Raw genomic sequence first — 56,072 nt, 5'->3', positions numbered from 1 at the left:
GTCCCATTCACGCATGCACGAACACGTTCGCACACAGGCGCCAATGTATGACCACAAGGAGCAATGAGAGGTTCAGTGTCTTGCCCAAGGACACTTCAACACGTGGGCGGCTTTTTTCTCACAGATCTCTGTCTTCACAAACACGGGTCACAAAAATGACTTAAAGTCCTACTCTGTTCATATTTGGATCTACTTTCAAAGTGGTCTTAGTGGTCTTTTAATTATGAAGACACGTTTTTACCAAATTCAAAAAAACCTTTGTCGTTTCATGGAGATAGTTTCTGCAGAGTCACAGAAGTTTATAAGAAATTCACCTGAATTGTGGGCAGGACTGTTGGTGTGGAGTAAGCCAGGCTCTTCCCCATTATCCATCTGTTTACTGTCTCTCCCTCTAGCTACAGTCCCTCATACTCCCAACCTAACATTACCAAAAATGGGGAGCAATATTGGAGCAATCCAGCTGTTCAGTTTTGGACCTATTTGTCTACAGGCGGATGCATCAGAATGGAGCTGAGCAGGGAGCTTGTGGCCCCCTGCAGTAGGTTCTACGTCACAACTACAAGTTTTTTACAACAAAATGTTTTTGTCTGCTCCTGATTCACAACTACGATATTTGATTAAGAAAATACTCAGAAATGCAATTTTGAGCTCAATTTTCTTTATGAATGTCCTCCAACTTAAAAAAAAGCCACATGAGCATAATTTTCACAAGTGGGTCTTTAAGAGCCCCTTTATGCCAGGTCAGTTTGAATCCTAATGGAGGGGATTTCTTCCAGTTTCATACCTGATACAAACTTTGTTTTCCCAAAATGAGCTCTGGTATTTCTGGAGGGTCAGAAACTTTTAACTGGCGTTGTTCAGAAACATCCCATTTAATCTGTTTAAGCTCTGACATCTGACATGAATCTGTCAGAGTAAAACTGTTCGCGGAGGAGAATGCAGAACTGTGAAGAGTTTAGACAGATGAACAACAGATAAAAAGTAACCAACAGATGGACAGCTTTTAATTACTCAAATCTTCAGCATTATTGTTAAATCTGCAGTTTTGAATACCGTAAAGGAGGGGTTCTCAAAGTGCAGCCCGGGGCCAATGGTGGCCCTCAATAAAAGAGAGCCAGAGCAGGAAAAACGTGTTGGCGAGAAGAAAAGGCGCTTTCAAGCTAAGTGGACAAATGCTTACTTTGTCGTACCTCATGGGCTGGAAAAAGTCATGTGCCTGATTTGCAAGCAGGTAAATGTAATGCTCAAAGTAATTATGACAAAATTTACCGGTGAGGAGCGCAACAATGACCTCCAACAACTCCAACGAGGTTATGCTGCACAGCAGATGTTTACAAAAAGCTGTGACAGAAGCTAGTAGCGACGTTGTGGCTTTGGAAGTGGCCCAGCAAAGCAAGCCCTTAAGGAATTTGTGAAAAGAATGTATGCTGAAAGTAGCTGACATTGTTTGTCCAGAGCAAAAGAAAAAGTTTGAAGAAATAAGTCTATCAAATGATACAAATACTAGACGAGTTGAAGATCTGGACAGCAACCTCCGGGAAAACATCTGGAGGGCCTGGTCAACTGTACTAATGACACTTGGTCATTAAAGTTATTAAAAGCAACTAAAAAATGACAGATATTTAGTCAAAATTTTTCTAGCTGCAGGCAAGAAAACAATCACGAGACAATGGTACAAGACAGATTTACCAACACAGCAGAAATGGGAAAAATTGTGGAAGAAATACATGTGATGGAATTGTTAAACCATAGGATAAAAACTCAAGAAGATCTTTGTCAAAAAAGATGGGAGAAATGGACTAACTACAAAACGACATTATAAGGACTTATACATGGACAATGTCGTTAAAAACCTATAGAGCCAAGGCAACCCAAGGCATTTCTTGTTTTTGTTGTTGTTGTTTTGCTTTGTAAACTTATTTTTACTGTTCCCTCTACTTTTTGTTTTATGTTTTAACTGTGTTTCAAAAGCAATAAAAAGAAAGTTAAAAAAAAAAGTTATTAAAAACAACTTTTTCTGTTTTTCAATTTTTTTCACCAAAACTGGCCCCCAGTCTAATGTCTTGTTCTTATTGTGGTCCTCCGCTACAAAAACTTTGAGAACCCCTGTTGTACAGAATCTCAGAAGCTATGTTTCACAGAAAAGACTCCATTATTACATGTACATCCACAGCTGTTTCCTTTCTGTCTACTGGATCTTTTTTTTTTATTTCAGAAAGAAGAAACAAGTCATGGAAGTCCACAGGTGCAGATCTGTGTCTGCCTGATGTGTCGGCCTAAAGGTCCCATTTGTTTACCAGCATCGCGAGCTCCTTTCTGCTTCTCCTCGCCTTTCAGTCGTTGAGTTTGCTGCTCACTTCCTTGGAAAATGTGCTGAGAAGGGAAGTTGGTGGGAGTGGGTGGCAGTTGGATTTAAGCATCCAGCCTCCTTTCAGACTGAAAGAGAGACTCTATAAAGGAGGCAGTGAGGCATAGTGGAGGGCACAGAGTGATATGCTGCTTCTCCTACCTGAGACCCCCACCAAAGACACACACACACACTTACATCATAGCAATGGGCTGTCAAGTGCAGCTAGAGGGGCTTTGAGAGGGGCAACAACAATGGGCTCCTGGGGCTGCAGGGTCACACCCGGAGTCTATAATTCAGAAAGGGGTTAGTCCATCATTCACACACTCTGAACTGATTCACAGGGCCAAGACAGGCGGTTCATTACCACAGAGTAAAGAGGAGGTTGGGGTGGGGAGGTGGCAATAGGTCTCTGTGGAGAATTAAAACAGCAAACGAGTCCAGCTCACAGGGACCCAACGGCAGCTGAGATTTCCCAATTTTTGTGGCAGCCTAATGTGTTCAGGTCAAGCTAAAGGGATCTAACCAGAGAAACTTTTGAAATTTTTACAGAATTTCCATTTCTTGTTTAACCGTCTTCGGTTCAAACTACAGTTCACATCAGTGAACTCAAAGGAAAATCGTGTTTTTGGTGTTTTTAACATGTTCTTGTGACATTTTTCTCATTATGGAGGACATGTATAAAGAAATTTAAGCTCGCATTTGCATTTTTGAGAACCGGTATTTGTTTTTTGCAATCTTTGCAAATCAGGACCATGCGAAAAAATGCTGTCGGAAAAAGGTTGAAGCAGTGACAGTATAGATGCTACAGTTTGAGGGTCACAAGCTCCCTGCTCCGCTTGACTAGACGACAAACCTCAGATCCATTCATGCAGGTGACCTGCAGGCAGCTCTCAAAGTAACCTTGGCTTCCATTACACCCAAACGCAGGCTGATAGCCTCAACGCCGCAGAGTCCTGAAGCGGTAATTCATGCAAAAAGGAAGCCCAACCAAGCACAACAAACACAGTTTAGAGAAACCTGACATTTGTGCTAAAAAATAAAAAATAAATCTTCTTTTTTTATTAGTTTGATGTTAGATTTCTAAAATTTAGAGACGCTGAATTCTAGGTCCTTATTATCTTTAGGACACAATCATCCAAACTGCAAGAATAAAAGCTTGCAATGTTTCAACGTGTTAAATAAATTATGATCTTCCCTTCTTGAATTGACAAACAAAAGAATATTTTAACTTTTTCACTATATTTAAAGTCTTTGAGATGTACTTGCATCTATATTTGGAACGGAAGCCAGTGTGAATTCAGCTGCTGGTTGCTGGTGGTGCTGTACCTTCAATAAACTTTCCTTGAGTGGAATTTCTGGATTCCCCAGAAACTTCCGTCTCCTTGTGGCCACTTTAAGTAAGCCTGGTGAGTTCCTTCACTTCTCACACTGGAGGCAGAAAAACCTGCGTGAAGCAGCTCCTGTTCCTCTGAGATACCACACGGAGGTGTGACGAAACGAGCAAAATACAGACATTTCACACAGACTCACACAGCCGTTTTTCAGCTCATTAAGCAGACGGTAGCATGGATAATCAGGTTTTGTATGGATGGTGCAGTGTCATTATGATTTAATTACCTTTAGTGGTTATTCAGCTGAACAGAGAGGGAGGGAAGAGGAAGAGGAGGAGGAAGGGAGGACAGTTCGCATTTGAAAAGAAAACCTGCTCGTCTTCAGGATCTCTGTAAGATGCTTTTCAAGCTTCAGAGACATTTCTGACCTAATTCAGGATGTAAATAAATCTTTAATAGCCTTTGAGTTCAATGTTTAAAAAAACAACAACAATCAGGTGGTTACTCTCAACGTTAAATGAGGATTTTTACAACCAAAATAGTTTAAGATGAACAATTTGACTGTGATTTGTCAACCGCAAATCCCATCACCAGCAAAAAACAGGAGGCAGAAAAACGTTGGATGTGAAAGAAGGTGAAGCTGCAGACGTTTGAGCTTGAAGAAGCTCAGCGAGGCCACATTTCTGCTCACTTTTTCAGCTGTAGGAATGACAAAGCGAGGCCCCGTGTGATGCAGGGAGCTGGTTAAAGTCACGCTGCCTTCACGGCCGTCCACATCCTTTGTGTGAGCGGGCTGTCCAGAGGCAGCAGTGTGTGTCCTGGTCAGTGCAGGAATAAAAGTCTCCTTATGGCACCGGTCAGTCCGCTGCAGAGGAATGAGAAGAGGGCCAGCCAGCTGCCAATCAAATTGAGAACACATTGACACAGTGCACGCAAGACCACACATGTTTGGACAAATAAAGTTTGGAATATTTATTTCTTTATATCAAATATTCTGGATTATTTCATTATAACATCAGTTCTCTAAAAGACCAAAAATGTTAAGGTGACTCTAAACAACCTTCAGAACTGCTGCTGATCTCTTTGTTGAAAAATGCAAAAGATCACAGAGTTAGAAACTTGCCATTCTAGCTTCCTAAAAGAGCATCTTTCTTCTTTTGTACATTCAATAAGGAGATTTTAGAAATGTTTTTGATCTGATTTGAAATGGTTTATTTCAAGCAATCAAAGCAAGAATAACACACACGAAACAATACAATCATCAGTTATACATTCATACAGAGACGTATCAAATTTAGGATAATTAGACATCAAATCATAGATTTCTTGAAAGGGAGTGGAAGACAGCGAACTTATATAATATCACCCCTGTTCTACCGCGATACTTTTCATGACATGATTCATCATTATCCGGTTCACAACTTTTATCAGACAGAATTCAGAATCCTTAAGCGTCAATAAATCACATGACAAAGATGAATTACTTCATAATTATGTAAAAATAGACATAACTCTATTTTAGAAATCAACATAGCAAATGCAGATGAGTTATCTAAAACATGTGCAGATTATCTTCATTACAAAAATCATGACTATGATCAAAAATAACACTATATCAAAAAAATTACCATAACACTGTTTCAAAAATCTTCATAGCATATGCAGATCAAGTCATTGGAAAGAAAAATGTGCATGAAATAGTCCATGGTCTTTGCCATTTAGGCTCCAGGCCGTTGACGTCCTGCATGCTGGTAGGACAAGCTGGGACCAAAGATGAATAAACCCCAGAGGCTTGATGCTGATGGGGGTTGAGGGCCATTCCATGACAAAAGATTGGTCCTGGTGGAGACCAGGGAGGAGGAGGTCCAGCGACAGAAGTCCATGAATTTAAAAGTGAAATTATGATTGCAATTGGATAAGAAGAAAAAGCAACTGGTTCAGAGTGAAGGCTGAATTGAAAAGCATCGTAGAGTGACGTAAGAACTGGGGATGCAACAGTTCACTTTCCATGCAATTTGGTTCAAACCTCGATTTTAAAGTCACGGTTTTGTTTCAGTTCAATTTGTTTATTACAAAGCAAAAAAACAAAAACAAAATTCAGTTAAATCTTTTTTTTTCAATTTGACAATAAACAAGTAACAGTGAAGAAAACCCTTCAGATGAGAGTTAAGTCCGGTGCAGTGTAATAAAACAATAAATTATTTCTAAAATTTGACCTTTTTGCCACAAGTCAGTATCGCTGATGCCAAAAGCAGCTCACCTTGGCCCAGAAAGGGTTTTCTCTTTTAACAGAATGAGCTGTCACTTCATTACATTTCTTAAATTTATCTTTAGTTTCATTGTTGATTGTTTTTAAACTTTTTTTCCCTAAGATTCAAGAAAACTTCAACAAAATATACCTATATATATATATCAATATCAATACCATTACCAATACCATTAAACTGAATCATGGAGAAAATGGATCGTTGCATCCATACAGCAAACAGTACAATCATGTTGAAAGTGTCACACAACTATTGTATTGAATTCAAGAAGAATTTGTTAAAAACAAAAAAAAAAGTGATGAACAGACAAAGGTTAAGAAAAAAGTTTACTATCAAAATTTTATGTTTTCTTTTAAAGAGCTTCTCTTACCTGTTCATGATACATTTTTCTGGACCTTTGGGCCTCGTGTCCATTGATTATACATTAAAAAATTTAATCTACAGTGAAACTGACTCAAAAACCTCTAAAACCTTCAGAACTGCTGCTGATCTCTTGATCAGTTGCGAGTTTTTGTTTTTCTTTGTGTTAAATGTGTTTGTGGCTCTTCCTATGGAACTTCAGACCCATGTGTCTGAAAACTGACCTGAAGCAGCCTCACCTGTTGACCCGACTGCTGTGCTGTCTGTGGCTGATGTTCGCAGCAGCAATTTACAGCAATGGAAGACAAACTCAAAGACCTGTCGGCGTGCATTGAAATCCTCACGCCAGCTCCCAGCAGAGGGATTGTGTGCACGCATAAGCATGTACTTGATTCACAACGATGTGCAATAATCTTTTGTGATAACACTTCAGCTGTCTGGCCCATTGCTGCTCGCTGGAACTGTGTTTATCTTCAGTGAAGTCGTTGAACGCCTCAAACAATGGAGCTCCTCTCCAAATCAAGGCCTCTTAATGATGCCATTCTTTCCACAGCGAGCTTCAGGAGTCCCGGCTCTTTGGGAAGCTTCTGGCACATTTGATTAGGAGATTAAAGGAAAACAGAAAACGAGTAGAATAAAGAAAGGAGAGGAGCGGCTTTGCGGGGAGCTCGCATTTGGATTGTGTGCCTCAACAGAGGGCGGGATGTGTGGTCGAGGTCTTGAAGGAGGGTGCTTCAGGACTTCTCTCATGTTTGGCAGGATTTGAAGACCTTACATCAGAGAGCCCTACCACAGAGGACCTCCAGGCAGAAGAACCTGTTCTCAGCTCAATCGGCATGAGGTCAACAGAAAACAACTCTCAGATGAGTTTGACTGACAGCACCGGTCTTCACATTAAAAGTTGTCCAATCATTCATTAGTCAGATAGCAAGAATCCCCACCACCATGCAGTTTAATACTACAATGGAGACAAAATTCTGCATCATTTTAGACCACTTACACAGTTTTAAGTTTAACTTTGAGTCCATGAAAACATTTGATATAAAAGGAAACCAGTTTCATCTTATGTTCAAGGTAATACGTTAAAAAATGTATCCTAAGATGCCTTTGTCATTAGAAATTTGTCAAAAAAAAAGTTTCATTTGAAGACTAAAGCTCTGAAGCATTTGTTGCCAATTAATTCACACCCAGGTTGTCCTTTAGGTGTGAACTAATTAACATGCAAACTCCAGCCAGGATCTGAACCAGGTCCATCTCACAAGATGGTCCTGGTTCAGATACATTGCATGTTCTCCCCGCGGCGTGCATGGATTTCTTCCCACAGTCCAAAATCATGCTCCAAGGTTAATTCATTCACACCTAAATTGTCCTTTAGGTGTGAATGCCAGCGACAGACTGTCCAGAGCGTACCCCACCTAAACCCAAGAGTGGCCTGGACAGGCTCCAGAAACCCCGAAAAGGACTCAGCGGGTTTAGAAGACTGACGGACAAACACACAAAAAAAGAAACACAGCAGCACAGGTGCAGAGTTAAATACAAAATCAATGTCCTTTATTCCCTCCACTTTCAGCTACACACAGATGAGAGACAGAACCATCATCATCATCATAATGATGTCAATAAACAGCAGTTTTAATAAAATAAACTTTATTTAAATGACAACATAAAAACAGTCGATGACTTCATGCCTTGCTCTTAAACGAACCAGCAGCACTGAAGCTGCCGTCAGTGTCGATACACAGGTGAGTGTGTGGAGGGGGGGGGGGGGGGGGGGGGGGGTTACCACTACTTTACAGTATTTACAGCCAGCAACAGGGTCACTACTTTACCTCTAAATTATGAGCGCCATTTCTAATCAGATTTAAGAAACCGTGAGGAAGACTCTGGAGGTTTGACTTCAGTTAGAAACTCCTCTTCCTCAACGACTGTACAAAACCCACTTTAGGTTAAGCCGCACATGACATTTGACACATGAAACTTCTGTGGTTTATCTGTAGGAATAGTCATTATATAGGTAATTAAGTGCTCTGCACTGATACACATCCCTTAAACCCAAAAGAATCCAACGGGGATGGGATGTCTTCCAGGAAAAGGGAGTCATCTTGTGGTATGAGACCGAGCTGATTGTGAAGCATCAGAGGCTCTGGTGCAGTTCTCTGATGCGCCACAAGGTGGAGCTCACGCTTACCGACAAGCTGCTTCAGTGCATGACCACAGGGGGCCGCTAACTAGCTTTCCTTCATCTCTGAGTCTGAACGTAGCAGCTGATGAGTCAGTAAAACTGAAGGGCGCCATGATTCCTGACGCTCGCCGCCCCACAGGCCGCGCACGGAGCAGAGAAGCCGTTAAACAAATTGGTTAGTTTGGTTAAGAATGGAGGCTGCAGCGTGGATTTATGCACAACAAGCAGGAGACAAAAAACAAACTTGACCCAGAGGATCAGAGTTTATGAGAAAGGGGGGGGGCTGATGTTGACAGGCACAGTGGGTGGAGTCAGGTTGAACATGAGTCTCTGCAGAGGGGAGGAGTCCCCTTCTGTCCATGAAGCAGAACATGAATAAAAGGAGGAGGACACAGGTGGACGCTGCTCTCCCGCTGCTGGATGAGGATGAGGAGCAAGAAGACGAGGCGTCTCACTGCAGTTTGCTCTTTATCCGCTCCAGGCGTTTCTTCAGGTCGTCCAGATCGCCGGCGGGGGAGGCAGAGCGGGTGTTTGCGCGTGTGGGCGAGAGCGCACTGCGCTCCTGCTGGTACTGCTCGCGGGACTCCTTCAGCTGCGACAGCTTGCTGTGCAGCATGTCTGTGGACGAAACAACAGCCGGCTTGGACATCAACGAGATGGTCGGCTGCTGCTGGGACTCGCCGTCGCCGCTGTTGAGACCAGCCTGCTGGAAAGGGGGGGGGGGGGGGGGGGGGAATCAGCTTCAGTTCAAACAATTCCACCCACATTTACACTCAACCATGAAATCCTTTTTCACTTTTGAAGTGGAGGACAAGAATCCACTAGAAGAAACTGACATTTCCACATAGAAGCCTTGTTGGATTTTTATTAGCATTCCTTTGGTTGAAAGAATGAAAAATGTACAGTTTTAAAATGTCCAATTTAAGAACTTTTAAGGCGTTTTCTAAAACCTTTTCCAGGATATTACCAATTCTCAAAATGTTCATGTTTAGTTTATTATATTTAACTTTCCTATTGGGAAACAAAATGTTCAATGCTTTAAACAAACAGGAAATCTAAGTCATTTCAGCGTAAAATATTTTATTTTTCTTTGGTGTAACTAACCCATTAACACCGGAGTTCTTTCAACCACTGCAACTCTTTCACATAATCCCAGCGGATTCTGACGCTGAGAAGAGCAGCCATGTGCTGACGTGTACTGCTACAGACACCAGGCATGTGTCACGCATCCTTGAACACGCTTTTGGCATGTTGTGTTCCCGCTGGACTGTCGCTATCAGATACCAGATGTAGCTAGAGTTGAAAGGGGCTTAATGCAAAATGTCAAAGCGGTGCAAATCTCGTAAAGTTTTTTTCTATTCCGATAAAAGAAAGACTGTCTCTCCTACTCAGAATCAGTTGGATTGCGTAAACCGTTCACAGCATTAAAGTATTTCAGATCAATGCAAACCGCCTTCTCTCTGCTCTAGAATCTTTGGAAATTGTGCTACTTACGTAGAACGGTCAAAAGGCTTTGGTAATTTAAAGAACATCAATACTGGAGCTAAAACTACTGGTGCAAAATTGATTTTCCCTGTGAAGTTTGATTTGCTTACTGCATGTCTGTAGCAAAAATCTGATAGATTTGATTTATTTAACGTTCAATAGACATATTTTTTGGGGGGAAAAGGAAACAGTTGGAACAGTTCTAGCATCCACCAATACCTGAACAAAGTTAAAGCTTCTCTGAGCAGCCTGATCTGACGCGCCGCAACGCAGATGTCTAGAGTTTGGATCAAGGCGGCTGGCGTGAAAATAAACTTACTATGCTGGTGTTTTCCAGGCCACACCTCCGTTTGAGTATCTGGAGTCTCTCATAGTAGTAGGAAGCGGGCTTCATCTCCTCATTGCTGCTCAGGACTGAATCACAGCTGTTCTGTGGCATCACTAAGCACACACAAACACACATTGACGCATACAGCCGTAACTCTGCAACAGCGGAGCGTTACTCTGACCTACCTGTCTGAATGTACACTTTGCCCTCACGCTCAGACTCGATCATGCGCAGGCCTCGCTCCACGTAGTTTTGGAAAACCTGGGTCGTGTTCTTCAAGAAGGGCTCCAAGTCGGCATCGGAGTACTTCAGCTTATACTCGTATAACTCTGTCAAACCCTGCATACAACGTCACACCAACTTAGAAAGTCTGATTGCCTTCTGGATTCAAATCATCTGCACCGTAACAGGCTGAATTTATCCAGAAGCATTCGAAAAATGACTGAAAACTGTTCATGTTTTCCATAAAATATTGACGAGAAGCTTTGTTTCAGGAAACTTCTTCAGGGCAGATACTTCACACGAAAACAGTCAAAAATAAAAACTATTCTAGAAGGGGATAAAGACATCTAAAAATTTTGAGGGCTGGTTAAAAAAAAAAAAAACACCAAAAAGAGTTATAAACAGAAGAAAAGCAAATAGTTCAATTTAAAACACAAAACGAAGCCTAGCTGCAAAAGGAAACGATTAAAGACGACCACAGCTTCCTCCTTCATGCATAAACCTGCTTTCAGACACAGACCAATAATGTACTTTCCACGCATAAGGCTGTTAACAAACGATCCGTTTTCAAACTTATGTCGCATAAATGGTAAATGGCGTATACTTATATAGCGCCTTTCTTCCTACAAGGACAAAGCGCTTTACAGTCACAGACCCATTCACCCAGTCACACGCACATTCACACACTGATGGTGGCTCCGCTGCCAAACACAGGCGCCCGCCTACCACCAGAGGCAAGGTGGCATAATAGGCGCTCTGAACGGTTAAGAAAGACAAAAGAGTCTGCCAGACTCACTCCAGTGAAAATTGTGTTCATGGCGTTTAGCACGTTCCTTTGGCATCTTTCTGATGATGGAAGGTTTAAAGAAAATAAAGCTCATATTTGCATTTCTGAGCATTTTTTCATGGAAATCAGGAGCAGCTAAACAAAAATGCAGTTTGAAAAAGCGACGAGCCCTAAAGCAGAAAGGTGAACAACAGCATTACAGACAGAAATGGAGCAGAATAGGTATGTACAGATAAGTAAAAGTACTTTACAAAAACTTACAGTGAGAAAAAAATAAGGAATTAGAACCAGGTATTGTAATAATGTAGGTAAAAATTGTACAGCACATTTTAAAGAGGCCTGAAATTTTTCATTAAAACACATTTGGAAGCTCACCTCTTTGGTGTTCTCCTTGGAGCCGATTTTTTTGAAGATCTCCGTCAGAATATCGCTGACCTTGGCTTTTGACATGCGCTCCTCCTGGAAACAACAGCCGCCGTCAGAATGACGCTCACTGTGAGGCGCCTGAGCTCAGAGCAGCAGAGGATTTGTGGTAGCCGTCATTTTGCCTTGTAAACTAATCGATCATTTTCTCATTTTGTTTGGGCAGCATTTACTTTTGCTTTAGATTTTTGGTTCAAATACAAAAAAAAAAAAAAAAAAAAAAAAAAGACTTAAAAACGCAGCACCAGTTAAAGTAGATTTTACACACGTCTTTCTGCATCAATTCTTCCACTGCTGGAAAAACGTAGCTCACCCTCTGTAGCAAATGGGTGAGCAATCGTTCTAACTAGGTTCACCTTGGTAAAGGTAAAAAAAAAAAAAATCAAATGAACACAGTACAGAAGGAATCGGATAATAACATTGAACACTGGATTGCCGTTAAATCTGTGCGGCTCCTTCGGAGCACGTGCGCTGCTCACCGTGCGCAGCCCGCTCTTCTCGTTGCCTCGGTCGCTCTTCATCCCGGACAGGTTTCCGGTGTGTTTGACGACTCTCCTCAGATGGGCCTCCAGCTCCGACTCGTTCCGGTTTTCTATCATGGACAGATGGTCCAGGATCTGCTCAAAAATCACAAAATTCCTGGGTTAAGATGGTCTTAAAAATGACTTGTGTGGAGCTGCTGGACTCCAGTAAACAGAAAAAAAGGCTGAAAGTAAATCTTTACGCGACTCCTTACCTTGGCCCCTGTGAGCTTGCACAGAGAGTGTAAAAGTGTCTTGAGGGTCCGATGTGGAAGGTCGCCCTTCAGCTGCTTGAGTTTCTCTTTCGGGAACACCTTCATGAAGTTATGAATGTCTAATAAGATGCGATCCAGGTTAATGTTGTGGATGGTTTCTGGCAGGAAGCGGATCACCCTCCACAGACACTGAGGGGACACAACAAGGCCGTCAGTCAGCGTGCAAGCCGCCATCCGCCGACTCGCCGCAGGATTTGATCCTTACCTTCATGACCAGGTCGGAGATTGTGTGGGAACCAGCTGAGGACACCAAGGAGTCTTGAAGCAGCACCAGCAGGGCACTGAAGAGAGAAAGCACTTCTGAATGAACATTCAGGCCCAAGTCTGCTAAAACTGGCATGCTCACAAAACCCTTTCAGTTAAATCCTTTCTATGTGCAAACATGTAAACTTCTGGCTCTTTTAATCAGGGTTCTGCAACCTGAGGCTCTGGAGCCACATTAGGCTCCATTAGTGCTCCGTTGTGCCTCTTTAGCTTTGAAGAAAAATACCAACAATCTGAATAAATCATAAGTTTGCAGTTTTGGCTAATTTGCTTTAAGTTTTGTCATTTATAGTTACATTTCAGATAACTGGGCAAACTATCAGAGTGGTTAATATTTTTTAATTTATATAATTTTGTATGATGTTTAAAAATTGAAAAATTGCATTCAACACCAATGTTGTGATGTTTAGAATAATAATAAGAGGAGAAAAATGATCAAGGTGCTCCAAAGCATTTAAAATAAATAAATAAATAATTTTTTTAAAGTCATTTTTGATTTTCTCTGATTTTTAAATACAACAAATCTGCTGCAAATATTTTTTTGACACATTGCAGATTTTATTTTGAGAGGAACTTGTTGTCAAAAGTAAAGGAAGTTAAAGTTGTTATTAGGGATGGGCCGATACAATTGTTTACGTCTGATAGCGATAACCAATATTTCCCCTGCAACTGTTGCCAATACCGATACTTAAGTGTCCACAGTAAAACAAATTTTAGATTTCCTTTTTGATTCTTTATTAGAAATGCACAGCTTTTCTTTTACTGGACAATCACATTGCACTTTACCTTATTAACATACAGCAAACGATCAAATAGGAGCAAGTATCACTTCATATAAATACATTTGAAAACATTCAGACCATTTATTGAATATTGGACATGACTGTAAACCACAGCCAGGGATCCATTAGGAACAACATGTATCCCTTTGAAAAAGAACATTTAAATAAAAAAAACTCAATTACTAACTATCACTGTGAACATAGGTTTCCCAATCTATTAGGAGTTTTCTGAAACAATCAGAAGAATATTGGTACATTTTTTTAATATCAGGCAGATAAACTAAAATTATGCAAATATCAGCCGATACCGATAGTGGCACTGATATATTGCACATCCCTAGTTGTTATACACATAAAAATACAACTTTTTTATAATCATTCTTTCATTTATTTAATAAATGAATGCCATTATTGGGAACAAAAACAAATAAATGGCATTTTCTAAATAGCAAAGTGGGACTTTGCAGATCTTGCCGGGTTTTGGTCAATATGAAATGGCTTTTTTAGTGTTAAAGGTAACAGACCCCTGTTTTTTTTTCCTACTTTAAACACATTTACTCTGAACTTCCTGCAAGATAAATGAAATCACCACACAGATCATTCAAACCAAAAGTGTGATCATTGTGAGGAGCTACACCAACTGCCGCATACATATTGGCAGCTGCACGCAAACGTGCCACCTGGAAAAGTCTTAAGACGCAGAAAATGTGCCATCTGTTCAGCAGAAAGAACTCTCAAGTCTAGCCTGTCAGTAGTGCTGATCTTCTTGCACCTTAAGGTTCTGAATAATGAGACAGGAGTGGAATCCTGTGATCACTGACCTGATCAGATTGGTTGGATCAGACTTCTCCAGGACTCGGATCACCAACAAGTTGACGGACCTGATGACCTGTGTTCCTTCTTCGATGTCCTCCACTCTGCTGTCCAGCATAAGCATGATCAGACCGTGCATAAGGTCCTTCAGAATGCCCATGGATGCTTCTCTAGCCAGAGACTCCATTGAGAAAAGCTGACAGGAAGGAACAGAATAAAAGTTTAGAAGTTGTCAGGGTCTGTAGCAATTGTTTGTATTCCCTTGTTTACAGCGGGAATGGCATTCTAAAAATGGGCCGTGATAGGTGAAATCCGTGAAGTAGTAGTTTTGTTTCTTCTTCTAGACGTTTTAAGGCTCCACACTACACACTTCATCTACTTTTCTCAGACAGACATGAATATTTTCACACTTTTCTCTCTTGTTTAAACTTTCAAAGTTCAGACTTTCATAGTTCAAACTTTCATAGAAAAATAAGCCAATTTTATAAAACGAAAACAAAGATCTAGTCAGACGGAAGACGTGGCTCAGAGGAAACTGATTGACCAGGTCAACAGCCAATCAGGAGGCGAAACACAATGTGCTGTAATAAAAATAATAAAAACTGATGCAAAATTGCACTAATAGATATCAGTGAAACCGCCAAAGTAAATCACCATGTAATAAGGAACACGGCACAACCAAATACTCAACTCAAATTACGACAATGCAGATTTTTAAAGCAGCAATGACTATGAGGAAACGCCGCTTTGGTGAATTCTTTGCCCTCATGATCATCATCTCCGTAGAGATCAGACAGCAATTCTATGTGAACAGAGCTTCCCTGAGATGTGGAGTTGGGAACGATGACTGGACTGTGACTTTTAAGTGTGAAATTATGCATTTGTGATGTGTGGAAAAGCCTGGTCCTGACTTGGTCAAACTTTGTTCACCGTTGGAGAATTGTCTGAACTTAATGCCCCCCCACCCCCCCCCCCACCCCAACACTGGATGTTCCTCATAGCTCCACTCCCCAACCCTCAGATCGCCTCCGCTTGCATGTGTGGACTCACAGACAGCAGGCTTCCCATGATGCAGCTGTACAGTTTAATCACGTCTTTCTTGTCCACACGGTCGTCAGCCAGATGTGTGCTGTTGATGAGCCTCAGTTGCATGATGGTGGCGATGAGCAGCTGATCGATGTGTCCAGACATGGCGTCCGCTTTGTCCTCCTGTCGTAGAACTTCATCAATCTGTGGAGGACAATGGCGGGGTCGGATTGAGCAGCGAACCTCTGAATGATAATCTCTGGGTGACGGGATGGAGGGTTGGTGTTGTACCTGTGCCAAGGCCTGTATGCTCGTATTGATGTCGCCACTCGCCACCTGGGATATGACATAGTTGATGGTGGAGGCTGTGCTGTTGTGAACATCATCAAAGTGTAGTGATAGGTTGCGGCTCCTTTGAACAAGACAAGGATCGATTTAGTAAATGCTGCTGCGAGTGTGTGTGTGTGTGTGTGTGTGTGTGTGTGTGTGTGTGTGTGGTGAGGCTTACATGAACTTGGGGATTATGATAGGCTCCAGCAGCTCATCCAGGTTGTGCTCGATCAGGTCTGGCATCTTGTACTCATCTCTGATCATGTCCTCCTCAATCTTTTCCAAGTCCAATTTGAACTCCTTGGGGATGGGGTTATGAGAGGGCTCGTTGTGCTGCTGACGAGACTGACTTCTCAGCAGCAACGTCGGTTGGGTGGAGAAAGAACAGAAAGAAATGGCATGAGTCGAGTGTTTGAGCGATCAGCGCCGGCTCCCTCCAGTCCTGACAGCCACAAGCTTCTGATACCAGACTGCACGAGGAGGAGCGAGGAGAACAACTTAAAGTACATCCAACATTTTGTTTTAAAAACCAACAAGTAAACATAATTTCAAGGAGGTTGAAGTTGGAGCGTCTGGACTGGAGAGGATCTGCGCTGATCTCCTAACAACGTAGATTTGTGTTGTCTTAAAAAGCAGAATGAAGCAACAAGGACAGCACAGCTCTGAACGTTTACCTTCCCTCCGATTTACAAGAACTTTTAGACCCTTATGAGAACTGGAACACAGTCAGCTCACGGCTGATCGTACCGTCACAGCATCTGGGAATACTTCCTCTGATCCCTTTGAACGTTAAGAGTTCAGAAGCAAAATGTTTACAGCTTTGATCTGTACGGTCCGACATCAGCAGAAGGCGATGGTGAAGGTCTGGTCCTTCAACCAAGCATCTAAATCCTCAACTGTCTGTGTTTCAAGTTTCAAAAAAGCGGCATCTTTGCAGGACAGACCAGCACAAAGCAGAAGAGCAAACACGGATAAAGAGCAGGGTGAGGAGGAATGAGTTAGCATGGCAGCTGGGGGGTTTGTTCAGTCTGTTGGCTTCACCCTCCACAACGAGGCGAAGCACTACCACAACTGAAACTCCACAGCAAATTAACATCCACTGGAGTCATGGATGCTGTGAGTTAGGATGAATTCTGAGGTTCTCACAGCGACGCCACAGAGGAGGAAGGGGGGGGGGGGGGGGGGGGGGGGGGGGGGGGTTGTACTCACATCTTATATGTGCGATACATTATTCTGCTCCGAAAGGAAGGCAGGCAGAGCAGAGAGAGGAGATCACACAGGAAGAAAGATGAAGGGTTAAAGAAAGACAGAGCTGGTTGGTTTCACAGACACGCTGGACAGGAAGTGCCAGCAGCTTCTTGGAGATCAGAAAGAGTGGCTGTGAGAGCAACCCAACATGCAACAACTCCCAACATCAGGTTAGCAGTGAGCAAACGTTTCATGCGTACAAAGAGAACAGAAGAAAGAATGGCTGACATGCTTGAGAAGAACAGCTGGAAGAGCTCAACATGTGCAGGGGCCTTGCACCCGGTAGACAGCAAATAAAAGCAATGGATTTTCTACTAGCAGTGCAACAATGGTTGACAGCGTGCTGAAAATAAAACATCGCTTTTTGTCTCCAATTTTTTTGCTGTATCATGACATCTCCTGCTTTTCGAGGTAGAAAGATAAACAAAATTAACTTAAACTCATTTTATCAAATGTGTGAGCACAAACGCAGCATAATAAATTATAAAATAATAATGGCGCGTATAAATCCGTATAAATAAGGATGGGTACAGAGACTCGGCACCAATATCGACATTACATATAACTGGATTTTGGAGAGTCATCTCAGAAATGCCAATCAGGTCTAATTCCTATACAATTCTAGCCAATCGTTTTACCTTTCCAGCGATTATGGGCAGGCTCACATAAGGATAGGTGAGGTTGTGAGGGTGGGCAGAGCTCCAGTCAAACTGTAGAGGTCGAAGTCAGCGAAAGTTTTTCTGTACTTCCCAGCAAAAAACTTTATCCTCATTAAACATTAATGTCTTTGTCTTCCTCGCCTGAGCTGGCATCTGGCTCAAAACTGTACGGCTGGATAGCTCCAATATTGCTCACCATTTTTTGTTACAGCGGTAATGTTAGGTTAGGGTCTGAGGGGCTATAAGCTAGTGAAACTGCGTGTAAACGGAGCTCTCAGCAAAAAGGAAGGGAAGGAGGGCAGGGCTGCTCCACGCCAACTACATCCTAGAAACTGACAGGTTTTTTATTTTGACAAAAAATGTCAAAAATAATTACAAGACTTGGAGCAGATTTTTAAATGCTTTTGGACAAATGTGTTTTTTTTCTTTTTTCGGTTTTTGAAGAACCACCTCAAGCACTATTTAGGTACCACAAAGTGTTTTAAAAGTAGCAGTTCGGCAGCAGGACAAGATTAAGTCCAAACGGTACCCATCCCTAAGAATACATCCCTAAGAATAAATCCAAAATGATGCAAAGTGATGGACTCGACTTGGAGCCTCAGTTGATTTCTCCTTATCCATCTAGAATTCAGAAATACGTTTCACCTTTATTACGCTGATTTCTGGGGAAAGTACTGCCACGTCTTTGTGCTCATGCAGTAGATCTTTTACTGTGAAGATGTTCCTGGTCTTACTTGAGCTTGTTGGGGTCTTCCTGTGCTGGCTTGCGGGAGAAGGTGGCGTTGGGGTTTGCTGGATGTTCTCGCTGGGTTTTCTCTGAGGCGCTCTGCTTGACTGGAGCCTTCTTGGCCGACCTCTTGATCCTCTCCTCCAGCATGCTCATTTCTTTTTCTGACAGCTGGAATGAAAGCAGACTGATGAATGCTGCCAAGCAGGACTTTAGGTCAGGATTCTCTAAACTGAGGGCAGGAGTGTGTTCGTCTTACATTCCCAATCAGCTTGTAGACCTGGTCCCCACAGACGTTGTACACTGCCACCACAGTGTTGAGGGCAGCGTTACGTACAGATGTGTCGCGGTCTCCGATGTGCACAGCAATCTCCTTCAAAGATTTGGCCGGAGTCGGCTGGCAGACATTCATCCCATAACCCTCTATGAGGCAACCCAATTCCTCTAGGCATTCTGGGTAAAAAATAAACACAAGACAGCACACGTGTAAAGTTTACTGTTTGGAGGGTAAACAATGGAAAATTCATCTTTTTTAAAAAGAAAACTCTTGAGTCAAATGCTATTTTTTTACACAAATAAATGATATCTTTGGAACTAAGGTTCTGCAGAAACCCACCAGCTCTCTGCTTGGAGTTCTTGGACTTTGTTCCCTCCATAAGGAAAGGGAAGACTTTAGATGCTGGGTAAACTTTGCAGAGCATGGTGAGGATGGCCCGAACATCTTTGCGCACCCCATCCTTCGATTCCCCAACCTAAGCAGATGGAAGAGAATTTGAGCTCAGGCCGACAGCAGCAGCAGTGGCGTGCCGAGCAAACCGTGAACACACCTTCAGGATAAGATACGGGATGAAGGAGTTGGCCTCATACTCCGTCAGGTGGTAGTTTTCATCGTTTAACATGATGAAGAGCAGCTTCAAGTACTCCAGCGCCTTCATCAGCACTGTAGTGTTTGTGTCAAAGAAGCGCAGTGTGAACCACTTCAGGATCAGGTCCAGACAGCCGATGGTGGCTTCGCGCTCACTTTCCAGCCGCTGATTAAAAAAAACAAAAAAGAAAAAACATACACATCACTAAAACTAGATTAAATCTAAAAATGTAACCAAACGTGTAAAAACCAGACCGGGGTCCCGGACCTCAATCATGACCCCGATGGCCTTCACGTGTCTCTGAAAGTCCAAGTGATACAGCTCATCTTGAAGCCACTTTGCCAAGCATGTGGACATCTGAGTTTTCAGCTGCTCCACATACTCGTCCCGAGGAGTGATGAAGTTCCACTTCAGGATCTGAAACACAAGAGCATTCACCTCAGACTAGATCTACCACAATTCTAAATACTCCAACTTAAACTAATAAAAAATTAAAAAAAAGAAAAAAAACAAAAAAGTAGACTTTAATGCAGAAATTCCTCGGGTGTCTCAAGAAACAGATGATAACTAAAGACGCATGTTTATTAGCTATCCAGTACCTTTAACTGCTTCTCCTCTTTGATCCTCTGCTCCTTGGCATTGGGAACAAAGATGAAGATTGGCCCAGACTTGTCTTCCTCCTTCAGGCCTTTAGCCGCAGGTTTCTTGGTGCCTGGACCCTGAAGGAGATTACAGAAGCATAACTAAACCAAGGGAGAGCCTGGATGTATAATCCTCAATCTGTTTTAAACTGAGATGTAGACAGAAAGATGAGGAACAACGTTGGAGGAAAAGTGCAGACAAACCCATCATGACCTGAAGCCACATTTCACATTTTAACCCTGGTGTCACACTTCAGGCTCTTTTGGGTTTGGAAAATATTAATATACGGTAATTAAACAAAGATCAACAAAGACATCGTTAATTTCTGGTTACAATTCGATCTGATATTCATTTTTGTTATATTTGGTTGATCCACAGCTTTTATAAGATTTCTGGGGACGTTTCAGAGCAAGTTTCAGGTCATGATCAGCGGTCGGTAGAGAAAACTCCTCCAAGGGTCCTTGAAGTCTCAGCTCTGTAAACATGCTGCGCTTTGGTCAGTTACTGGTTACAGCAGACAGTGCAGAAAAGACAGATTAAAGATCAAACAGGATTAGATCGAGTCCAGACAGATGTCAACATCTGCCCAGAAGCTGCCTGTTGAGAGGACAGGAAGTAAAAGAGGAGTTGAGGTTTAGCTCTGGGGCTCTCTGCACGGGTCTACCTGTTGAGTGCTAGCAGCAGCTTTCCCTTTGCTTGGGGGCTTTTTACTACCATTAACCTCCTTGTCCTTGATGAGAGGGGGAGATTCCTCAGAGGGAGGCTGGGTGGGTAAAAACAAAAATGATCAACTTGATGGAGGTCAAATGACTAACAAAGTAAAGCACACATGGAGAAAAAAAAAGTGAATATACTTATGATAAGATGTAAATAATAAAATGTAAATGCAGAAGGGGTGGATGACAAAATAATCCTCAACTGTTATTGCTATACATTAAAGAAATGATATGGAGGAGTGGAGGAGTTGTACCTTCTTGGCAGCAGCTCCTCCTCTGATTTTTTTGACTTCAGGTTTTCCATCAGGATGTTCTTCAGCAGATGCTGCAGAGGACAAGAGTGTGAATCGTGTCCTTAACGGTTGAAGACAAGTTCCCACGATACTGCATCAGAGTGTTAACCACTTGATATTGCTTCCACAGTAAGTGCACCAAAAATACCATTTGTTTCCCTCCACTACAGAATGATTTACTTTCAATATATGCCCAGGAACCAGATGCAAACATTAGTTTGTCTTTCAGAGACAGATGAAGGTCATCGGAGTCATGATAGAGGTCTAGGATCCTGGTCTGGTTTTTACATTTTTTGTTACTTTGGGATTGGTATCAGTTTATTAAAATAAGTTCTGGGAAAAAAAAACTATTTTGTGTTAAACATAAAAAAAAAATAGAGTCAAACAAAATAATATGTATTTAAGAATATTGCAAAACCCCTGAATAACATGGTGCGTTGTCAGAGCTAATAAAATACTAAAAGACTGATCTAACCCTGGCAATCTTTTCTACAAACTGCTGCCATCAGGGAGGAGATCCAGGTCCCTCAGAGCCAAGACCAACAGACTTCAACAGTTTTTACCCATGGTCCATCAGGCTCCTTTAATGATACTTTGAACACACAGAGTCACCCTTTATATATAGATTTGTACATTTATGTTTTTTATGACCTTGTGGCACTTTGGCATGTTGACCGCTTTCAATTTAGTCATTTTCCTTAAATGATGACAAACATTCTATTCCAAAATCTTCTGATCAATTTCCTCTTAAGATAAAAAAAAAAGAAAGTCAGTTTACAAAACATGTCTGTTGGAAACTGTTTAGACCATGGGTCTGCAACCTGAGGCATCAGAGCCTCTTTTGCTCTTCCATTGTGGCTTATTAAAAATGCTAATGGCTTTTTAGTTTTGGTTCATGGGTTTTAGTTTATCAAGTGTTTATGTACAGATTTTAATATTTCAGACAAAACTATGATAAAAGGTCTAATCTACTGTTATTAGAATATTTTAAATTCAAGTAAATAGGATTTTATTTAACATAGGATGTAGGGCTGCAACGGATCACGTACCAATCGCTAACCACAGTTAAGCACATGTGTGCTGCGGATAGATGTTTGGTGTTTTTTTGATCATACCCATCATATCAAAATGTCTATTTTATGCTATTGACAAACTAGCAAACTCCTGACTTCCCCTAACATCTACTTGACTGCAAAAACAAGTGTAAAAATGTTTATAATCACTGGCATCAAGGGGTTAACAATAAACCGACTGATCAGGTCAGTCCAACTGGGGACATCAGAGACCAGTTTTTACACATTAAGGTGTAGCTAGAACTTGAAATTCACCTGATGCTGTCCCACCAAGGTCTGCAGATCCTTTCCCTCCCCCTGCTTTAGCTGGTGCTGCAGGTTTAGCTGGCATCACTGCCCGAGCTTTTTCCAACATGGCAACCACTTGATCCTTGGAGGCGGGCTGCAGGCAGAAAGCAAAATTACCACACCTCATCCACCTGGGGCAATCAGACAGCTTTTTAGGAGCTAATGGAAAAATTTGTGGCATACTTTCAGTTTTCCAGTGGCCTTGTTCATCTTGTCGTAGCCCAGATGCATCATGAAAGTGGGCAAAGCATCCTGAGCCTTCTTTCTCACGTCTCCATTTCTGTCCTCCAAGCAGGTGTAGAGCTGAGGAACACACAGCATCAGGTCGCCAGGGACCGTCCTCAGAGCGGGCAGCTTCTCAGCCAACCAGCCGAGCACCTGTGTGACGAGGGACAAGGGAATGAGATGTAAACACAAACTAATCTTACAAAAAAAAAAAAAAAAAAAAATAGCTAAAAATCTATAAAGGCTTGTACCTCCTGTCGCAAGAAAGGATTTTCCCTCTTCAGCTCCTCTGACAGATCCTCCCCCTCCAGCCAGTCCTTCATCCCAGTCTGATCCACCCAGGCTTGCAGGGTGGTGAGGGCAGCCGACCTCACATTGGCCTGCAGAGTTTTTTTTTTGTTTTTAATGCTGATATCTTCAGCACAGTTGCTAAATTAAACTAGATTGCCATCAAAGATGCAACAGTTCAAAAGAAAATCCCTCTACCTTGCTGTCTCCCAGGACAGTGATGATGGGGATCCCCAGAGATTTGACGTGCTGCTTGATTCCAGGACCCATGGCTGTAGCCAGCTGCTGCAAAATGCTCAGAGTCTGCTGCACCTGAACGCCACATACAAAGATCATTTATACTGCATGGCCATCACTGTCATTGCTTTCAGAGCCAGCTTCAGGAAGGAGAAAAAAAACCTCAACAGGATTTGGTTTTCTATGTCAAAATATTACAGCCACTGAGAAGTTTCTGACAGTCCAACACAGTTCTTTTACCAGGATCTTATTGGAGTCTGCGAGGCGGCCTTTCAGGGCAAAAGGCAGCTCTCCAATGGTGGGTTTGATGAACTTGGCCTCAGAGATTATGGCTGCAGCCTCATCCAGACCCTCCTTTCTGATCTTCCAGTTCTTGTCCCCGATTTTAGAAACCAAATCAGAAGTGATCTTGTCGCTTGAGGAAGACATAAGAGATAGAAAACCAATTAGTCTAGAATAGTTGGGTCAAGCCTTTCATAAAAGTTATCAGATTTTTTAAAATTATTATATTCTCTCATGTCTTTGAATCAGCAGAAGGTGTGAAAGGTTTAGAACTTAATTTTTTTCAACAACAATAAAACATTTTTTCCATTAGTCAAGAAGCAACTTTGTTAAGGTTTATTTCAATGTTCATTACTAGACATTTAAAGGAGCATTACGAAAGAACATTTCTGAGACTCACATTTAGAGCAGTTTTGTGCTTTTTGTTACCTGATATCTGATCGAGGTAGTAAGTCCATTATGTCCTGCCCTCCCCCGCCTCCATCTTCATCTTGCTCCTCCCCTTCATCCACCTCATCTTCGGCTGACGCCGACTTTCTGTTGAATCTGATTGGAGCTGGAGGAGACTGACCCTGCATCTGTGCGGCAAACATTTACAGGGAATCTTCAAAGCTGCTGCTGCTCACTTTTTCCTGATAATACTGTCAAAGCATAAGACTAACGCTGCATTCACACCGAGAGCAATTAGCAGTGCATTCACTGCTCAACGCTTGTCCAAACTTTATTTTGTAAAGCTGATCCTCCTGCAGCGTGTGGGAGGAGCTACAGTCAAAAGTTTTCATGCATCGCTACATGGAAGCATTGACTGTGTATCTGCATCTCATTTACAATGCATGGAAGACACAGATGAGTTCGAAAGATCATTTCAGATTATTTATTTTGAAAAGCGATAGCCATGTCTCCATGTCTGGGTTCATGAGATCCTTCAGAGACTCTCCCAGTACGGTGAGGTTCACCATCTAATGACAGCCGCTTTCAGCAATACTTCAGTCTCTGACGTATTGCTGTCAAATGGAAAAAAGTTAAAAGAATAATATTCAAAGCACCTTTTTAGTATAGTCTCTGGTCAAATAAGAAAAACAATCAGCTACTCCTCCATGTTGGTTTTTGCCTCCACTCACTTAATCATTAACACGTCATGAGCTAAAGAAGAGTTTCTGATGAGTTGACGAAGCGAATTCTTCACCAAATTCAGATATTTGAATTTTGGAAACATCATGCAGCGCAGACAGAATTTTGATGCTCAAAACCACCAATAGCACCTCTGATCGAGTCTGTACATTGACTTAACACAGAAACTGATGGTGTCAACAACCTTAGAGAGGAGCTCTTGCATTTTTTGTGTACATCCATACCTTCTCAAACTCAGCATCAATTTGAGCAAGAAGAGCCGGCTTCTCATCCTCAAAGAACATTCGGAGCGGTGCTCCCATGTAAAGATACATGACTCCCAGCAGAGTGATGGCAGCTGTTCGCACACCAGGGTTTGTTGCTCCCAGAGCAGTCTTCACATTGTTGATGAAAGCCTTTACGTTAATGCTGCAGAGGAGGACAAGCTTTTTAAACCAGAATAGTCCAGCTACAGGAGTAGTGCTCATTAAAATGACAGAAAAATGGTTATTTCAGAACATTATGTCTAAGCAAGAACTGAATTACCCAGTGAAGCCAAACTCCTTCATTGCATTGGCCAGCCAGTTGAGCGCCTCTGCCTGGTTTTTTGGGTTCTTCTGTGCAAATGCTAAAGAAACAAGCTGAAGCACAAAACAAAACAATCAAAAGTTAAAACCTTTAATGCAGCATCATGGTGAGTTTTCCCAGCATCTATTCGGACCTGTTCAGCCGTCCATGGAAGTGAGCAGGCCTCTCCAATCGCCGTCAGCCCCTCCTTTGCGTTTCCGCCACACTTGACATCTCCGACCTTATCCACCAACCCTTCCAAAACTACGCTGGCAGAGGTCTTGGAGAACTGGCCCCTCTGAGCGACGAGGGCCACAATATGCAGCTTCATCTGCATCACCTGCACAAGGTCACAGCAAGAGGTTGGTGCTTTGAATGTCCCTTACTACAACCACCAGTTCTGTCTCACCACATTAGAGAATAAGAGCATCAACATGCCTGAATACAAAACAGATCAGCTTTGGCAAAAATATTCATGCTGGAATGGCATTTAAAAATGGAAATGAGGATGAGAATAATGCACTCTTAGGTGCTGTGTTCCTTCTTAAATGATGAAAAGGTATTTTTGGTTAAACTGATCCACTAATGTTTAAAGCTAAAGAAAACACAGAAAGTATTAAGAAAAGAACTAATTTTATTACCAGTTTTGTCTTATAAAGGAATTCATCTTCTGAGGGTAGAGACAGTTACCTGAAAGTTTGTCTCTTTCCAGCCTGGTTTTTTAGCCAACATCCTGACCAGAGCCTGGCACGGCATTGTCACCGTATCCATGGTCTCCACAGCCTGCAAGAACACATTTGGCCACTGAATGTTGTTCTCACATGCCAATTCCTGGGACTGCAACAGAATGAGGACTTTACCTTCTGAAACTCCTCCATGCTGGCCAGTCTCTCCTTCCAGTTTGCTGAATCCAGAGCTTGCAGACAGTTTTCAGGAAGGACCCCAGCAGCCAGCTCCTCACACACCCCATCCTGACACACAGCATGTAGTTTAACAAGCACATTTCTAGCAAATTCGCCATTAACAACGACCCAGTGAACCGATGGATAAGAGTAATGAGTACAATGCTCTGAAAAAAACAAAAGCGTCGTCAAGGTGATGTGCAGTGAAGTACACATATATTTCAGCGTGTGTGAAAGCACAGATGCAGCGCTGCAGTGCAGACTGTTGTGCTGCATTCACACAAGGCGCGCTTCGCGCCTGCCGCCTCTTTCTTGACACAGGTCAAATTTACTGCTCGAACCCCGTCCTTGACGCCGCTGCCTCAGAGCAACCGCCAACTCATGGAAACCATGGATGATTGGGTTTATATGTTTTGGAGAGCTCTAAAGAGGCTCACAAGATCATTTAGAGTTGCTTCCGGTGCACTGCACTTCAGCACTGGGAATTGGACCTGGGTTACAGCAGTTTTAAAAGTTCCTTTCATCCGTCTGTGGCCCACTTTAAGCATTTACCCGAAAGAGGAAAAATAAAACTGGAGATTATTTTTTTATTACTGTCTTGATGAAAATAAGTAAAATATCATAAGGCCACGGAGCTGGAGTGATCGCCCGGTGTGCTAGCCAGCCGTACGGAGGACAGCATAACTATCTAGCAAGCTCCACTGCCCAGGGTTCGGCAGAGCAAACATGCACTACCACCCAGGGTTTGGCAGAGACGGCTGGTGATGTCAACCTAGGTGCTGGTCCCTGGGCAGCGGAGCTCGCTATGCCAGCCCACCAGCAGTCTGGTGCCCGGCAGATGGAGAGTCGCAGTGGGTGCCGCCATATCACATCGCCCAATCATTCCAGCTCCATGGGCTTATGCAGTTTTTCTTATTTTCATCAAGACAATAATACAAAGTTCCTCCAGTCATCGCGGAGGATCACGTACTGGATTACTATAGTATCCTTCAGATACTATGGTATTTATTGATAATGATTGTGGTTCTCATCAAAAACCCCTTTCATCTGTTGAACAGAAATAAACTCAGAGCTCTCCGCTGATTTATCTTTTAACGTATTCTGCTCCGGTGAGTTGAAATTCCACACAGACTCACCGATAGCTCAGCCTCCGTGACCTCTTTGACATCAGATGCCACTTTCTTTGCTTTTCCTCCAGAAGCTGGTTTGCCTTTTTTGGGTGGACCAGCTGATGGCTGGAGAAAAAATAAGTTGCATGATCTAAAGTTCAGAGCAGCAGGTTTCCAACAATCTGGATGTGTTGTTTTCTAAGTCTGTCCATACCTTGCTGGCTGCTGCACCAGAAGCTTTCTTAGTTGGAGCAGAAGTTTTTGGAGCCTCAGGAGGAGGGGCGGCTTTAGCTGCAGGTTTCTTTTCCACCGGTGCTCCTCCAGCACCCTTCTTCCCCCCAGGAAGCTCTACTTTATCAGCGCTCTCCTTTATCTGTTAGACAAAACCCACCGTTGGAAGGTTACAAATACAACAAACAGTCTCTGCTGCAATGAACCTCACCTTATCCAGTTTAAGTTTATCCAAATCAGCCAGGAAGGGGTTCACCGCCTTCTCTCCCACCACCTTCATGACTGTCCCCAGAGCTTCAAAGGCGGCGTCTCGGACCTCAGGGGCGGAGTCATTTACTTGCTGGGATGGTTTGAAGGAAAAACAAAAGTTAGTTTTCTTCTCTTTTAAGTGACAAGCCATTTCATAGTGATTTCTTATTCAAAAAGGAACAAAATGAATCGTGCAGGACATTTACCTTGATGAGAGCAGCACAGAAAGGCTTGAGGACACTCTTGGGCAGAGTGGCTTGCGAGCAGTGCCTGAAGGAGCGGGCCAGAAACAGGGAGGCCTGCTGCTTAATAGACGGGTTCTTGTTGTCCATCACAGCCAGGATGTCCTCTGACAGGTTCTGCAGAGTCGTCTAAAACAAGGGCATAGGCCTTATAGACAATCGGGTCTCTACAGATTTACGGAAATGATTAAAGACCCATTTAAGGCCATTTAATATCAAAATTAAGAACATGCAAGAAAATAATCATCTTAACAAACATGCAAAGATTAAAATATATAAGAACATGACAAAATGATGAACCAGAGTGAAGCACTTCTCAAATATTCTAAATCACACAATGGATATTAATTATTAATAGTATAATCAGAAAATGTTGCGCCAGCAAACATCTCCAGAAATATTTTTAAACCACTTCAAATCAAATCGTCTTTAGCTTATGCATGTGTAAAAATCAGTGATAAATATTAGGCGATTGCCAAATGTCATACAGCAGAGCATGAAACACGATTGTCGCTGCTTTCTGTTTTCAAAATAAAATGTCTCATCTGTTCCAATTATGCATTACCACAAAAATAATAATTCACATGGCAAACCCCATCTCCTCACAAAGATTTGTGTACTCTTACTGTGTAGTGTTGGAGTAGTTCAAATATAGCATTTTTGACTGAAGATATGGTAGAAGTGGTTAACTTTAAAGGTTGAATTCAAAGTCACCTTGGTGCATACATCTATCCCTTTTGGAGCTCGACGCAAAATGAAATGTTTAAAAAAAAAAGGAAAAAAGGGTGGGCATAGAGTAATCCTACTCTATAGAGTAACATTTATCAAATAACATACTGTAGATCTGTTTCCCATTATGCCTCCAGGTTTATTCCATTTAAAATCATTTTATTCCAAACCTTGATATTACAATGTATTGTCTTTCTCTGCAGCACATGAAGCTTAGAGCATCAGCTGCTTTAGCTTATATTACTTCCACACACTGAGCTGGTTAAATAAAAATGATATCTAATGTTTAGTTTAGACGTAGAAAGAGACTGAGGATGTTGATGCGGTTCCCGCTCCAGAGTCATTGTTTAGGGAGGTGTACTTACAGTGAGGAAGATTGCGTCTATCGCCTCCTGCAGGGCTTGCACCACTTGTGGTTTCTTCTCTTTAAACTTCTCCAAAATAGTTGGAACCACCTAAAAGAGCAGATTTTCAACATGATTATACTGATCCAGCCCTGCCTTCCCATCCAGATGCATGATGATAATATATGGAACTTTACAAAAAGAATAAATCTCAAAGCTAAACATATACATATAAATAAGTGTAAAAACAATACATACAGCCATACAGTCTTTGTAACTAGAATTTGTAACTAGATCTCATTTCCTTACTTGTCCTGAATATGTGCCAAACTTCTTCCTGAGACCAGTGGCCAATCCAGCCAGACATTTAGCAGCCAATGACACCAGCATCACGTTGGCATCTTTGCCAACAACCTGCAGCACAAGCGGAGCACAGTTGTCACACGTCCATCTCTTCTGCTGATGCTTCTTTCATTGCTTTGAGAAAATTAATTCTGAAAAAGTCTCAAAAGATATATTGGGTCCCTTTCTGAATATAAACTGTTTTTAGATATTATGTTAGCAGCAGAACATTCTAGCAGCAGCTGGAAAACCTAAACGAACTAAGACTACTGGAAAATATCAGTGAATAACATCTAAAAGCGCTTCTCTAAAGATGTTTTTCGTCAAGATATTCTACAGATTGTGATTGATTTCAAGCAATTTTAGCAATAAAAACAAAGGAAAAAGAGAAATGTATCAAATCTATTCAAGATATCAATACATAAATTGATTGAAAAATAAACAAACGTGATAATTGCTCTTAACCATAAAAACATTTTAACCTATACACTCCGTACATCTAGCAGATGATTCAAAGTCCATTAAATAAAGAGTTTTTCAAACTTTAGGTACTCAGCTGGAAAAAAATAAAAACATTTGCAGCTAAAAACAATATAAAGTCAAAGTTTCTTCAATTAAAGTTTGAATATATCCTTGAAAGGAAGTTGAAAGGAGAAAACTTAAATAATCCCACCCTTATCGTGTTTTACTAACTTTTTTATACACTTAGTTGACATAATTCAGTTCTTAACATCCATTTAAAGTAGCGTTGTGCATCTTTCCTTCATATGATTTGAGACACATGTCCATACATGGTCCACAATTAGATACATGAAAGACTCAATTAACTTTGTTGCAATACAATACAGTTCTATCCTTTTACCTAAATAGATACAGTCTAGACTTGCATTATTCATTTAGCTTTTAAAACTATAAAGGAAAATGCCTTTTAACAAAAACTTTTTTTCTTATTGGTACTTCAGCTTCAAACTTTAAAACCTGGCATTTGGGGTCTTTTAGACTGTTTAGTTCTTTATGGTTAAAAAAACGAATAAAAAAAAGGGTCAAATTAATTTGTTTGAAGTGCTCTGAAATAAAGAGTTATAATACATTTAGACAACACATCCCTCGCTGCGGTTCACCTTCAGCCAGTTGTAATTGACTTGGTAGAAGCAAGCTTGTAATTGGATGTCTGCGTTTACATCACATGTACATAAAAATGCAATACAATAGAAACACAACAGGAAGAAAAACTGTTAACCAGAAACAGATTTACTTCCCGACCCATTTTACCAACATTATCTTGTTAGTATCTGGGGTTTTCAACCAATGTTGCTGTTCCTCTCATAACTAGAATGGTTTTTGATGCATGTTTCTTTTTTTATTATTGCTAATTTGTAGCTATTAATACTTTTTAGTCCAAGTGATCTCAATGTTCAACAGGTCTGAAACATTAAAGTGATATTTTGTGGCAGTGTGTTTGAGGTTGGCAGCTTGGAAGTTTCAGCGCTCACCTTTTTCAGGGCTCTGACCAGGTCTCCATAGTCTCCGTTCTCCAGTTTTGGATTCTTGGTCAGAGTCTCTATGGCTTCCAGAGCTTCTTTTCTTTCCTGCCATTTTTTAGCTTCCTGGGGGGAAAAAAAAAAAGGTAAAGCAGTAATTTTAAAATAAAATTTTAAATGCATCAGTAACAACACTTAGAACCATGACAGGGAAGAAAGAAAACTACCCTCGGGCGTGTTTTAGGGACAACAAAAGAGCTACGCCTTAGAAGCTCTTTCAACTATTTTTATTGTTCAACCAGCTCTAACGCAGTCTCAATTTAAGACTAAAATATGAGTCATGGGCTAGACAGAACTATACAAGTTGTTTGAACTTACAATTTTGTCATAGAAGTCTTTGGGCATCTTTGACAGAATTTCTACAGGTTCTAGGAGCTCGTACGGATCCACTGCTACTGCAGCTTCCTCTTCATCATCTGCAGGAGAAATGAAATGTGATGGAGCAACAACAACAACAGAAAGTAGCAATAAGCAGATGCCCAAAGACCCACCATCAGAGTGCTCTCCTCCCTGGACTTGTTGTTGCTCAAACTTTGCTTTCAGGTCCTGCTGGGACCGCAGGAACCTGCTCTGTTTGGGGGGAGTCGAAGGCAGCTTGACCCACTCTTCCTCCAATTCTTTCAGCTGCAGGAAAACATGAATCAAGGTTACCTTTTTTTTAAAAAAAATGGAGCATTTTGGAGACTTGCATGCAGTAATGACGTTCTCTACCTGAACAGAGTTGATGTTCTGCAGCGACGGTCTCAGAGCATCTCTGATCCACTTGTAGATTTCCACAGCAAGGAGTCTTGCTTCATCTCTCACCGCCTTCTCTCTGGACTCAAACTGTTTGGGTAAGATCTTCACCACTGGCTTCAGCGTCACTATCTTGGATCCAAACTCACTGTAAAGAGAACATGAGAGCCATCATTTCAGTGATGTGAGGGCAGAAACTCACTGCAGGAAAAGGAAGCATACATTTCAGTTTTCCAAACTTGACCTAAACAGTAACATCTTAAGGTCCATTAGAAAACATCAAAGCTTTGCAGCACTCACCCGAGAGCTTTCCTAAGCGTCTCGAGGCACGCAACCACAATTTTGGGGTTTTTGTTGTCGAGTCCTTTGAGCAGTTCCTCCTGAACCACCTCAGCTTTTTCTATCTCGATGTACATCAGACAGATGTCCATACCAAGCTCTTTTGCTCGGGCCTTAGGCTGGTTGAACACTTTGGTTACAACGCCTGAAACCACCTCCCCGGTCGTCCTGCCGCAGAGACACAAACCCATCAGTGCGTTCACACCACTAAAGCTGCACATTCCATTTCTCTTTACAAAACACTGTTTGGATGCTGGATCAAGATCAAAGCAACACTTTGTCGTTATCCGTTTTAATAAGAGGAGCAGCAATTGAACTTTTGAAACCTTAAATTTTGAATAAAAACTATATTGGTGAGGGGGTGTCTAAGTCATTGTAATTGTCTCACTGGTGAAGACAGACACTACTAAGGCATTAGCATACCAGATACATGTGCACCAATGGGGTTTCTCCAAAATCATTTGTAGACACCACTGTTTCCACATTTCATCATTTTCATTTGATCATTTCCCTTCAAACTACAACACCGACATTTAAATTTGCAGTTTAATACAACTAAAAGGTCAACATTTAACAAATGTTAAGATAATTTAAAAAATACATTAAAAAAATATTGTTTTTTTTTCAAAACTTTAAGAGGAAATCATGGTTTTCAAAAACATTTCATTCACAACTTACCTGTTGGCCACATGAGCATTCTCCACAAAGGCCAAAGCGGCCTCCAGGCCTTTAAGCTGAGCAACAGCATTGGAGTCTGTGACAAACTTCTTTATCAAGCCCAGATACTTTCCCCACTCTGGACTCTTTGCATCTTCTATCCTCTGGAACAGCTTCAGGGCTTCTTCATAACCGTTCAGTCGAGCTTTCCACACCTGAACCACACGAGACAAAAACCTGATCAAAGTTCCAGACAGGGAAAATGTGCAGTTTTGGAGGGTGGAGCCCAATCTAACAAGCAAGCCTGATGGCCTAGATTTCAAGATCTTTTAAAAACTGGATGTCTGCAACTGATGCATTAGTGTGAGTGGACTCACAAAGTAAATTACTAGAGTAAATTACTAAAATTCCCTCAGTTTTATAAAAAACAAAAAATCCTTCTGCTCCTAACAGTCGAATCAGCAGCAGTTTCAAAACATCTCCACCCAGGTTACACATGAAGACGGCACAGCTGTAGTTTGATCCTGGACCAAAGAGACAAATCCTTTTACAGGTGAACAAACAATCTTCTGTTGGTTTGTTAACTGCAACAATACAAGATTAAAACTGCAGAGTCAAACCGATTCTGACTGGTGGCACTTGTTTGACCTCTCTCTTGAGGTCGAAATGCAAAATTACATTTTACTTTTCTCTTGGCAACAAGCAGCTCTGCTTGAGCCAGCTCCTCCTCCAAATGATCCAAACAAGCTGAATGTTTGGTTGGATAATTTGGCAAGCTTATCAAATCACATTAAGATGTTTACACTGGGACTCGTGACATCTGATCACAAGGCTCCAAAACCAAACATCCTCTTAGATTACAAAGTGCCTACAGTGTGAAATGAGCTCCATCCTGCAGTCTCACTCAAGGTTTTGACCCCAATCTCAAGACTACAGAGCAAGTACAACACAGCAAACATGATGGTGGAAAATTTAGCTCAACTTAAGCCAAATGGCGTATACGTGTCCACCTTCCGGCACATCCCTTCAAGAGTTGCCACAGAAAATAAGTCTTCACTGATTAACACAGATAGTTTGGCAGAGATTTTTTACCCATAATGCCATTGCTGACACAACCCTGTATCTTATCTGGGCTGGGGGAATCCAGACTTGTATATGCAATCTTAAACACCCATGCTGTAATGAATGAAGCCCATCGCGCAGCGTATTCGCTGATCGACGTTTGTCCGAAAATGCATTCATAAACTTGACGCCCCAGAAGCGCCAAAAGAGCTCTACAAAAACATCACATCTCTGTTTCTGGGTTCATCAGATCAGAGATTCAAAGTAAAGTTAGCTTCACCATCTACTGCATGATCTGCATCTGAATGACAGCTGCTTTCAGCTGTGCTTCAGCCTCATAGCTGCGGTTACATGGACAAAAGCAATCGGAATAAACGCCTGAGCAGAATAAATCGTAAACATAGTTTTCGGAATACTTTTCCCCGATCAGACTCATTCTGATAAAAATTTCTTTCTGATTATTATGATCCAGTCAATGTTTATGATTCTATAAACTGGACGTTTGTAAAACTATCTAAAAGATATTAAGATATAAAGCCTCCTAAGGTTAAAGCTTGTTTAACTAAATTTGATTACAATAAAAAAAAAAAGTGAAACAGTTTTTGGCCTGAAAACCTTTGTGCAGCATAAAATATAGTGTTTTGATTGAAATACTATACTACTACACTAAGTCACGCGTACACTGTTGCGCGCCAGAGGAGGCGAATAGGAGACTCCCAGCAGAGGAGCGGCTTTGGGACAGTGTGTGAGCTGGCGGAGCCGACTTTTGAATGCTGAAATGACGCTTTGTGCAGTCCTGAGAAACAATCGTGTGACACATGTATATGTGCAGCCAAGATGCATATTGCAGCATTGACCACATGGATTCTAAGTGCATCCAAGGCTAAATGTTGTTAGCCCTATTAGCCTAATCCTAACCCTTCTTTCGTGTCCATGGAGCAAAGAATAAAGCACTGGCCGTCCATATTTAAAAAAAAAAAATATGAGCAAACAGGCCCTTAATAATATTGCTAAAAATAAATAATAATAAAAGCACGTTTAGAAGATCACCTTGCTCTGTGCCGCAGCTTTGTTTGTTTACAACGGAACTCGCCATTTCTCCTTCTATGGCCGTTACCGGTGCTTTAGTTAGTTCGGCACACAAAATTATTTATTCCGACCGAAAGTGTTGCGCATGTAAATGTTTGTTATAATCGTGTAAAGTTTTTCTGGGACCATGTTGCAAAATGTCAAAGCATTTTGCACATGTAACCGCAGCTTGTGACCCAGTTTGCCGACTTGCTTCCTTGAAACTGATGCCTCTAAAAATGAGTTTTTAAAAGTGACTTGTTCACCTTATGTTCACATTTCTGGTCGACAGGAAGCTTCATCCACTCGCTATCGTCAGCCATTGTGTCTGTTGGGGGACTGGGCTTCCCCAAAAGGTACTCAACTGGAAAAAAATAAATAAAAAATACACAAATTATTTCAAAACGCATACAAAAAAAAAAAAAACACTTTCAGCTAAAAACAATAGAAAGTTAAAGTTCCGTCAAAATGGATTTCACCTTCACTAAACTCCCCAGAAAAGCAATAACCATCAGTGTGAAACACGCCGTCTCACTTCCGTTTGAAGCAATCATGACTTAATGCACATTAAGGGAAGGGATGTGGGTTCATCTTTCACATTGATTCAGTCCATGAAAACATTCTGATGGGTTGGACCCAGTCCAACATGGGAGTTAAAAAAAATTAAATAAATAAAGAGGAAAAACAGCAACAGAGTTATGCTACCAAAACTCAAACCCGACCAAAACAATATTTAGAAGCCTAAACGCCAATGAGAATGGTTGTTTTATCTGTGGCATTTGTGAGTCTCTGGTAAAATGCCAGGGGCATCCCTGCTTTCATTTATACAGCTGTAAAAACAGACTCAACTCCAGGGAACGTGCATGTTGACAATATGGTTCCTTTCTCTCCAAATGTCATCATTCAACATTAAAAACTGTTTAAAAAAATTAAAAATACAAAAATATCTGAAAATTGTGCATCATTATGTTACATAATGATGTCCTCGATTGGTTAAAGACACACTCCATTAAAAATCATATTTTTGGTGTTTTCAACATGTTCAACATGTTTTTGAGGCTTTTTTTTTAATCATAATTGAAGGACATTTTTAAAGACAAATTAAGGTTTTTAGGTGTGTTTGAGAATTTAATCTTTCTAAATGTTTTGAATTAGGAGCAGACAAAAAAAGATACTGCTGGAAAAAGCTTGTAGCAGTGACGTAGGGCAGTGGTCCCCAACCCCCGGGCCGCGGACCAGTACCGGTCCGTGGGTTATTTGGTACCGGGCCGCGCAGAAAAAATAAGATAACTTACACGACTTCCGTTTTATTTGTTTCGGAATCTGAAAGATTTTTTATTTTGAAAAATTGCCCGATTCTTTGTTACATCCGTCTATGTTACTCTTGACGCAGGCCAATTCGCTCGTCTCAGTCAGGAGATAGGATACTGCTAAAATAAAACCCAGGAACTGGCAAAATGAATAAAAAACAAACGTCTTTGGAAAGTTTCTTTGCCAAGTGGAAAAGGCCCAACCAGGAGACAGAAGAGGAGCCTTCGACTTCCAAAAAATACATTTAATAGACAGCATCAGGAGTCCTACTTAAAATACGGTTTTATCCCAACGGGAGATTCCCTTGAACCATTCAGCATTGTGGTGATTTGGATTTTCCATGCACTTATTTTAAAGGCATGTTTAAATGTTATAATAATAGCGATCAGGGAGTGTGGCGGGCAGAGAGGACGTTGCTCATGTCATAATTATTGTTTATTGTTATGTTTAGAAAATACCAGTTTTCATGAAAGTCATATTATTTTGTTGTACTGTAGTGTCGGTCACGTGCACGTTTGGTCTGCTGTCGGAGTTCCGCAGGGGTTACTGTAGGAGCTTGCATCGCAGGGAATTAAATGAATCCCCTAGGCCTGCTTTGGTCAAAATAGGGTTGAGCACGGGTGTTTCTTTTTGCCTACGGGTCCCTTCATCTGGCAGTTACGTTGTTTCACCCTTAGTTAATTCTTCCTGTTGTGTTTACTTCTTTTTAGCACCACGAGTGTGGGAAGGGGAGAGGATGATGACACCTGTGCGATGTACAATGTTTAGCGTGTCAAAATAAAAGTGCATGCTTGCCATTTTTGTTGCACCGGTAATGTAAGGGTGGGGTTGTAAAGGGCTGTGAGCTACCGGCAGAGCAACAGAGGGATGTCAGGAAGCAGGGGCGAGCTTACTCCATGCAAACAGTCCAATCCACAACTTGGAGGCAAATTTCTAATGAACAACTGCTGCTCTGCAGAATCCACGTCCAAAAAAAAAAAAAAAAATGACAGGTTTTTTTTTATTTTGGCTTTAAAAAAAAAACAGAATAGTCATAATAACAACGACCCCTGGGAACAATTTTAAAATAGATCAAAAGATGGTTAAAGTGGGACTTTAAAATGTTAATTATAATTTCGATCACATTCATGCAACCCAATTTTTATTGAATTAAAATTCTAGAATTTAAATGGGGGGGGGGGTAGGCCATTCATGTTAATGATCCTCACAAAACTTACTGTTTGCTCCTCATTTTATCTATACATTATGTCACAGAAACACTGCATTTGCTGAAAAAGGACAAAAGCAGGACAAGCTTCAACACCAATGGGACTTGCAGGGAACCGGCCATTTTTCCAGGTTAAAAAGCAGCAGAAGCCTATAAAGAGCTGATGTTTGTGTCAATAATTGAAACACCAATACTTTTGGGCAGGAACTTCCACTTACCAAATCTCCAACTATTACTGAAACAGCAACATCAATTAAAAGGGCATTCCTATTATGGTTCAGTTTATTAGTGACTAATAATGTGGTACGGCAAGGGGGAAAAACTAGATATAAACACCAGATAAGGTCAAGATCTTCACACGGTTCTGTAGAACATAATATCATCATGACAGTCTATGCAGCCTTTATTTTGATAAGTACAGATGTCAGGCACGAGCGCCAGAGATCCATCCAGCATCCATCCAACCTCACAGAGAAACAACGCGATATCATCATCGTTGCATTTTAGTCTCCACCAAGACAATGGTCGTCTTCGTGCAACCAGCAACTAGTCAAACCCCCCACAAAAAGCCAGTCAAGGAATGTGTCCCTAAAAATCAACAACCTGATATATAGGAGTGGTCAGCATCTTAAACTAGCAATCGTTACCAGTCAAAAACGAGCGCCATTAACCTCAGCAAACACAGTGGCTACTGGCTAAGGTAAGGTAGCCTCCTAAAATTGATAAAACCTCCCAGGGTTAAATTTTTAACAGTCTTTATAAACTGTACGTGCATTTTCCAAGAAACGTAAGATTAAAGTCCAATTCTGCTGAACTAACGATGCTCCATCGCTCTCTGTAGCCGCCGTTAGTTGCTTAGGAACAGGGCTACGGGCTAACCGTTCACCCCTGCCACCAGACAGGCCTAACAACGCAGTTCTCGCCGACAGACCAACAACACACACAGCACCACGATACGGCTCCTAAATGTAATTCGACATTTGGTTAGCGCCCCAAAATAAACTAAAATCAACGACATACCTGTGTGCGCCTCCTGGGGACTATAAGATGATGGCAACTCAGTAAAATGACAGACAATGAGATCACCACAGAGCTCGGTCGAGTTTTATACAAGCAGTTTGCGGATGTTAGCAACTTTCCACTTCCTGTACAAATTAAAAGAGTCCCCTTTACTGAGCCTCCTTCCATAAAGCATTTCGGCAAATTTCAAATTGGTATGATATGTATTTAGAGACACTTGACAGTAGAAAATACAAAAATATAAAATTACTCAAATAGTTCCAATTATAAGCGAAGGTTTGATTGACTAATTTTCGTTCTAAAATCAACTTCCGGCCCTCCGTTGCAAACACACATCAAACTTGACTATTCTTTTTAAATTACAAGGGTGGAGAGACAGAGGAAGGCGGAGACTCGGGACACCACCCTAAGTACATCAAACCTCGAAACTTATACATTCAAACAAAAGCACGAAGTGCAAACAAAGACTTTTAAACATCGGATCAATACCTTTTAGTTAACATTTGACGCGTGTACATTTGGTCCAACTGGCTTCCTTGAGTGTTTAGTGACGATGCAGCTGATTGGTTGAATTTGAAATAGGGACAACCCCCAATATTGATAGCCCTATGCTGATTGGACAAAAATAAGATAACACCCAATGGATAAAAACTGTTTGAACATTAAATCCGCCCAGATTTCTGTCAGTTTGTGTGCTATTGGATAATTTCATACGTTCCTTTCACACACATGTCTTTCCTATTGGCTGTGGGTAAACAAACCAATTTGAAAAAAACACATTTTTTTTACTCTACCATATACATTTTCCGCATATAAACATTATTTCAGACCCATATAACACTCCCAAATGGAAATCACAATATGTCTTATGCTGAAATAAATCTTTATTTTAAAAAAACTGGATGAGTGAAGGCATATTTATATAGGTTTAACTTACATGATGGGAGACAATATACCAACATTATAAAAACCATTCTCCAATCTTTCCTTCAAATCAATCACACTAATTCAACAATTTTAAATTCCCTCTCTGTTAGGTCTCATAGGTCCATCTATGATTATCATGAACATCATTACCAACAATTATCCAGTGAAAGTTTTACATCACCTTTTAAAAAAGTGGTGTTTTGGATGGTTCACATGTTATACTATGACTATGTGTGAGGGAGCCTAAATTAGACTATAATGTCAATTTCTCTCATTTTCTCCAGTCAATTTTCTTCAAACCTGTAGAGATGATCACGAACAACATTACCAACAATAATCCAGTGAAAATTTTGCGTCAGCTTAAATGAAGCAACTTAGAAAGAGTTGCCATGACCAGATGTGCCCTTTTACGTGGAGTTTCTTCATTGCTGTTTGATTCCATTCCATGTCATGCTCAACAACCCACAAAACACTCTTGTCAGTGTTAAATCTCACTTTTAGAATCTGTCTGATTGATTATATTTCAGACAAAACACGTTATTTCCGGTAGTTTATTGTGGAATGAACAGACATGCAATCCAAATGAATACATTTGTACATCAAATAACAATATAGGGCTTGCAATAGCTCTCGTTTATTTCAGAGCACAGTACATGTTATTTGATAATGGGTTCCTGTGACATGGGTGATATTAGCGCTTTATATCGTCTTTTCAGCTCGCTGGGCGTGTGTACCGTAAACTATGATGTGACTGACAGACTCTGCAGTCTGAAGTGGGACTAATGACTGTGTCTGTTTTTATCCAGATTTGTGTTAGTTTATGTTTCGTTGTTGTTTGGTCCCTCAATTATATCAATATTGTTGATTGATTCGTTCATTTCTGTAGTTATTGCTTCTAAAAGCGATTTTTCATTTGTAATGTTAGGGGGAACCTTTGTTGCGCGCTCGAGGGGGACTCGAATTAATGTAGCTCACAACATCCGCCTTTTCCCTTGCACGGACCATCCCGTCAGACAAGACGATGTTAGGTCCATGGAGCCGATATTTACTAAACAGATTCGATAAACGGAGTTCGGGTTCGTGTTCTTCGGGGTTGTTTAGGACGATCTGAGCAGGTTTTCCGACTGAACAAACAAAATGAGCCGCCTAAGCGCCGCCGTTCCGGTAGAGGAGTATCTCGGTAAGTTAGTGCTGGTTGTAGGTACCCTCTCTTCTGGATCTCGGTTCGGTCCAGTTCTGGTTTCTTCATATTTACGTGTCTGTTTTTTCTTTCTCAAGCGGAAAGTCACGTCCTTTTCTACCTGGGTGATGCCGTAAACCAGCTGCTGGAACACAAAGAGGAGTACACCCAGTTCGGACTGATCCGATACTTCGCCGAATAGTACGTGACGCAGGTTGTTCACAGCGATTCACACCAAGAGTGGAACGGACTGGCTGTCCAAACCCGGTCCAGTTAGTCCAGATTAAAGTTTTAATAAGACAATACTCAACTGTGAATGTTTTCTCAAAGGAAGACATTTTGAGTATTTTGTAGGAGCATCATTTACTGGAATTGAATGTCTCCTTTCAGTAGACAGTAGATGCTCACTTGGCTGTAGTTTCAACACACGTTTTATAAATATATTTATAGTTAAAATTTGTGTTTTGTCACAAATGACAGTATTAGACTCATAGACTCATGTTAAAATACTTTAATATTTAGACCTGACCGAAATGCTCTGGAACCAAAGAATAGGAGTAAACAATTGTCTACAAGGACGAATAAAGCTACTCCAATGACAATTGTGTTTCTTACACATTCTTGTGACATTTCTCTGATGATGGAGTTCATTTATAAAGAGAGCTAATTATATTATTTCTGAATGATTCTTTATTCAAATAATTGCAAGTCAGGAGCAGAATCAAAAATGCTGTTGGAAAAAGCTTGTAAGTGTGATGTACGGCTGGCCACAAGTTCCCTGCTCCGCTCCATTCTGATGCATCCACTTTCAGACAAAAAGATTCACGTACGTCTTGGTTCTCCTCGTCTGAGCTGGCATCTGGCTCCAAACTGAATGGCTGGGTAGCTACAATACTGCTCATGTTGTTGCACCAGTAATGTCAGGTTGGGGGTGTGAGGGGTTGTAAGCTAGAAAGGAGGGATTGTAAAGAAATGATGGGAAATGAGGGAAGGCTTACTCTGCGCCACAAGTCTTGACCACAACTCCTGACCACAGCTCATAGGCAAATTTCGAATGAACTGCCGCTATACAGAAATTACACGTTTTAGGGTTTTGCCTAAAGCGGCATAATCATGATTAAAAGACCACTGGGAACACTTTTAGATTAGATCAAAAGACGATTAGAGTGGGAGTTTAACTGTGACTAAAGTCTAAGTTCCTTTTTCTGACATACAGACCTGTTAACTGACAAGGAGCAGCACGTTTCTGTGACTCCAGTTTCTTTGTAATTGACTGAAAAGTGTGAGATTAAAAGGTTTAGAGAGACAGATGAGGCAGTGGATTAAACATAAACATATAACTAGTTAAAATCCCAATATTGGTCAATATAAAAACACAAGAAAAAATTAGGGATCAAGACACACAGAGACCTTCACCTGTGGATTTGTTATGTGTGATTGTAGTTTCAGCAGCGTGAAGAACAGCAACCATGTCCTCTTCAGGGAGTTTAACTACATCCGAGCCACTCCTCACAACAAGGCCTCCTTTATTCGAGTTTTCTGGAGATGCTTCAGACAAATTGGCAAGAGTGGAGGTGACTGATCCATCATTACTTCTGTCTGATTTTGTGTGTTTGAGTTTCGAAGGATGTGATCTGCTTCACCTTCTGGGTTACAATTAAACATGTGGTGGTGATTTTTTGCAGAGCTGTTATCTGTGCAGGACTACAGGTCCCTGCTGCAGTTACTGTGTCCCGACTTCTCAATGGAGGTGGTGCAGAGCGCAGCCAGGTGAGGGCAGAAACATTTAGTAAGTGGTTGATGGTTTCAGGTGGAAACCAGAAACACGTAAACAGCATTTGAGGAAAACCAGATCTGGAAAATTTGATGGAGTATTAGGGCTACCATAAAATAATTATGTTATGAGATGAATTTTAGTAGAATAAAGTTGTGCAATTATTAGAAAGAAGTCAATATTTTATAGCAAAATTTTAAAAATTTAAATCAAAAACTCACAATTAAAAAAGGAAAAAATAAAATTTTCTTCCAAAAATAAAGTTGTAATTTCATCAAAATAAAGTAGTTCACTCACAAATAAAGTTTAATTAAGATTCTTTAGCAGTTTGATTTCTCTGAATTGTCTGAAACATAAATTAAAAAGGTCATGTTTGGTTGTCTTTGAAACTGTTACATCCCTGTCTAGGGGCTTGTAAAAGGATGTAACATAAAAGTAAAAGGAACAAATTAAATATCCCAACAACTAAAAAAACTCTCACAAACAAAACCAGGCTCAAAATAAGCTGGGAATTTATTTACAGAAAAACTCAAACTACACAAAAATAACCTAAAAACAAGGACCAAAGCCTCTAACAATAGCAAATAAAGTAAAGCTCTGCTGCTGCCAGCTTGGTTGATGTGGCAGTATTTGAACACTGAGGTGGACGCCTCAGCTCCAATCTCCGGACAAATGTAGTACAAAGACTGAATCTCCCACTGCAGCAGAAAACAAAAGAAAACAGAGACAGAAAATACTGCAAAGTACAAAAAACAATATTACAGCCATAACAGAAAAATTTTAAAAGTAAATATAACTTTTTATTTTTTAAATGAAAAACCAGACTTTTTACTTGTAAAATTATGACTTTTAGGAGCATACATTTATGACTTTATGACTAGTAAAATGACTTTTTCTCATAAATTCAAGACTTTTATGTTCATGGAATATTGACTATTTTCAAACAATTTTACAACTTTCCTCTATTATATTTATTCATTTTATGATGGCCCTAATGCTGCATTCATCCATTTTATGAAATAAAGTGCTTAATATTTTTTCTTTACCTTCACGCTAATATTTTTATTTTTGTTTTTAAAAAAAGCTTAAATGTTATGTGACTAATCCCTGTTTGACCCTTTTTTTCTTTCTCAGTCAAAGTATGAGCATGTTATTTAAAAAGTATCAAATGTTTGAATCCGCGCCCTCATTTATACCAGGTCTCCCCTGAATGGCTGTCTTGACTAAAGAAAAAAAACTACAACAAAATATTCTCAGCTGTTTTCTGTATTAATCTTTCTCTTTGTATTCTTACCCCCTACAAGTTACTGGTAAAAGAGAATAAAGTGTTTTTTTTCCTGTTTTTTCTCATTACCAGCTAAAGATTGGTTTAACACCTCACAGTGTTTGGAACCAGCAGGTTAAGGGAAGAAGTTCTTTCGTACAACGTGTTTTAAAAAGAGCTCCTTTCCAAATATGTTGCTTTAAGCAGAATTGTTATCATTCCACGGGCAGCGACAGAGAAAATATTACTCAACCGTTCCTGAACAGCTTTGTTTCCAAACATCTACACTGAAACGTGTTAGAAGAGCTTGTTATGATCAGGAGACACAGATTTTAGTGGACCGCAGGCTCTCTCCTGTCACAACGGATCCCCAGCGTTTATGAGTGTTCTTCTTTTTGTTCTGCAGAATTGTTCTGATGGACGACGCCACAGATTGTCTGATGTCATTCTCTGACTTCATTTATGCCTTCCAGCTGCAGTTTTACTACCAAGGTGAGGCATCCAGTTAGGCAAAACTCCTAAATGGAAAGAATGCAATGATTTGTTTGTCCCTTAAATGTTTTTTTAAAGTTAAAACATAGGGAAAAAATGCATTTTTGAAAGTGAGCCATTTCTTGAAATATTCTTTTCCTGAGGAATTTGATGGCAGCCCCTGTTTCAGTTGTGACAGCCTGATGTCTTTACACTTGCTCCCTCTGAGAAAAGCAGCTTTTGTTTAGGACTGTTGTCCTGATTGGGTTGTTTTTGTTCTATTCCTTGTTGCGGTCTCTGTGTCTACAGAATTCTTGGAGAGCGTTTTGGTGATCTACCAGGATCTGCTCGCAGGGAAGAGTCCCAACACCGTGTTCGTCCCCACCTCGGCCTTAGTGGAGCAGCTGCCCTCTGTGGTTGTGGAGGAGAACGATAAGGAGGAGCCGCAGCGAGATGGGGTGGAGGCGTGCCTGCTGGCCGATTGTGTGGATGCTCTCTGCGACAGGTTCAAGCACAGGTAAACTGCTCAGAGCAGAATCAGGTCTGTGGCAATGACTCCACATCAATGCTCCGTGTTTCTGCTCTCCAGCCATCCTTCCAGGGCGTGTGTGAGGGAAATCCTGGATCAGACCGACAAGGTTTCTTACTACAGCTTCCTCATGAGTCTGGCTAAGCATGAGGCCATCAATCAAAGCATCGGTAGGTTCAGTTATGTTATAGGGAAACTAGCATGTACAGACCCACTCTGATCATCTTTTGATCTATTTCCAAACCGTTTCCATGGGTCTTTGAATTATGATTATGCCATTTTTAGCCAAAATCAAAACTTGTGTTGTGTTCTAGGACATAATTTCTGCAGAGCAGCAGAAGTTCTGTAGAAATTCCCCTTATAGTTGTGGGCGGGACAATTGGGTGCAGAGAAACCCCACCCCCCTTCCCTTTCCCGGAGCAACTTCAGGCTGCGTTCGGGTTTCCACGTTGTCTGTTATTTTATGATCACTTAAACCTCATTGGGCATTATCCATTACTTAATTGAGGATATTTCTTACAGTGAAAGTGATCTAGGAAACTATTTGTGGACTTTGTTTCTTTGAAACAGATTTTGTTTCCTCATCTAGACAAAAACAAGTGCTAAGAGGTGAACTTTCCCTCTGAAATAATGCTTTGTATCACTTAACATAACTTGTAGCCTATATAGCACTTTCCTCCGCTGCTGCGGTTGGTGCAGACTCAGTAGCCGTTACCATGACAACACATCAGACTGCATATCAAACAGTTTGCTTTTTGTGAAAAACAGTTTAAACAATAAAAATAGTGAGATGGAAGTACTAATAATTATTTATCTCTTAAGGGACCATGGCATGAGTGGGGTAGTCCTCCACAAAGTTTCTATTATCAAAAATGAATGGCCTTTGCATAAGAAACAGTCCAACGTCTCTTTTTTTACGTTAAAGCTTCAATCCTCTCATTCATGCAGGAGCATTGCCCAGCAGGGCGGAGCTTTTCTTTGACCCAGAGATGGACCAGGAACTGGACAAACTGTAAGAGCACATGCATCCAAACAAAAACCATGTCAAAAAAGATGATGAAGAGCTGGCAGCTGATCAGATGAAGCATCTATCTGTCTTAAAGTTCAAAGCATGCTTTACCAAAAGATGCTGTGTTAGCTGAGAACCACGCACATCAACTCTGGTCTGTGGTGTTGTCGCTCCGCAGGATTGCTCAGATCTCTGTGAGTCCTGGCAGCAACAGCAGCGGCAGTGCTGTGGGAGGGCTGAAGGAGGTGCAGAGGAGGGCCTCCCCCCGCAGAAACATCCACCACAGACGGAAGATGGAGGTGGAGAGCGACGGCTCCACAGAGGAGACGGATTCTTCAGAAAACTAAAATCTGCTCTTCTGATTGTGAAGAATCTGTCGAGTTTTCAGAAACACTGTTAGGTTGCTTACGTGCTGTTTTTATTTCTCATTCATAACCGGGTTATCAGTAGCTGACCAAGTCTGCTCACAGTCTCATACACTTTAATGTAAAGGTTTGCTTCGATTCAGATATGATCAAATTCCATCTGAAGAGCAACTTTCATTCTGCACCTATAAAGCGCTAAACTTGACTTCAAACTGAGTTCAGGAGAGACCGTATGGATTAGATCTAATAAATAATCCATCTTTGAGGATTTTTTTTGGTTATCCTAATGGATTAATGAGTCATCTACTCTAAAACGCCCAGATATTTGGGGATTGTTCCTCCACCTGCTCTGGTTTGTCTGAGTCTGACATCTAGAGGAATCGTGTTTCAGTGCACAAAGGAGATCCATTGTTAAAATCAAACCAGAGGCTCGTTAGCTTTTTCCCTAATTGGACCAAGCCATCCTCCGGAAAAGGGAAGAAGACTTTTTGTGTGTTGTTTATTTTACTGGTGTTCTAGGTGGTTTTGACACAGACACAAAATATTTATTTTGGGTTTATATTTATTCTGTTTGTTTATGTTACACCAAGTGGTAAAAATCCTTTTTGCTGAAGTAGTTTTACTTGGCTGTGAAGTGAATCTGTGGTGAGACTCTTAATAAACGTCAGACCTTTCCAGGTCTCTAAAACTGCTTCCTCCCTGATTCAGTAGTTTTTATTCTATGTTTACCTTTGATCCTCGGCGCTTCATCCTGCTTTCATGGTTTCCCACCTGACAAAAACTGAAAATTATGTCCTGTAAATAAAAGTGAGTATCAAGAGCATCTGTTAAATCTTAGAAAGCGTTGCGCATTGATGGAAGAGATTTTAAGCTTCAATAATTAGTATTCTTTTCTTTTTTAAAGCACTGCCTTGTAGATTTCCTCTGCGTTCTTGTTTAAAGTCAATATGACTGCTGAGTGTTTCTGAAAAATAAGGCGGAAACAAAATAGAAATGTCAGAATGTTTTCCCCAGAGGGTTCTGTTCTTTAGGGTGTATTGAATGGAAGGAAGTTTGCACTGAAACGAAAAAGCTGCAGAGCAAACATGGGGCTTTTAGATTTAACTCCTCCCACAGAATCCATCCAACAGTTTGACTCTTTCTGTTCAGACAAAAGAGACCTTAATCGTTGAACAGGGAAAAAAGTGGAGAGTTACACAATTCTGTGGAACACTAAACCTAATCAAAGATACACTGATGAAAATCGTGTTTTTGGTGTTTTTTACGAGTTGTGGCATTTTTCTGATAATGGAGAAGATATGTAAATAAAATTAAGCTTAAAATTGCATTTCTGAGTATTTACTTCAAATTGTGAATCAGGAGCAGATGAAAAGATGTTGTTACATAAAAAATACACAAGCTCCCTGCTCAGATCCATTCTGGTGCATCCACATGTAGAAAAATAGATCCATGAACGTCTTTGTTTCCTTGTCTGAGCTGGAATCTGGCTCAAGACTTTTCAGCTGGACAGCTTCAGTATTGTTCACCATTTTTGTTGCATAGTTAATTTTGCCTCAGGATTGTGAGGGTCTGTAGGATAGCAGGAGATCTTGTAAACAGAAAGCTCTCAGTTTTGGCTACAAACAGCATAATCATAATTAAGATAAGATATTCTTTATTGATCCCACGTTGGGGAAATTCAATTGCTAAAAGACTACTGGGAAATATTTTACAATGGATCAAAAGATGATTGAAATGGACCTTTGACTGACATTCCTATCTTTTCTGCAACGGACAGGGAACATTTCTTGACTAATGTGTGCAGAGCTGCTTTCACACTGGATAATAAAAACAAACTCCGGTTTATGGTGGTCGACATTTATGATCATTCATTAAGTTCACTTTAAGTCAGCTTGAGCTTCATTTATGAAAAGAAATATAACTTGCAATTCCTGAGCTTTTTTGCAGACTGACCTCATTGTTTGTTTAAAGTTAGCAGTTTTATTCGGCCTAAAGATGTCCAACAAAATCAGAGCGGGTGTTTAAGGATAAAACATTAGATAGAAACACTACAATGATGGAATCTTTTTTTTGTGTGGAAAGAATGACTATTTATGGTTATTATCATAACTAATATTACATACACAATAATGCTGATGATTATTATTATATGTTGTTATCATCTTGTGTTGATCTGCAGAGGATTTTCTTCTATCTGACTTATTGTTCAGAGCTTTTTTTTATTTTGAAATATTTTCTATGTATGGGTAAATTAACATGTTATTTGCTTGACCAGTTTACATAATAATCAACAGTAGGGGGCGCTGTGTTTCTGTCTATGCAGCGTTGAAAACAGAGAACATACTCTGCCTAACCAGAGCTCGTGATAAGGGGGTTTCAAAATACAGTAAATTATCATGAAACTCTTGTGAGCGCGAAAGGACTCGGGCCTTTAGCAAGATCCTAAATCTTCTAAAAACTAGACAGAATGCGGTAAAAGCAAACCGGCCACTTGAAAAAAATGTGAATAAAGCCGAATTGGAGTCAGCAAGGAAGCTGAAGGTCTGAGTGTACATCAGACAGACAAATGTCAACATACACATCTTTAAGGGTTTTTAATATTATTTCAAATATATTTTTAACATGAATGTAAATAGAAAAAAACGATGCTGATGTTCTTCAAATGTGGCTACAGTCTACATGTTCCCATTTTTGGGTCATCAGCTATTAGTGACTTGTAACAGTGCAACTTATTATTTAAACTTCCAGCAGCAGTTAATAAGGCATTTGGAGATAAACACAGCCATTTTAAAGATCGTTTGTTAAGACTAAACTTGAAGGAAACTTTATGATATCAGATTTTTAAGTTCTTTCCTTATGTAAATTGACAAAATTCCTGCTAATTTGTACACTGATGGACACTGCATGATGGTGTAGTGGTTAGCGCCCTCACCTCTCAGAGAAGGTCATAGCTCGAAACCTTTCAACCTTTCTGTGTGGAATTCATGTTCTCCTCATGCATGCATGCGTTTTCTCCTGGCACTCCGGTTTCCTCCCACAGTCCAAAAACTTGCATTATAAGTGTCTGTAAATTTACCCTAGGTGTGCATGTGTGTGTGCCTCTGCAACGGACTGGCGAGCTGCTCAGGTTGTACCCTGCCTTTGCTTAACAGTAGCTGGGATAGGCTCCAGCACCGCCATGACCCTGAAAGGGATTCGAGGGGGTTAAGAAAATGAATGGGTGGATACTGAAATGTTATTTAATAAACAAAAGTGTTCCAGATGCATCCTTAAAATTTAAGAAGATGGTAAAATCTTACTTTGTTTTGACAAAGAATCACACGTTCATGTGACCAGTGCTCTCTCTTTTTCTTTAAAATTAGGGTCCAGTTGGAAACTCCTCAAATGGAGATTTGTGTTCAAAACTAAAGTAAACTAAAAGAAGATGACCTTTCTGAAGTTCTTGACAGACAGCAGGCAGACAGAGGAATTTGTGAGAGAAGAGTCAAGAGAACTTGATTGAAGAAAAAGGAGAGGATAACGTGGAGAAGAATGAGGGTACAGAGTACAAGAAAACAAAAATAAAGTAAAGTGAGAAAACAAAGAAAGTTGCTTGATGTTTAACATAACCATCCATCTTCCGAACCCACGGAATCCCATTCAGGGTCACAGGGTCGCTGGAGCAAACCCAAGGACTGTTGGGCAAAGATGGGGTACACCCTTAACGGTTGCAGAGCCACATGCACAGCACATCTAGGGACAATTTGGAGATACCAATTTACCTGTGAGGTACATTTTTGGACTGTGGGAGGAAACCGCGATGCCCGGAAAAAAGTCAAACAATCACGAGGAGAACATGCAAACTCCACACAGAAAGGACCCAGCCGAGATTCGTTGTAAGGCACAGGTCCCAAACTCCAGGCCTTGAGGGCCTTCATTTGTTTTCCGACCTGCCATTGATACTCTTTATTGGCTAAACATTGGCAGATGATGCTGGACTCTTTAAACCAGAAGGATGCCGTCCCTCGAGTTCTAGAGTCTGAGCTCCCTGCTTTCAGGAGAGAGTGCTAACCACTGCGCCACCGTGCAGCCCATTTAAAACAAATTAGTAGCATAAAATAACTGCTTCCACAAAGTCAAGGACCCAACATTTGCCCCTTGGAGGCACAAACTCCTGTAATTTGCGAATCCTGGGGATCCCCCTCACAGATTCAAGTGTGAATCTGTTCTTACATCCTTGTGTTCTTGTTTACAATATGTATTGTTTGTTCTAAAAACCAGCCCATATTGTTATTCCTCCACCACCATGCTTCACATTGGTATGAGGTGTTTATGTAAAACTTCAAAACAGCAAACTCTTGTGCAATTAAAGTTAGCTGTTTCAGTAATCTAAAGGTTTGTTCAAGTGAAGGTTTTTGAAACTATTTGTGATTTTATAGAAAAGTTTTTCTCCTTCAAGCTTCAAACAAACTGTTCTTGTTCAGTCCTCTTCTTCCTGTGTTTACTTGAACTTGAATTATAAACAAGGTGGCCAAGGCTGGTTTTAGTCTGAGACTGAGGATGAATTGATAAAAAATGTCTTTTAACTGTATTTGTTTCTGTTCTGTTGACAGGAGCAACAGCTATTTATAGACGCAGCTCCTTTTTAACATTTTGCCTTCATTAGTTCTCTTAAGTAGCTGTAAAAGTTGGTCGGCATTGATGTCTTTCGTTAATGATTATGAAGCAAGTGAGTTCTCCAGCTGAAGCGTAAAAGCTGCTGCTGTGAGAGTTACATAACCGAGGAAGCTTCAGTGGATAAATTCAAATCAGGACAAAACAGCAGATTCAGAGAGTTAACTCTGAGGCAGGAGAGAGGCGTGCTCACCCTCTGAGTCCACGTCAGCACATCTCTGGAGAGACAAAAAGAAAAAAGCTGATTAGCATCACTCATCAACCAATATTCAGAGAAGAGCAAATTAGCAGAGCATTAATGAGCCGGAGATTCTTCTGGTAAAAAAAAAAGAAAAAAATTCAAAAGGCTTCAAAGAGCTGAAGAGCCAAGCTGCTGGATCTGAGCCCACAGCATCAAAGGTCTAGTAGATAATGACCACTCATTAAACATCTTCAAACTTTCATTCTCTTTCCACTTCTGCAAACAAAGTTTTCTGCTCATCAGAAGCTGAGAAAAATGACAGGAGTTTCCGCTAATATGTTCTTACATGGTGTCTAATGCAGGATCAGCAGTTCTGCGTCTGCTGCTGAGGCTTCAGACGCTGCAGTAAGCCCCACTGAATGAACTTCACAGGAGATGAAATCCTCCTCTGCGGTCAGTAAGTGGATGTTACAGACTCCTGGAGTCCATTGAACATCAGTTTGTTATATAACCTGAAGGATGAAGGCAGGAAGGAAGCTTCTACACACAGAAGCTGCAAAACTGCAAAACTAATAACACTCAGTTTTTGCAGTTTTCCAAATTGTTCCTCCGTTTTGTTTTTGTTTTTTTGTATTGCCCGTGTTCATAAAATATAAGACACTGACCTTTTCCTCTCAGGTGACTGACCTGCAAGGTTGGATGAAGCCATCACTTTGATCATAAGGGGACAGTCAGTGATCGGTCACACCGGTGATTGGAGTGGCAATTAAAAGATAGCGTGGAGATAATCCGTGCGTGCAGACTTTGAGATGAATTATCAGGATTCTTCTCATCTTTTTCCTGAGAACATGAACGGTGATAATGATGGAAAATATCTCCGATCTGGTCTGAAAGAGTTCATATGACCAGAGAACATTTTCACTCAGCTTTACCTCATTTAAATAAATCACAAGATTTGACTTTTTTTTATCATTTCCCAAATAAAACCAATGTCAAAGTGACATTGTGAGTTAAGACATCCAAACACAGATGCTGATAGATTTCTGAGAATCAGCAGACAAACTTCCAACTTTTTGATGACTTCTGAGCGTATTTTCTGAGGAGCAACATTACCTGATGGTTTTATAATTTTTCTTATTATTTAATTAAATTTTATTTGATTTCTTTCATCTTCTGCCATTTTATCCCTTTCACAGGGCTGCTGGAGCCTATCCCAGCCACTTGTAGGCAAAGGCAGGGGACACCCTGGACAGGTTGCCATTCTGTCACATGGCCACAATCACACACCCATGCACACTCACACCTATGGAAAATTTAGATTAACCACTTTAGCTATGAAGCATATTTTTGGATGGCGGTAGACTCTGGAGATAATCCATGCATGCACAGGGAGAACACAGAAGGGTACCCCATTGATGTTCTGGTTCCGGTCTCCCTGCCAGGACTTGAACTGGGGGCCTTCTTGCTGTGAGGCAAGAGCCCTAACCACTGCACCACCATGCAGCCCTTTTATTTTTTTACTTGATTTGATTTTATTATTGAGCTTTAGCTAACAGAAAACCTTTATTCTACTTTTCTTTCTATCAGAAAACTAAAGTTTGGATCTTCTGGCCTGGAATGATCAATGCTTGTCTGAAGCATCAAGACTTTTTGAAATCCAGAGAGCTTTGAGTGACCGGAAAATAGAGTGCAATCGATGCAGCACTCAAAGTGCACCACAATTCCTGCTGAGCTTCCAGAAGCCGTCTCATCATTTGTAGCAGATCAGAACGGTTAAAGATGTCCTTCTCAAATCTAAAGATACCTGCCAGCAGACCTGGAGCCACTTAAAGACCTCAGTGCAGCCTTTGACACCATCGACCACGGTATTTTACTCCATAGATTAGAGCAGGACATAGGGATCAGAGGATCTGCTCTCCAGTGGTTTAAATCCTATCTGTCCGATAGGTATCAGTTCATTAATGTAAATGGCCATTCCTCTCAGTGCACTCGAGTCAACTATGGAGTCCCACAGGGCTCAGTCTTGGGGCCGATCCTGTTTACGCTTTATATGCTACCCCTAGGAAACATAATCAGGAAACACAGCATTAATTTTCATTGTTATGCCGACGATACGCAGTTGTATTTATCCATGAAGCCTGACCAGAATGACCAGATAGAGAAACTGAACGCCTGCATCAGAGACATCAAGACCTGGATGACAATTAATTACCTCCTCTTGAACCCAGAAAAAACTGAGGTCATTATACTTGGTCCTAAAAACCTCAGAGATGCTCTGTCTGCTCAGATAGTCTCCCTGGATGGCATAAGTATAGCCCCTAATTCCACAGTTAGAAACCTTGGGGTTTTACTTGACCAGGATTTATCATTTAAGGCTCACATATCTCAGGCGTGCAGAACTGCCTTTTTTCACCTGCGGAATATTGCTAAGATCAGAAATATACTTTCTAAGAGTGATGCTGAAAAACTCATCCATGCATTTGTTACGTCGAGGCTGGATTACTGTAACTCCTTGTTAGCAGCGTGTCCTAAGAGTTCCTTAAGAAGTCTCCAGCTTGTTCAGAACGCAGCAGCTAGATTGTTAGCTGGAACTAGCAGAAGAGATCACATCACTCCTGTGTTGGTTTCGCTCCATTGGCTCCCAGTTGATTCTAGAATCAAGTTCAAGATCCTCCTGTTAACCTATAAGGCCTTACATGGAATGGCCCCGTCCTATATTAAGGACCTCATAGTCCCTTACCATCCAATGAGAACACTTCGCTCGCAAAATGCAGGACTGCTTGTGGTTCCTAGAATTAGTAAAAGTACGGTTGGAGGTAGAGCGTTTAGTCACCAAGCCCCTGTTTTATGGAATAAGCTCCCAGCTCATGTAAGAGAGGCCGACTCAGTTTCTACATTCAAAGTTAGACTTAAAACATTCCTCTTTGGACAGGCTTATTGTCAGACTAGTTAGTATTCAGAGATTATTTAACTTAATGTTAATTTGTTTAAATTAAACTTAATAACTATTTCTTTTAAAAGGCTGATAGAAGTTGAAGCTGGGGTAACTATGGTGCACTGGGGTTCTGTCCTCTTTCCTTTTTTACTTCTACCCTTCCTCTCCTCTATTCTTGATCATAATTTATCATTTAGTTCTCCATGCCTCTGTTTGGTACAGTGCGATTCATGTATTGTCCCTCTTTTCCTCTCCCCTCCTGGGGAGTGGGAGTGCTTCCAGATTCCAGTTGGTTCATCCGTGCTCCAGTTCCTGACCGTGTACCTCGCCTTTGCTCGCGCTCCTACACCTGGCTGTGGTTCCTGTCTCCGGCTCGACTCGCGCCTTTGACTGTCCCCACAACCATGGCTGGATGAAGCTCGTCTGCTGGACTTTTATATATGTAGTTGTAGATTTAGATAAGTTAATTCTTCTCTAAGAGTTCTGGTAAATCGCCTGTCCGTCCTGGGGGAGGATCCCTCCTTCATGTGGGCACCCCTGAGGTTTCTTCGTTTTTTCCGGAATCCGTTTTTTTTGGGAGTTTTTCCTTACCGCGAAGGGGGGTCTAAGGGCAGGGATGCCAGTATAGCTTAGTCAGTTTGTTAGTTCATTTTAGTATTTTCCTATTGAACTCTTTGTTTTCATGATCCTTTTGAATTCATGTTTTACTTCGAAGCCCATCGAGACGACTGTTGTTGTGATTTTGGGCTATACAAATAAAATTGAATTGAATTGAATTAAAGATGAGTTTTTTGTTCTATAAAAGACTGACACCATAAAGGAGTTAAAAAAATTCCTGTATAAGAGAACTGGACTGAGACGTTGCAAAATGGATGCCGCCACCTTGGAACCAGACATTGTTAGTAAGCAATGTTTGATCCAAATCAGTCAGAGTCATAATTGTTTTAGCAACCGCTCTCACCAATCAGGAATGAGCTTGTCGGAAGTCCACAGCCCCAACACTTGAAAGCCAACTTGGGAGAATCTGTCAATCAAACGTTTTGAACGTTAGAGGCAAGACCACATTCTTCTATTGAGGCCTCTGATTGGCAGGTTTATAGCTTGAATAAATTGTACTAAAAGGGGGTTAAAAATGAGAATTATCAAGAACGTGTTTTTAAAAAAGATATCAGTGAACGAATGGTTATTCTGACAAATCAATGTCTGAGTAAAAGTTGTTTATTTCTCAATAGAAGTCTATGGAATTTTGACTTCATGAAGCCAGCGGCTACTTCCTGTTTGGAACGCCATGGGGGAGGAGTCACTCGGTCTGGTTCTCATATACAGTCAACTGAAAAGACTTGTATAACAAATAAATGAAGCTAATTTAAATAAAAGGTGAATACTTTTATTAAATGCAGTAGATTTTTGTGGCTAACTTTAAAACGTTTGTTTTTAAATATAAACTGCTTTGAGCTGCTTAAAGCATGAAAGCTGTTTTATGTAAATCAAGTGTGATTTGATTTGATTTGAACACACCTTTCTCCTAAAACTAAACATAATTCAAATCTCAATAAAATCCATTGAAGGTTTTAAAGCCACACATATACTTTGAGGATAACCAAAGTCACAAATCAGCAAACACGTTTCCTCTTATTGTTGTATTAATCTATCCCTGTGATTTCTGCATTGTTCACATGGAAAATGCAACAAAGATGTAAACAGACGTGTTTAAAAACGAGAGGCGTCTTCAGCGCATTTGAGACGCTCTGAAGGTGTGAATGAGAAGGCAGGTACATTTTTAGACTGTGGTGTGGGGGCGTACATGTGGTGGGGGCTGGGGGAGATGCTGGATCTGCTCTCTGGTCCATGAGCTGCCGAGTCCACTTAGCTTACTGATGATTGAGGTTTGGAAAAATCGAGGTTTGGAACTCATCGCTGGATGGTTGAGTTTAAAAATCTGCATTATTTTCACTGAATCCACTTCATCAGTGCATTAAAATGAAGAGCAGGATAGTTTGTGTTTTAATAGAAGGAGTAGAGCTTCATAGCTGCTTACATCCTCACTTAAGTCAGCAGGATTTGATAGACTGAAGCAAAGGTCTTCATCCTCCTCCCATGTGCAGACAATCACAAACTGCATCGTTCTCTGGAGCTCGCCAGAACAAGACAGCGGGTTTTAAACCTCTTACATATTTGCAGGTTTATTTACAACCAGAGCGTTCCTCAGAGAGCCGATACCCCTTGCAGCTTAAAATCTGTGAGTATTCAGCTGTAACTCCACATCAGCTAAGCCTCTTCTCACAGTAAATCCCTGCTGACAGCAGGAGCGTCCCAGGGGCCGCTCACACTCACAGGGCCGGATGTTTACACACAAAAACCCACTCAGCTCATGGCCCTCAAATAAGAAGTTATCAGGGCTTCTAGAGCTTTGGGAATTGAAGAATAACAGAAAAAAGTTTGCCTCAGAGTGTGTGTCATTACATAAAACCTTAAATCTAAGCGGCCAAGCGAGAAGATCAGTGAGCTGCACTCAGCTGCAAAAAGAGTGATCACGATGGTGGAACACAAGTTCAAACCTCGTGACTGATCAACGTTTAATCAGCATCTCTTAGGAGGAATTCATTTTTTCCCAAATCATGTCTCGTTCAGTCAGGAAATCATCTCAGTTTCAAACTAACATGATGAAGGAGCTTCCTGTCATCACCTGCAGGCAGAGACACCCGTGAGCCCGCAGCGGCGAGTTCTCG

General features: G+C 41.0%; 2 protein-coding genes across 12 annotated transcripts; one reads left to right on the top strand and one right to left on the bottom strand.

Annotated features, from left to right (window-relative positions):
* Positions 1–7,832: 7,832 nt before the first annotated feature.
* Positions 7,833–38,663, bottom strand: ckap5 (cytoskeleton associated protein 5). 11 transcript variants are annotated; one of them, XM_023956017.2, is made up of 45 exons: positions 38,545–38,663; positions 34,784–34,881; positions 32,409–32,602; positions 31,692–31,898; positions 31,368–31,539; positions 31,148–31,280; positions 30,975–31,072; positions 30,609–30,722; positions 29,083–29,187; positions 28,795–28,884; positions 27,665–27,829; positions 27,421–27,549; positions 27,193–27,351; positions 27,006–27,104; positions 25,828–25,938; positions 25,658–25,750; positions 25,122–25,307; positions 24,947–25,041; positions 24,646–24,829; positions 23,720–23,868; positions 23,249–23,423; positions 22,970–23,083; positions 22,735–22,863; positions 22,442–22,636; positions 22,226–22,352; positions 20,859–20,929; positions 20,553–20,651; positions 19,846–19,965; positions 19,514–19,663; positions 19,208–19,411; positions 18,997–19,132; positions 18,640–18,833; positions 18,388–18,551; positions 16,956–16,979; positions 15,925–16,095; positions 15,708–15,828; positions 15,441–15,620; positions 14,399–14,586; positions 12,737–12,812; positions 12,472–12,660; positions 12,215–12,352; positions 11,688–11,771; positions 10,489–10,642; positions 10,295–10,416; positions 7,833–9,196 (listed from the first exon to the last, which is right to left on the bottom strand). In XM_023956017.2, exons 2-45 carry the CDS (start codon positions 34,838–34,840, stop codon positions 8,942–8,944), a joined length of 6,120 nt encoding a protein of 2,039 aa, XP_023811785.1. In that variant the 5' UTR covers positions 34,841–34,881; positions 38,545–38,663; the 3' UTR covers positions 7,833–8,941. The 11 variants fall into 11 exon arrangements, with proteins under 11 accessions (XP_023811785.1, XP_023811784.1, XP_023811786.1 ...); XM_023956016.2 differs by lacking the exon at positions 38,545–38,663 and adding an exon at positions 38,056–38,195; XM_023956018.2 differs by lacking the exon at positions 38,545–38,663 and adding an exon at positions 38,056–38,195 and having other exon boundaries at positions 7,833–9,193.
* Positions 38,664–39,904: 1,241 nt separating this feature from the next.
* On the top strand, positions 39,905–46,266 carry cstpp1 (centriolar satellite-associated tubulin polyglutamylase complex regulator 1). The gene is made up of 9 exons (XM_004069778.5): positions 39,905–40,162; positions 40,261–40,363; positions 41,606–41,736; positions 41,848–41,932; positions 43,607–43,692; positions 43,981–44,188; positions 44,261–44,370; positions 45,149–45,212; positions 45,388–46,266. The coding sequence occupies exons 1-9, from the start codon at positions 40,120–40,122 to the stop codon at positions 45,554–45,556; spliced, it is 999 nt and encodes a 332-aa protein (XP_004069826.1). The 5' UTR covers positions 39,905–40,119; the 3' UTR covers positions 45,557–46,266.
* The last annotated feature ends 9,806 nt before the right edge of the window (positions 46,267–56,072 follow it).

Source organism: Oryzias latipes, chromosome 6, assembly GCF_053564925.1.
Source record: "Oryzias latipes strain Hd-rR chromosome 6, Olatipes_Hd-rR_3.1".
In the NCBI taxonomy this organism is placed as follows: Eukaryota; Metazoa; Chordata; class Actinopteri; order Beloniformes; family Adrianichthyidae; genus Oryzias; species Oryzias latipes.
Note: the sequence above shows the minus strand (reverse complement) of the source record. Positions and strands in the feature narration are given on the sequence as shown.

Excerpts from the sequence above, each read along its gene's own strand:
- ckap5 (XM_023956017.2), bottom strand. The coding sequence starts at position 34,840 with ATGGCTGACGATAGCGAGTGGATGAAGCTTCCTGTCGACCAGAAATGT. Across the intron at positions 31,281-31,367 it reads AGAACATCAACTCTGTTCAG|CTGAAAGAATTGGAGGAAGA; the intron begins GTAGAGAACGTC and ends GTTTTCCTGCAG. Across the intron at positions 27,550-27,664 it reads TCTGTGCTGCTCTCATCAAG|CAAGTAAATGACTCCGCCCC; the intron begins GTAAATGTCCTG and ends AAACCATCCCAG.
- cstpp1 (XM_004069778.5), top strand. The coding sequence starts at position 40,120 with ATGAGCCGCCTAAGCGCCGCCGTTCCGGTAGAGGAGTATCTCG. Across the intron at positions 41,737-41,847 it reads ACAAATTGGCAAGAGTGGAG|AGCTGTTATCTGTGCAGGAC; the intron begins GTGACTGATCCA and ends GATTTTTTGCAG. Across the intron at positions 43,693-43,980 it reads GCTGCAGTTTTACTACCAAG|AATTCTTGGAGAGCGTTTTG; the intron begins GTGAGGCATCCA and ends CTGTGTCTACAG.